This window comes from Parasteatoda tepidariorum, chromosome 10, assembly GCF_043381705.1.
Source record: "Parasteatoda tepidariorum isolate YZ-2023 chromosome 10, CAS_Ptep_4.0, whole genome shotgun sequence".
NCBI classification, from domain to species: Eukaryota; Metazoa; Arthropoda; class Arachnida; order Araneae; family Theridiidae; genus Parasteatoda; species Parasteatoda tepidariorum.
In genome coordinates, this window is record NC_092213.1 from 11,709,632 (window position 1) to 11,771,060 (window position 61,429).

At 31.0% G+C, this 61,429-nt stretch overlaps 1 protein-coding gene and 1 long non-coding RNA gene across 2 annotated transcripts; one reads left to right on the top strand and one right to left on the bottom strand.

The window, feature by feature from the left end:
* Positions 1-13,871: 13,871 nt before the first annotated feature.
* Positions 13,872-18,491, top strand: LOC139426804 (uncharacterized). The gene is made up of 2 exons (XM_071186883.1): positions 13,872-14,002; positions 18,311-18,491. The coding sequence occupies exons 1-2, from the start codon at positions 13,872-13,874 to the stop codon at positions 18,489-18,491; spliced, it is 312 nt and encodes a 103-aa protein (XP_071042984.1).
* A 4,318-nt stretch (positions 18,492-22,809) lies between these two features.
* On the bottom strand, positions 22,810-50,358 carry LOC139426776 (uncharacterized). The gene is made up of 2 exons (XR_011637987.1): positions 50,218-50,358; positions 22,810-23,672 (listed from the first exon to the last, which is right to left on the bottom strand). It is a non-coding gene; the product is annotated as an uncharacterized lncRNA (long non-coding RNA).
* Positions 50,359-61,429: the final 11,071 nt, after the last annotated feature.

A 61,429-nucleotide genomic window follows, 5' to 3' on the forward strand; every position in this document is an offset into this window, starting at 1 on the left:
AAAGAAATTGCGTCTCCAAAGACGACAGAACGTCTAGGATTCCAGACCTCGCGAATGCCAGTCAGTCTCGAAAACTATCGCGACTGGCAGGACAGAACGGAACCAGTCTGTAACATTATCACATGAATTTGGTTTCAAAAGTACAACCCTATTATAGTAAATGTTTTTTCAGTATTCTGAGAAATACCGTGAGAAAAAAAAGTAAGCATAAGGCAAATAAAAATACATAGTTTTAAAAAATAATAGCCCGCATAATTTCTACTAAAATTTTCATTTTTGCCATTTTGTCTGAGCTCAAGGGGGGTGTTTAAACCCCTAAACCCCTCCTTTGCGTACGCCACTGGACATAACAGTTTAATCGATTTTAATCTTTAGAGGATAGCTGAGATATTTCATCCCTTCTCTTTAAAAATAAATGATTTTGTGTTGAATTATAATGTGTTGATAATAAAAATTCAAATGAAATGAACAGAAATTGAGAATTTAATTAGGGCATTTTAAACAGAATGATCAAAACAGATCCAGTAGGAATGTTCCCTAAGTTCTCTAAAAATCATTGATTAGATACCTTCAGCTGACGTCATCGTGGGTGAATCGTAGCATTCGCTTATGTAATGATTCAGACGCCATTCAGGTTCGACACACACGCGTGACATCACTTACATGTATCCAGGTAAAATTTATCCGAAAAATCAATTCAGCGTGATAATAAATCAAGCCTAATTTCGGTAACGTTATCCAGCCAAGCACAACCACGTGATAAGGTCCGACCACGTGACCATGTGATTTTAATCACACGGTTGGGTCTGATATCGTATTCTTCTTCTTGAGTTGCAAGTACCCAATTGTATTTTATTATTCTTTAAGATTTTAAGTTTTTTAAATGTAGTTTGTTTTTCTGATAGAACTATTTAGAATATTGATAAAAGAAAAATTATTAAATAAATAATAATGAAGTGACGTGAAATTATGAACTGGATAGTTTGGAATGTCGACTTTTACTTTTCATTAGTTAAAATAATTTGTAGCTGGCTCCAAAGGCTTATCCAATATATTCAACACCCAATATTATCACCATTTTATTACCTAATCTTATCAACTTCTACGTATGACTTAAGTGTTGTCAATTTAGTAATTAATAATACTCGCAATTTTATATATGAAAATAAAATTTAAACCATTGAGTTAAAAAAAAATTTTGAATTTTATTTTAATTATTAATTTTTAATGTTTCAAATATATCACACAAAAATTAAGCTGTCATATTAGAGGTTGCAAGGAAAAATGGTATGTTGAAAGTAAAGTATTTGTTAAATAAATTTTCCAAGCACTTCTATTACAGAACAATTTATAATTCCAAACATTAGTCATGGAAGATATCATTTGTATCATTAAGTTCAAGCGAAATCATTAGCATTAACTATATGGACTATTGATTTTAACTTTTAGCTTTCAAAGTAATGATGTGTTTTCACAAATCTATGGTATATTTAATACTTCTTTTAAAATGTTAGAAATTTTCCAAGTTTTAAATAAGAATTTTGAAAAATTATTTTACTTTGTTTTATTTTATTGAAAAGAATGTACTTGAACAATTGATGAAGAATTCTGTTTTTGAGAAAAATAGTATTAAAATTTGTCACTTAAAGCAAATGTTTTCTCTTTATTATTTTTTGAACTTTATATTTTTCAAATTAATTTCTTTCAGGGGATACGAAAATAATTTTACAGCACTTTGCTTCGAGTTTTGTGAAATTTAAAAGCCAATTTTTTTTTATCTCGTTCTTATAAAAATAAATATGAGTAAATGCTAAAAAGTTTGTTTATACAATGCCAGCCGTATAATGTGGTCGTATCGGTGACTGAAGATTTTGATTGTAATTGGGTCCTCGCATTTCAGGAAGAAGAAGAAGAAGATCATTGACACCCAGACATGTGACCTACGACCTCAGCTCCCGCTTATCGTGTAAAACAAGATGGCATGTTAAAGTTGAGCTAAGTCTCTCCTCATAAACTAAAATGCTAATTAATGTAAAGTTAATTAAATGCTACACCATATTGCACATCGAATTTGTTAAACTATGATTATTTCTCTTCTACGTCCTTTTACTTAACTTACTTGTTTGTATTTATTATTTGTTGATGTATTTTATGGTAACCGTGATATATTTTTGTTTTGTGTACCTGCCAACTTTCATGCATAATTAGTTTATGTTCTACATGACTTCGCGCCTGTCTTTATGTTAAGTCAGAAATATTCAGTGAAAGAATTGAAATTTTTCTGAAAAAGTCTTTGTCAAAGAAAATAGAATGTGTCACTAGAATAGACACTTGACGGGCTTGGCTTACTCGAAATAGAATGGAAAGAACAGTTGATAATGTGAACAAATGATAATGTTCCCGTTTCAACTACCAATCAGGATCGCGATACACACACTAAGTCACTTGCATTATAGTTTCGTTCTTAAAAGCTGTACTCATTGCTTTTTTAAAAGAGCAACGTGTGTGTGACCGCTTGCTAAGTTATCTTCTTAACAAAAGAAATGTTCTTCTGCATTTTCCTGATCTATTAATTCTTAAAGCTGTTTATTGAAGTTCCCTGTTATCGATGACGTCAAAAGGTATTATAATTGTGTTCAGAATTTTTTTCATTCATACAAAAAAGATGTCGAGCTATGGCCAAATACGCAAAAAGTAATATAGTAAATAGAATATAGTATAGTATAGAATATAGTAAAACTAAATCATTAACAATTATTTTTTGCATGGAATTATCTTTGGGTTAACGAATTTTATAATTGTGTCCAGAAATTATTTGATTCATACAAAAAGATGTCGAGCTATGGCCAAATACGCAAAAAGTAAAACTAAATTATTAACAATTATTTTTTGCATGGAATTATCTTTGAGTTAACGAATTTTATAATTGTGTCCAGAAATTTTTTGATTCATACAAAAAAGACGTCGAGCTATGGCCAAATACGCAAAAAGTAAAATTAAAGTAAAATTATTAAAGTAAAACTAAATTATTAACAATTATTTTTTGCATGGAATTATCTTTGGGTCAACGAATTTTATAATTGTGTGCAGAAATAATTTTGTGATTCACTCAAAAAAGTTGTCTCGAGGTATGGCGAAATTAACAAATAGTAAAATAGATATTAAGGCAAACTTCCGGCTGCTCTGTGCGGAACCCTATTATCCAAATTACGAGAAAAGAGGCTCAAGGTATAGAAAGTTCGCCCCGCAATGAACCAAGTTTGAATCCCAACTATAGCTGGTCGATACGAATACCGCACCCGGCTCTCACCGACCACAGTAAGCAAAATATCCTCAGTGATAGTCGAATTATGGGTTAGAGTCCCCTTGCCGACAGACTAACAGTGGAAGGTTTTCGTGAATTTCCTCTCCATGCAACGCAAATGCGAGTTAACTCCACCAAAAAGTCTTCCACGAATTCAAATTTCTCCAAATACTTTATCCAGGAGTTCCCTTGTCTTCTGGATTGTGTTCAAAATTACAAAGGTACGGAGTTGAATATTAGTAGTCGTAAACTCAAAACTGGGTCGGCTGTTCAACGACGGTTATAAAATGAAATTACGGGGAAGAATGATGTATCCCCCGTATTTTTAGGGTCAAGAATCTGTTGGGAAAAAATATATGTTTATTCAGAGAAAGTACGCTTTTGTGTCTGATTTCGGAATTTAATATGTCGTCTGCAGTAGTTAAATTAGCACATTTAAGGTTGAGCTCTCGAATCGTTAAGATTGAGCCTTAGCACGTGTAAAAAATCCGATTTTGAGATCAAAAGTTATTCCGGATGCTTTTTATTTTCCTCACTCTGTATATTTAACGAACCAATGATGAATATAGTAGCAATTGTTACGTTCTAATTTTAATTTCAAAAAAGAGTGTCGCATATTTAGAACCTTTCTAATTTTTTTTAAAAATCGGATCATAGATTGTAATTAATGTATACGCAAAACTGAACCTTTCATTCTTTTCAACCTCTTTGACTATTTAACCTTCTGATCACGTCAAAAGTGTAACTTCGTGATAGGTGAGGTGACGATGTGGTTTCAACATCAATATTTATCTAGTGGAAGTGGGAGAAAGAAAAAGCAAACGATCGTTAGGCATTTTTGCCCCGTTTTGGCAAGTGCAAATTTTAGCACCTTTTTAAAAGTATAATTAAGGTCGAATTGAAGAGCGTCACGTGGGAATTTTCGTAAGAACGCTTTTTAAAGAGCCCGTCTTCTTGAAATATGAGGTGTCTAGGTCACCACCAAAACGCAGTTCAGGGGTCATAAAATAATAAGAGCCCGATAATCCGCCATTTTTACAGACAATGAAATATGTTAGTACAGATAGAATTCCAAAGCAAGGAAAGAAATAATGAGTTTCAGATTTAATATATATTTTTTCTTTTTTTAGACTATACGTTCGAAGGGTGTTTCTCCCTTAATGTAAAAGTATTGGGACAATCTACCTTTTCCTTAATATGTTTTCTAAATGGTTTAAAATTAGCTCCCTAAAGTTTGCACAACGTACGAATTAGCACTGTGCTATGATTTGTAGCCCAGGGAGCGTCTTGAGGTGAATATAAATAGCGTATTTTTTGGACAAATGATTCGAAAGGGTGATAAAGAGCGTTATTAAAGGGTTGTTAAAGATTTCATTTCGATCCGCTTTTGTCAATAAAGTTTTTTTTTTAAAAAAAAAAGTTTGAGTAATGTGGAAAGGAAAAAAAAGCTTTAAAATGACGCTATAACATAGAAGAAACGTTTCCTGGCGAATTCTCTTTTACCTTCATTAGTATTTTAAAAGTTAGATTGTTGGTTTACGTCGCACTAGAGCATACAATGGGCTATTGGAGACGGTCTGGGAAACATCCCTGAGGATGATCCGAAGACATGCCATCACAGTTTTGATCCCCTGCTTCGGTAAACTCAGCCCGAAGTCCAGTCTATTACAATAGGACAGAAACCGCACACACTCTGTTCCTTTACAGACTGGTCAAAGTGGTCACCCACCCGCACACTGACCGCAGCCAGTGATGCTTGACTTCGGTGTTCTACTGGGAACCGTGTCTTAACGATCAGTCCACTGAGGGAGTTAAAAGTTAGAAATGTGATTTCAAGTAAACCTAAGTGCAAACCATGAAATTTCAAATGCTGAAATCTTTTTTCTTCTGGATATCAAAATCAAACTTATGGTAGTATTACTTAGGATTATGCATTGGGGAAGTTATCATACCATAATGTGTTTGCATTTTGATGTTTAAAACACTCTTTTCAGCAATTTAAACTTAATGGTTTACTCTTGGTTAATCTTAACTTACTTTTTCTTTATATCTTAAATTAGTAAAGGAGCTTAAAGAGAACTTTTGACGAAAAGTTTCTCCCTTGCTATGGCGACCTCTTAATTAAAAACACATTTTATAATTGTGTATAATATTTTATTATTCGTGTAATTAGCTTTATCGACAGGCTGACAAACATAAGATATATTAAAATGGACCAATATTATGTGCATCATCAATAAAAATTTGAAATTGAAGGAATTTAAATTATAATTGCCTAGCGGAAGAGTAAATCGGATAGGATAGCCTAACCCACTCTCTTAAAACTCATATTTGAGGATAAGTGATTCATGCCAAGACACTCAATGTTGAAAAACACAGCAAAAATACACACTACACTGCATAAAAGTAAATATTTATGACGAGGAAAAGTCGGAACGCTATCTACTGCTTCATTCTTCACCTCCTTCATTTACCACACTTTTTTTAAAAAATAGAACTGTTCCAAACATTCCTAAATTGTTACTTACTACTTGCCAATACCAGCAAGACTGCTTGAAGTCAAGCGAATTTTTAAGGCAGAGGTAGCGTTTCTTGTTCTCTCAGTGGCGCCATCTAGTGCCAAAAGTTCGACTTCAGTCACTCATGCGTCACAGACCGTTTTACAGGGAGGATCCAATCATACTCCATTTATTTATCCACAGATCGCAATTAGACCTAAAACAGAGAACGATCAATCTCCAATTCAGTACCCTCAGAGGTATTCATTTGTGACGAGAACTAGAAGACTTTGTGACCCCGGCAGATTTAACGTGCACCAGTCACCATTTAATACACGGAAATTCTTGAGCCGGCGGGATTTAAGCTACGTTCTCACGAACATGTGCCCAACGTCCTAAATTTTTACCAATGCAGATCATTGGGAATCCACTGTAGTTAAGAAATGCAAGCTTACTATTGTTAAATATTTTTTTATAATTTTAATGGAGCCGCGGTGGCACAGGAGATAGATCACTTGCCTCCGAATGAGGTGATCCAGGCTCGAATCCCTGCGGTGGCTGGTTGATACGAATTCTGTTCCCAGCTCACACCAACCACAATGCTGACGTTAAATATCCTTGGTGGTAGACAGATCATGGGTTAAAATCCCCTTGTCAATGACTAAACCGTGGGAGGTTTTCGTAGTTTTCCTCTACATGTTACGCAAATGTGAGTTAGTTCCATCAAAAAGTCTTGGGTAGTTTATCCCAATGCTTGATTTAAGGGTTCCCTTGTCATCTGGGTGAACATCTGGGTGAGCTACGGCGTTGAACATTGATAGTCGTAGCTATCAAACTATTAATCAACTCAGAATTCGGTCGGCTCTTCTTCAACGTCGGCTATAAAATAACAAAAATAAAATATAATTTTAATGATAGAAAGTGTTATTATAAAAAAAAAATCTCTGAATCTAAAAATTATCGTTTTGCTGTTCTTTCGCCTATTTATTAGGTAATAGCTTTAAGTACAATAATATAACCTTGTTCAGCTATACGCATGTACTCTCTTTCATTTGTGAGATACGGAAAACAGATAGGATGAAAATTGGAAAACTTTGTAGGGGGGCGACTTAGCCTTTGCCCTTCGAAATACCGTCACCTTTCATCAAACATCTCCCTCCCTTCGAACGCAGAAGGAAGAGAAAAAAAACGATCTATCTTGTGGCTGATTACGGACGTCACATCTTCCCGCGGATTTGTGTCTTCTGAGTTTTATGATTAAATTCCACAGGTAATGGAATCATAACGTTACAAAAACCGAATTTTAGAAACGTTTGCTCAGATTTATTTTCCTGTCTTTGAATTTACGGCCATCGCGTTTTGAAAACGGTAAATCACATTGAACAGAGTAATACTTGTCAGAAAGATATTTATTTATTGACTATATAATATATTGTCTGGATAGAACATTTTTAAGTTTTGAAGAAAAAAAAGTAACCGCATTTCTGTAACTTGGGGTGGTTCGAGAACATGCATGGCCACGTGCGCCACAGCGTGGCACGGATGAGTTTTGCAAGTGGCACGTTTGAAAAAAATATTAGTGTTGCCTTCGGGAACATAACACTTTGCTAAAGAAATTTCAAAAGATTAAAAACCGAAAAAAATCTCTATAGCAAAATAACTTTTGATCCTAATGATCGTATCTTCACGTTCTAAGACTCAATCTTAATGTTTCGAGGGGGTGACCTCAAACATGCTAATTAATAAGTGCTGACGATATTTTAAGTTACGAAGTCAGTTGCAAAAATGCGCTCTCTCTTTGAATAAACATACCTTTTTTTCGACGAATTCGAATTTCTGATCCCCAAAATATAGGGGGTAGCTGCATTTTAGGAAATATGGTTTCTATTGGTTGGTCAGAAGGTCCCAAAATTTGGACCCCTTAATGGTAATTTTACTTTTTGCGTATTTCGCAGAACCCGAAAACTTTTTAAGCGAATCAAAATATTTTGGATACAATTATAAAATTCTTTCATCCGAAGATAATTCCACGGAAAAAATAAATTTTAGTTAATAGTTATTATTTTTTATTATTTTATTTAAAAATAGTCAGAAAAATATTTGAACTGTAAACTATAGAATTTTTTTCATCATTTTAAAGTAAGTAGTTTTACAGGGAAAAATATAAAATTTGAGCGAAGTCGGTTGATATGATTCCATGACGTTTTCTAAATATCTGTTCCTTAAATTATTAGCAATTACCATTAAAATTTTCTGTTTTTAATCCATCGTCGAATATTATAACTGACGATCATATCGTGCATATCAGAGTAATGATCAAATCGAACAATAAAATGTCTTTTGAATATCTTATATATTGATATTGAAACAAAGTTTGCAAACTAAAGTGTGAATTTCGGAACAGGTATGATTCTGTAACAAATCGACAATTCCTGTTACAGAAACTATTAGTTGTCTCAAGTAAAACTATCTGTTAAATGATGGATAGGTACCACATCTATCATTAAACTCTATAACATCATTTGTATGATATTGTACTGAATTATCGTTCCCTCAAAACTTCATCCATCAGTCTGATGTTTCAAAATGGCGCATTCTCCCTCACTTACCCATAGATAAGGATCAGCAGGTGATGTATTATGAGCTTCATCAAATTATAAGCCATTGCCTTCCTTCCATATTTGTAATTAGAAGCTGTAATTCCAATGTGAAAAGTTAATCATATTTCTTTTGTTCTTCGTCCGACTTATCGTTACGTTGAAAGAAAGTTGAAGAACATTTCTTCAAAATTGAAGAGGAAAAAAATTCAACATTAAGAACAAAAAGCATTAATTTTTTTCATCCGATTCTTACAAACATTGACTGTTGAAATGTTCGATACCGAATCCAAATTTTTTTTAGTGGTCGACTTATATTTCATTAAAATTTTCAACGAATCATTAAATAATATTAATGTTTGCTAAATAAATATTGATCCAAGTGATGTAGCTCTATTTTTATGTAACGATTGGAATAAAAGGTGTTCTATTCTATTTGTAATTAGAAGCAGTAATTCGAATGTGAAAAGTTTATTACATTTCTTTTGCTATTCATCCGACTTATCGTTATGTTGAGAGAAAGTTGAAGAACATTTCTGAGAGGAAAAAATTGTGCATAAAAGAACACAAAGCATCCATTTTTCCCCCATATGATTCTTACAAGCATAACTGTTATATCTGTTGAAATATTCGACACACCGAATCCGAATTTTTTTAGTGGTCGACTTATATTTCTTTGAAATTTTTACCGAATTCTTGAATAATATCAATGATAATGCTAAAAATATATTGATTAAAATGATATAGCTCTATTTCTTATGTAACGATGGGAATTAAATGTGTTCTATTTACGTTGTAACTAAAAGCAGTAATTAAAATGTGGAACGTCAATTATATTTCTTTTGCTATTCATCCGACTTATCGTTATGTTGAGAGAAAGTTGAAGAACATTTCTGAGAGGAAAAAATTTTGCATAAAAGAACACAAAGCATCCATTTTTTCCCCATATGATTCTTACAAGCATAACTGCTATATCTGTTGAAATATTCGACACCGAATCCGAATTTTTTTAGTGGTCGACTTATATTTCCTTGAAATTTTTACCGAATTCTTGAATAATATTAATGATAATGCTAAAAAACTATTGATTAAAATGATATAGCCCTGTTTTTCTTATGTAACGATGGGAATTAAATGTGTTCTATTTAATTTGTGATTAGAAGCAGTAATTATAATGTGGAAAGTCAATTATATTTCTTTTGCTATTCATCCGACTTATTGTTATGTTGAGAGAAAGTTGAAGAACATTTCTGAGAGGAAAAAATTTTACATTAAAGAACACAAAGCATCCATATTTTTTCAACTGATTCTTACAAGCACAACTGTTATAACTGTTGAAATGATCATCTCCGAATCCGATTTATTTTAGTGGTTGACTTATATTGCGTCTTGGTTGACTTATATCCAATTTTCACATTCTATTGTGAAAAGCTCTTTTCCAATTTCTAAATTTTCATAAGATCAAAAAAATTCTTTTTAACCGAAATGGCTTACCTTTAAAGTAACAGGAGTCAGAGTCACACAGATTTTCTGAATCCGACTCCTGCAAAATATTTTTGACAGTCCTACTCAAAAGGAAATACTGCTTAATGTTGTTCACTGAAGAAATATATATCTTTCAGATTTGGTGTTTTTTTTAAAATTGAAATGGAAATCTAGCACAAAAACTGCCATTTGCATACCTGCAAGTGAAGTCATTGTAGGTAACTTGTGACATTTGTCGATTCAGAAGACACTCATGTTCGACACACGCTGAACGTCGCTTACAGGAATCCAATTAAATCTGATTTAAATCACATGGTTAGGCATAATCATATTTTTTTTTTCGAGTTGCAAGTACCCAATTCTGAATTTGCAACCAGTTTTTTCTTCTTTTTTTTCATTTTTTTGTGGAACAGTTTTTTTCTTACCAAGACAGCGAATTTAAATTAATTATTTCGCGTTATTAAATTATTTGTGACGAATTATTTCTAACATTCTGATGGTAAATCCCTAAAAATATATTCTTGATATGCTTCTTTAGTTGCATTCAAAAATGTTTTTAATTAAAATTGACTAAATTAAAAATGGAGTATGAAGTGTATTATAGTTAGTTCACCAGGCGTTGTCACCTGGCTCCACTTCCTTGGAGGAAGAGTTCATTTCAGCGTGGAAGTGAGAGTAGAAACGTCTCCGCGCTTGAAATTGAGACAACCCTTAATGCGCACCAAACGCAAGCAGTGAATTCTTTTTCAGTCACTTACTTTGCTTTATTTTGCATCTGCTATTATACCTTTCGTACTCTAGCTAATTAAATATATCACAGCAAAATGTCTCAAAATGGACAAACTATTCACTCAAAGGAGAAAAATATCATCAAATTTATGAAATATTTAATGTTAAAAAATGCACACAAAGATTGCGAAATAAAAGTTTTTGTCATATGATCGCCAAGAAGCAACCTTGTTCACATCATTTGCCCAAAAATAGCGAAATAGTATCGTCGGAGATGATAGTGGAGCCAAGTGCCAACTCCTGGTTGACGAACTGTACCATTTGTTTCCCTATTATTATTGTTCGAATGCTATTCTTTTTTTGTCCCTTCAAATTTTAATTTCACTTGAAGTAATAGTTTGTGAATAGTTTATTAATAATAAAAGGATTTTTAACAGCTAATTTATCACAGAATGTTGCACTCTCTTTTTTTTTCAGCTACGAAGGCGAAGAAGAATGTCACAGGAAGAAGTAAAAAGTAAAGTCAATTAATGATTAATTAAAAAATAAAAAAAAAGTTTTTATTTTTCTGGATCAATTGAATTAAATGGATGCCTGCAAGTGACGTCATCGTAGGTAAATCTAAGGCTCCACTATAGTGAGAGCTGAACTGTCCGCCATTATGGAGCAAACAAGTTCGCTAGTTAAGTATAGTGCTAACATTGACGTGAGAATTTGAAGCTCATTTAGATACTTAAAATTACTGATATGAGTAATTGTGCAGCTATAAATTGGACAAGCAGTTTAAGAAAAGGTTTTCGAATGTTAAGATTTTAATCAGATCTCGAAAGAAAAAGGAAATGGGTAATAAATTGCAGAAGATATAACTGACAGCCTGGAAGTGGAGCTCGCGGTTTATTTATTAAAAACTAAAAACTTTAAAAATAAAAATTAATAAATAAAGGGGAAAAAAACAGTTGAATTTACTTGCATTTAGTAACTTTGCTTTGGCGACTTTATAGCCTGCGCCACCGAAATTGAAAAGTACTGCGATCGCTTATGTGTGTTAAATGCTCTTTCATTTATAATTTATTGAATTTATTCACTTATATATGCAGTTGTTGACCTTAAGTTATTAGAATTTGTTTTTGAATGCTTCATTTTGAATGCTTGTTTTTGTCTGTATCTTTAAAAATAAATAAGCGAATAACTTTTCTGGGTTACTTGAATTGTTCAGTTCTAACTATATATCAAATATAAGAATTTTCATCGAAAATTGCATTTATTAAGTAAATATTTATTTGAAATATGACCTTTAAACAACATTTAATTAATAATTTAATTTACAATTTTGAGTGTTTGTGTGAGATAAAACCAAGTAAATAAGTATTCTCCAAACTTATCTCAGAATCATCAAGTTTTGTATTCACTATTCAGCAAGCTTTGTTTTCGTTTTGCTTTGTTAAAAATAAATATTTATCTGTTTCTAATTGTATTTCATTTCGATTAACTAAATATCAGATAGTTAGATTTTTAATCCTGACTCATTTAATTTTCTTTAGTTACTTATCGTTTAAAGTTCAAACGGTTTGTTTATATTTATAATAAGAAATCTATTTAATATGCGATCTTCCATACGTTTTTGGATTTATAAATATTATCTTTTTTCTTTAAAATACTTGTGATATAATAATAATTAGTTTCTGTTGTAGAAAAAGTAATGGGATTATGTTTACAAAATTTAAACTCTGAATTTTTCAATGTGATTTAATTTAAGTAGGAAAATATAAAACAGTATTTCAAATATTTTTTCCAGGTTCATTTTGTAGAATCTCAATTTAAAGTAAATAGGAAAGATGGTAGCAAAAAATTAAGGCCCGATACTATTCTAAAGCCTTTAAAAATTCCTTCAAAAAGACTGAAATGGATAAGTTGTCCAAAATCAAGATAAGTTATAGATGAGCTTAAATCTGCAACTATAAATTTACTGATTCTTCTCCATTTGCTTGGTTTTTTTTATTTCATTTTATAATTATTAAAGAACCGAAAATGTGTATAAACTGTTTCTATCTAGTAATATATAATATTTTTCTTTTAAATATCAACAATAATAAAATTTTTAAGGAATTTGTTCAATTATTAAAAAAAAGTTTCTGAAAAACAAAGTAAATAGATGTACACAGAGACATGCTTTTCTTATGAATTATCTTAGTTGAGGTTAGCGTCGTTTGTAGAAATAAGTTACCAAATCTTGTTGCTCTTTCGCATTGGTTAAAGTTTTTGCTCCTAAATGGCGGACGAGTCGATCTCTCTAATTCAGGGACTCCAGGTAAAGCAAGGCATTTGTCGATTCAGAAGCCAATGAGGATCGACGCAATGCGTGAAGTCACTTACAAGTAATACTAATTACTAGTACTAATAATATATTAATACTAGTACTAATTTAAATCACATGGTTAGGTATAATCACTTCACTTCTTCTCGAGTTTCAAGAATCCAATTTCCTTTACATTTTAGATTTCAACGTTAAATATGACTTTGATTTAGAAGCCGTAACATTTGCTGGCTTCGTATGTTGTTAAATTAACATTAATAACGTCTTAATAGAAAACAAAAACAATATTTATTAATAATATAAGTACACTCGTTACTTACTACATGCACGTACATTTCGTATCGACGTTCTACAAAAACAATAATGTTTACATCACAAAATCGAAACTGAAACTAAAACATAACCGCTGTTGCCATTCTTCATTTTTACAATATATATGCGCTTACGGTGGCCAAGGCGCTTACATGCGAACTAAATAATCGCTGTTGCCATTCGTAATTTACAATTGCGCTGACACATTTTTTATAAATTGAAGTCCAAAATTTATCCGATAAACCCTTATTAAATTTGAAAATAAAAATAATTATTTATTCCGAGGCACACACAGAAATAAATTAGCAAAATTTTAATTCTAAAACTAATAGGTATTAGGGTTAACTATAAAGAGGAACATTCAAGTTTTTTGTTCAGTTAAGCACCTTGTCACTAATAAGAGTCCACCATATTGAAGGACCACTTAAGAATCTAATTAAATCGATTTCACACGGAGAATGTAATTTTTTAAAAAAAATATTGTTGCAGAATAGTAACAACATTTAAATTTCTTTTGTAAAATTGTTTTATCATATATCAGAAGTCTAAGAGTTCCGTCTGCTGTTTGGGAAAATTCTATTATAGAGTTAATTTTAACTAAATTAAGTTTAAGAAAAAGGATATAATAAAAAATGAATGTGACAAAAACCGAAAAGGCTAAATTGACAGAAGATGAAGAGACGGAGACTGTAAAAGATACAAAAGATGAAGGAACCGATCCAGATAAGGCAAGCGATGAAAAGAAAACCCAAACTCACATCAAGCAAGAAAAAAAATAAGAACATGGTATTATTACCGGTTTGTGTTAAAATACTAACTCCTGACTAACGTAACTTTTTAAAGCGATGTCAATTAAACTTATTGTCTTTGGAACTTGATGGCGCTGCAAAATTATTTGATGCTTTACTTGGAATAAATTTATTATAAAAATATGACTAGACATAGTGTCTTTACACTGCTATCATAAATTTCAATTTCAGTTGTGTTTACTTCAGTTGTGTTAATTTTTTTACGTAGTTCTAATTTTAAATAGGACCAAGTCAACTGAAATATATTATTTACCAATAATTTGTGTTTGTTTCTAATGGCACTTTCCAATACCAGCAAACCTGCTTCGTAAAACCAAGCGAATGTAAGACAGAGGGTGCATTTCTTGTTTTTCAGTGGCATCATCAGCCACACACTTACGTCACAGCCTGTTTACAGGACGGACCCATTCATACATCCATTCATCCACAGATCGTAATTTTGACCAAAAGCAGAGAACCATCAGTCTCCAATTTAGTACCCCAAGAGTTATTGATTTGTTATAGGACCTTAGAGCACTTTGAACCGGACAGATTTAACATGCACCAGTCACTATTTAATACACTGGGATTCTTCGGCCGGCTGGATTCGAACTCCTGTTTTCACGAGCACGAGTTCAACGTCCGGCCAACAGGGCTATCCCGGCAGCTCACAACTGTTTTAATATACTCTAGTGATAAAGTTTGGGTTCCATCGAAATAATGTTGATCAGTCAGGAACTCCTGGATCAAGTATTGAGAGAAATTTACTTTCGCGGAGGACTTTTTGGTGAAACCAACTCACATTTGCGTCACAAGGAGAGGAAAATCGCGAAAACCACCCATGGTTAACCTGACGACAAGGGGACTCTAACCCATGATCCGTTTACAACTGAGGATATTTTACGTCAGTACTGTGGTAGATGCGAGTCGTGTGCGGAATTCGAATCAACCAGTTATCGCTGCCATTCGAACCGGCATCACCTCATTGGAAGTCGAACTCTCTATCGCTCGAGCCACCGCGACTTGAATAATGTAAATATAACCCGATGTTCCTACCTATTTTCAAAAATAGTACTAGTATTCTGTACAAGTTTCATAGCTTAGAATGGTACTTAACCATTTCGCCATCGCAGGCAATAAAGTCACCAATGTAATTCAAGTAAATTAAACTTTTTATTAAACTTTTTATTTTTTATTTGAATAAAAATAAATAAATAAATAAAATAGCTGAATGTACTTGCACCAGTCCTAGTACATAGCACAATCGGGATTAGGTGAAATACATCGATTGATATAATCTGACTTTTTTTGTACAGGGTGTTCCAAAATTATCTTTACATCACCTGGCTTGAAATTGATTACAGACTGGAAGTGCTTAGGGCCACCAATGGTGCGCATGTTGATGTGTACTAAACAAAACTTTATTAGTTGCAGTAATACATGCAAAAGACAGAATATAAATATCTTGTTTATTTTCAAAGTTATGAATTTTTGAAGTTGTAAAGAGAATTTTGGAACACGTTGTATATTCTTGTGTATATTAGAGCTCAAAACAATGAAATTTTGATTCAGTGGAATTTCACGTAAAAGGTAATTTTAAAAGTTCAAAAAATTTATCTAAAATATGCAAATTAGATTGTGCTATCGATAGTTATAAAATCAGTCACAAAAATGTATTTTTACTGAAAAACCATGTAGCCAAGTGCGCCAACACGCAGGAGAAATGTCAAATATACCGAGTAGATACCGACTACCGATGATAGTCGGTATATCGAATACGTCAGTATCGCGATCATCGATAATACCAATCGATATCCGACGATGTAGGATAATACCGGATACTGGCATACACTCCAAAATAATAAATTTTTAATCAAAATTAATATTTTTTTTCATTAAGTAGTTGGAGCTAAAGCGCTAGTTTATCATTCAAATTAAAATTTGAGCAATTTTATTCGTAAGAAAAAAATTAAGAACTTGGTTTTCCCGGATAAAACCGGATACTGACATACTTCCAAAAAATGACTAATTTTTCCTGACAGTTACGAAAAATAACTAATAATTTTAAACTCTCAAAAAAAATGTTTTTTTTTCATTAAAAATTTTTTATTTTTGTAGCTGAAGGATTAATTTGTCATTCAAATTAAAATGTAGGCAAATTTATTCATGGTGCTTCTTAAAAAAAAAATTTAAGCACTTAATTTTGTCTAACTTGCCTTTACATAAAGTAAGTTAAATTTTTTGTAATGAGGCTGATTTATAATTACAGATTTATTGTTGTTGAAACACAGACTTCCTAATCATTTAATTTTATCAAGACAGCAATATCGACTTTTCTAAAGTCGAAGATAGATTTATTTTGGTTTCCAGCAATCTGAGGTGGCGATAGCGGTACACATCTAAAAGTGAACGACATAATCTCTAACGTTGTCCAATGTATACATAACATCTGGGGCCCTGTTTGTTTGAAAATTTCTTGGTGTTTTCTGGTGAATCTAGCAAATGGGCTTGCTGAAAACAGAAATGGATATAATCTTTAATGGATGACGGATGTATTAGCTGTAGAGATCCATATGAAGCTTACGTATCCACTTAACAAGTGCCGCGTTTTGTACATTTTGTGGTAATATCAAATTTTTTTTAAATAAAAGAAGTAGGAAAAAAATAATCATTTTGACAGCTTGTAGATTTGTGCTTTAAAATATAAAATGGCAAATCAATGCTAGATATTTTCATAGACTTCAGTTTTCATTAAGAAGAGAATTTTTAAAAAAAATATCAGTTTGCTAATAGAATGTTCTTTATAGGAATTCATAGTCGAAAAAGACATTTTTTGTAATTCTCAATCGAATAGAACGATTTTTTTTTCAATTCTCAGTTGAATAGAAAGTTTTTTTTAACTATTCACATTTGTGTAAAGCATTTTTTTATTTTTTGGAATTCGCAACAAACTAGAACGTCTTTTTCCCCTTATAATTCGTAGTAGAATAGAACGTATTTTTTTTTAACTTTTTGTAATTTACACAGTCGAATAGAATTTTTTTTTCGTTATTTACTGTAGAATAAAAATTTTTTTTCGTTATTTACGGTGGAGAAGAATTTTTTTTCTTCGAATTCTCAGCCAATGAGAATTGCTCTTTGTAACTTTCAGTCGATTAACAAACATGCATACTTCGTGCAATATGACACCTGCAAATGACAGGCATCATAATTGGTTTTTGAAACGTGGCATTTGTTTACGTTAGCAACTGTTCTCTCCATTCTATTTTGAGTAAGCGAAGTCGTCATAAAGAGGCACAAATTATATTCTTTCTCAAAGATTCTTTCACGAAGATTTAAATTCTTTCACTATACATTTCTTATTTGACACAAGGACAGACGCGAAACCATGAGGAACATAAACAAACAAATTATGCATCGAAATTACCAGGTACATATAACAAAAATATATCTCGGTTACAAAAAAATACATAAACAAATAATAAATCTGTGGCACTGTATTTAATTACTTCACGTTAATTAACATTCCAACTTATGTGGTGAAACTTAACTCAACTTTAACAAGCCATTTTGCTTATAAATGATCAGCTGGAGCTGTTGTCATAGGTCACATGTGTGGGTATTTGTGATTTTCTTATTTTGTGTACCTGGCAACTTCGATGCACAATTTATCTGTTTATGTTAAGTAAGAAATAATTAACGAATTTAAATTTTTATGAAAGAGTCTTTGTGTAAGAATATGGAATGTGCCAGTTAAGAAAATTGATAATTGACGATTTTGGCTTACACGAAATAGAATGAAAATAAGAGTTGCAAACGTAAACTAATGCTACGTTTCAACAACCCAGCAGGATCTAAGGCTCCTATACTATTCAGGGGCTCTAGAGCCCCTGTATTAGAATCTTAGTATAGGAGCCTTAGTTTAAACGTCTAATTTGTTTATGTTGACAACTGTTCTTTTCATTCCATTTTGAGTAAGACAAGCCTAATTCAGGGGCTCTAGCAGGATCGATATATCCCCACTACGTCACTTGCATTTATCCCATTGTATCTTGTTCAGTTAATAGCCTTGTCACTCTTTAGGAAGTTGCTACACCGCTGGGCTGTTTAATGAAAATTGCCAAATAGGTTTTACCAAGCTTAACTCGATTGCAACAGTTAAGCTACTAATCTAGTTCAGCTTTGACTTTACGAAGTCAAATTCTATTTGTATTGAAAACCAAAAACATTTAAATTTCTCCTGTGGAATTGATTACTTATTATAAACTTCGTACCAAATTCAGGCAAAGAAATTGTCAACGAAGGAAAAAGGGACACAAAAAGATGAAGAAAGCGCAAGAGAAAACACAAGATGAAGGCACATCAACTAAAGAAGACGTAAAAAAAAAAGATGAAGGAACATCTTCCGATAAGCCAAGTAAAGAAGAGAAGACGCAAACCATCGAAAAGAAAGATAAGAAATAAAAGCATGCATTAAAATTCAAACTGCTGAAAATCGATATCAATCAAATGCGTAAAACCTGTTGTGACTTTTTAAGCTTCCGATCAACCGAAACGATGCCAATTAAATTGACTGTCATTAGTTTTTTCTTTGCAACAATATTGTCAAGTTATGTGAAATTGAACTGCATTTAAATTTATTATAAAAGAGGAGCGTCTTTCTTCCCCTATGGCGAATTTTTTGTTTTTGTTACTTTTATAATAACTGTAATTATTAGTTATGATTATAATTTATTTGATTGTTTAAAGTTCAAATGTTAAACAAGTGAGAAGTCAGCTGAGATGTCAGTTGAGTGTTGAATCTGATGACCCTTGGTTTGGCGACAAACCTCGTTGAATTTTTTTGAAACTCTGTTTTTGACTACCATATTCTTTGTTTTTATTAATGTCATGTTCGTTTTACAGTAACTTTTGTTCACAGTTATGCAATTAGTCCTTGGTTTATTTTCATATATATATTGGTTAGATCGCCAAATCGCTTAAAATACTTGAATGCAAATAACCCTGCTATTTTGAAATGCACCAGGTTAATTGGAAAAAGCTTTGAGTATTTTCTAATTAAGTCTGTTATTTTTAAGCTTATTAAAATTAGCCTATATGCCATTAGTCAATTGTGCCAAAATCAATAAATTGGATTGAATTTTTTTAGGATTACATAAATATTATATGGTTAGTTAAAAAAGCCTTCACTGTCATGGGCTTGTTGCAAATTTGCCTAATATTAATCAGGCTAAATAAGCAATGAATGACATATTTTTTTAAATAGCATAAAGATATGGGGGATCATTAAAAAATGATAGAACTTCGCTCTGTCAGACTGTAAACCACTTACTTATATTAGGTAAGTATTTATGTTAGTATCGTTTGGTATCTATTATCACAATACCAATATTATCTACTATTACAATCAGCTAGGTATTACTTGGGTTAATAATATGGAGTTTTTTTACCACCTCCCAAAAGTGGAATATTATTAAAACACCTAAAAAGGGTCAGGCTAGAAAGAAAAAAATTGTTGACTTTGCAAATTAGCCCGGCTATTGCAAATTGACGATGGTTGGTGCAGAGAGCTGGATTATTCCAAATATGAAACTCTAAATGACGAAATTAGTTCGAAATCACGAAATGAGTTTTGTTAAAATATAGGCCAGAGCCGTGATGGCTCAAGGGATTGAGCGTTCATCTTCCAATGAGGTGAACCGGGTTCAAATCCCAACGACGGCTGGTCGATACGAATTTCACATCCGGATTACACAGACCATAGTGCTGACGTGAAGTATCCTCAGTGGTAGACAGATCATGGGTTAGAGTTCCCTTGCCATAAGGCTGACCGTGGGAGGTTTTCGTGGTTTTCCACTCCATGTAACGGAAATGCGGGTTAGTTCTCTCAAAAAGTCCTCCACGAAGGCAAATTTCTCCCAATACTTGATCTAGGAGTTTCTTTGTATTCTGGATTGGGTTCAAAATTACAAGGCTACGGAATTGAACATCAGTAGTCGTAAACCCACAAGAATTGTGATCGGCTGTTTAACGACGATTATGAAATATCGGTAAAGTAATGAAAATTAGTGTGTATCGAAAATTCGGTCTCCTCAATTCTTGCAATATCCCGAAGAAAAACAAATCGAGTATATCAGCAACATTTTTATTCAAGTATAATTGTAAGGACAATGTTGTGAAAAATCGGCATGGTCTAAACAAGGGTCATCTTTGGTGGGGAAATCAGTCATTTTTGGCAAGCAACAAATCTTTTTCAACTTTAAATACTGGTAAGCAAATTCCGAAGCTCCTGTATAATGTTGGATTTTACAAGAATTTTTTGAAGCTAGCGATAATCATTTACTGAATTAGAATTCTAACTCTGGAGAATTATTACTATTCTTTAAGTTTCATGAACGCAAGCTTAGCAAACAGTATCTGTGCACATATCCTTACCAAAGACGTGATTCTTTAAACTGAATTCGGATTATCGTTCATTTGGCGAAATAAATTTAAAAAAAACATTGTAAAGATATATATTCATAACTATAAGTGTAAATGGAAATTATTCCATGGTAAAAATTTATTACTAGGGATGTTTTCAAGTAAGAGCCGTTTCAAAATAAAAACCAAGCAAAACAAAATTTTCATGAAACCAATTTTTTTTTTGATTCTAGAAACATATTTACTTAAACACTTATCATACCTTACAACTAGACTTATAATAACCTCTTTATAGTAACTTGCCGCCTCTGCTCCTGTAACCAAGAGGTCACGACCGTTTTCACCTCTTCGTCATCGTTGTACTGGTTGCCCCCAAAATGATGTTTGAAAGATGAAAGTCACTTAGCGCAAGGTCTGGGCTGTATTGAGGGTGGTCCAAAACTCCCCAGCCAAAAGAGTCCAATAAAGCTCGGGACTGAACAGTGGAGTGAATTATTGTCATGGAGTAGCAAAATTTTCTGTCAGCATGCCAGTAAGAAAGTTTCGTAAACTTCAAAAATCTTCCGGTGAATGTATGCAGTAAACAGGTTTTTTTTGCAGACTAAAAACACATCACTGACAGTACCTCATACGCGGCGAGCGATTTGTTAAACTTGAACATATTAAAGACACAGAATTGACAGTACAGGTTACCTACAACTGTAACAGAGCACAGTTGTTCCTAAGGAATGTCTGAACGCGATGTAAGCACTAGTTGCGACGCATGCGTCCCCTATTAGTGTACACAACAAAACGGCCCTTACTTAACTTGTATTTCCATTATTAACTTGTACTAACGGCCTTGTTTTTCCATCAAATTATTCTTAAAGAATATTTAAAAATAAATGATAAATAAATTTTTTACTTTTTTATCATAAGGACTAAGATTTTACCAAGTAACTAAAAACTAAATGCTACTTTTGAATTAGTTTAGAAGGATTCGTTTATTCTTTAAAACTAGGTTAGAAAGAATTGCTTGCAATAGCATATAGCAGGGTTGATGACGATAAAGCGTGAAAAGTGGCAGGCAATAAGAACCAAAAATATGAGTTGAAAAAACGTGAAAATTTATTGAAGCATGTGAAACTTACTTTGATTATTGTATTCTAGTACTGAGCAAAATAATTGAAATTTTTAAAGTTTTACTTTTTTAATATTCTTGTCACCCATTTTATTTTGTATACAAAGGATATTATAAGGGAACTAAACTACTGAACTTATTTACTCAATATAAATCAATATTTTTTGTTTAAAGATATACAGTGAAACCTCCAGGAAAGGCCACCTCTATGTAGCGACCATCTCCATTTATGACCAGTTTTGGGAGGCACGTAATTTTTTCCACAGATTTAGTGTCGAAAACCTTTTGGAGAGATTATTAAAACCTCTCCCAACGGCAGGCAAAAATCTGCACCGAAAACCGAAAAGTCAAATAAGGAAACACAAAAAAATATCGAAACACAAAATTTAACAAAACAAACGAGTAGATTAAAATGTATTCAAAATATTTGTGAGAGACTCTTATTTAGAGAGCTCTTTTTGACGATACAAACTCATGTTGTAGTCAGAGTGCACTAAAGACGATGCTATCTGTTACGTCAAGCGATCAGGTATCATAATTTTGATCTAGTTGCGCTTGTATAATTTTGATCTAGTTGCGCTTTCTACGTCATTTTGTTAACATCGTTTTGTTTGTCATCTCTAAGTTAACTTTCAAAAAATTCTATGGCTGGCAACAGCATTTTTATTTTTTAAGTTGTTTATTTTTCCAGCCTTCCCACAATGGAAACCCTTTACCTGACGGCTTTCTGTTACAGCAAAACAATACTAGTTCTCACACTTCAAGACAAACCACAAAACGACTGGATGATAATGGAACATACATTTTAAAGTGGCCTGCTTCATTCCCTGATCTCAGTCCCATAAAAAATTTAAGGAAAAAACTAAAAATAAACTTGAAAAAGCGGGAAAGAAGACATTTAAAGATCTCAAAGATGCGTCAATGTTTTTGCTCTGTACTGTAGTGGTTGAATTTTCTCATGACACATAATTGAATTTGGTTTCTATAATTTCTATGCAATTCTAATGCTAAAAGTGGAAAGAAAACTTCAGGAAGTCATTATAAGCTATTGTGCCTAAATGTTTCATTAATTAGTATAGTAATGTGTATTTAACTTATATCAATAAGTATGTAAGTGTGTATTGATAAGTATGCATTCGAATTACTTCAATTACTGTATTTGCAAGTTAATTTTAACATAAATCTTATATAAAATGCAAATTAAGAGTTTGAATATGTTTTTACAATAACTGGCGTACAATCCTCAATCTACAATTTTATCTAATAATCATAAATAACGAACCGCTCTTATTTGAAAGGAAAAAATCATTTACTATTTCACAAGAAGTTGAGATTTAGATGTCCTTGGGACAAAATAATTTTCAGTACAAAATGCCTTAGGATGGAAAATAGTTTCGAATGACACAACCACTGTCCGCGGGGAGTAATATTCACATTCCAGTAGAAAACAATGACACTTAGAGAGTGAAAAATTATTTCTTTCCACCGTTTCATTTTTCAGAACCAACTCTTTTCCTTCCAAATTGTTCTTTGAACTTCAATGCTGTCGCTAATCTTAAAGCCAATCTCAAACTGTTACTGAGTCTCATTACGTTGATGATGCGATGGAAACAAAGTCAGATTGTGACAATTCTATAGAAGATTAAAACCCTAAAATACAACGGTTATACTTCAGGAATAGCATACAAATCAGAATTTCCAACATTCCAAAAGTGAATAATTGCTCCATTTTCAGATACTGGGAATTCGAAATGCTGTAATAAATATCGTTTGCTGCCCGCCATTGCTTTAAGACAAAGGAGTCCGCATTACAATTGGGTTTTTTTGTGAATTAGACGATGGCAACACTCAATGGGTATCTAATATCTTATCGTTTGCGAAGATGAATGGCGTACTGAAGATTTACAGTAGCTGAAATAGCCTTGGATGAAATACTCGGCAGAAGAAAATCCATTCCTTTTGCAACGTTACTGTTTTCCTCCCCGTCAATATTTCTTTTATGATGTTGAAAAATATATCTGTTTGTTCTTACGGTTTAGGAGATAAGGGAAGAGAAATGCCAATCTAGTTGAATGGTCGAAGATTTGTTGAAATGGCTTGATCTAGAAAAAAAAGTATTTGAAGTTTTTATTAAACCAATCAACGAGAACTAAAATCACACAATTTTTTTCAATAAATCTTCAAAATAGTGAGTAGTAATGTAAAGAATTATTTTTCTGCAATATTCACCTCATTTAATTTAAATTTACTTATTTTTTATGCGAATTGCTTATGAATAACTAGATAAGTTGTTGAGGCTTAATGTTAAAGTATCGTATTTTATAATTCGAAAATGAAAATATTAATATAAAAAATAATCGGAAAACGATTAAAAAAAAGTCTGCCTTAAAAAAATTTTCTTTATCTCACTTTAATATATACTTTTTAGATAAGATATCGAATATTTTTTCGATTTCTTTACACAGATAGTTTGTAAGTTATGCTAAATTCGAAAGCAATTTTTAATATTTTTTATAGAATGGTGGGTGGCAGAATTCTCGTGTACCTTAACAATAGGAATCAACAGCTTGAAGAACGTTTCGTAACAATTGGCTAAGATAAATAATTATCAGTCAGTGAGTTTATTTTAACCCTTTTACACTTGAATTATTTTAAACTTAAATGATAGTCTTTTCTAATCATCCTCTTAAAAAAAAATCAAAAATGATATCATTTTGCAAATTTTTTGCTCAGTATTCCCTACAGTGATATTTTTTTTCTATATCAGTTGATTAAAGTTAAATTTGTGTCTCATTAAAAGAAACTGATTTATTGAACAAAAATATTTAGAAAAAATTTGTCGTCAATTCCATGGCAAGGTTTTTTAAAAAAAGAAAGTACTGTTCTATAAATTCTCATCTGTTCCTTAAAAAAAAAATGTGATGTTTCTTTTTCGTGATTCACATGATTGATATTTTGCTTAACTAGCATTATAGAATGTCTAAGCAAAGTATATAATAATTTTCATATTTCATGCTTTGCCTAAATTATTTTAAAAAATTAATGTTTGTCCTTGTATACGAGGTCTAGGTAAAGTAAATAATAATTCTCATATTTCCTACTTCGCATAAAGAGCCTTTATCAATTCATATGTTATCTGCAAATATGATGAAACACCGGCATTGTATAGAATGCCTAAGGCATTGTATATAATGCCGGATGTTTTTAGGCAAGGTATGAGATATGAGAAGTATTACATATTACTTTTCCTAGGTATTGTATATAATACCTAGGCATTCCATAGAATGACAAATGCTATTTAGGCAAAGTATGAGAAAACCGTCCTGTTTACACGTGATAATTTAAAAAAATAATGTGATTTTTTTAAATGTTACTCTTTATGACGGTTTTTAAAATAAAATAATAATAAAATAACTTAATCGAAATAAAATTAGGAATTTTACAGTTGAAATTTTAAATTTTATGCAAGATTCAATTCAGCAGTTAAAAGATATATTATAAAATAAGCTTCACAATTAAAAATGGACAGAAATATCTAATCAAATTTTGAGAGTTGTTTAGTTTTTAAAGAAATAATGCTATCATTTTTTTTTAAATGCTAACAAAAATTTGTTTTTACCTATATTATTAGCTTCAACTGATGATGAAATTTTGAAATGTTTTTTTGATCGAATCAGATCGGATAAAAACGAATCGGAGATGCATTTTATACTTTGCCGGTTTCAAATTAGGCATTCTATAAAATGCCTAGGAAATGTGTGAAAGATAAATCGTTTTATACATTGTCGGCAAGTTTTAGGCGTTATATAAAATGTCTAGGCATTCTATAGAATGCCGGATTTCAAACTTCGCCGGTAACACATACAATATCTAGGTAAAGTATGTAATAATTATAATAGTTCATCCTTCAGAGCCTTTGTCTTCGTAGACAATGTCTAGGTAAAGTATGTAATAATTCTCATATTTCATACTTAACGTAAAAAGCCTTTGCCATTGTATACAATATTTAAGCAGAGTAATTAATAATTCTCATGTTTCACACTTAGTCAAAGAACGCCAGGTATTGCATACAATGTCGTCATTTTGTATACTTCCAGTAAAATGTATATTGTATTAATATTCGAAACTTTAGAAATTTTCCAAATCTCCAAAAAAATTAATTAATTAATAAGCCCTTTTAATTTCAAATTAAAATAATCTTCCATTTACTAACAACATATCATTATTTAAATACCAATAAAATATTAATGGGTTTTAATTATAGGACTCAAAGAAGAATGGAACATGAATACGCCATTTTCTTCAGTTCTCAAATAAGAATTTATTTGATTAATCCTTGAAGATAAAAAATAAAAAAAAGAGAGAGGTGTTGAAAAAAAAATGAAAGAACAGTGATATATTTATCAATTACACGAAGTAATTGACCTAAAACATGTCATTGCTCAAAATATATTTGTAGAACAAGTTTAGGAAATCATGGTTCCATCGATTACGGAATCAAGCAGGTTTCTATTTAATGTGATATCGTGACCTTCCTTTCTAATTAAAGAGTTCTAATAATTAAAAAAATGCATGTATTCTATGTATCAGCTGTTTATTTTTTCTTCATTTTTTGAAAATTAATTTGTAAAATATATTTACTAATGTAATTTAATAAATCTGATCATTGAAACATAAAAAATGTTTATTATACCTAAATGTTAATGACACCCCTATTTAGTTGGCAATGTTTTAGCTGGAGCTATGCTTCATAAAACGTGGAAACGTTAAGAAATTTTTCGGAAAAAATGGTTCGGTAATTTATTTAATTGTCAATTTTCCATACTAAAAAAAAAGTCTAATAACCATTAATAAGATCGTACTCAAACTGTTAACTGTGAAAAAAACCATTTATTAACTGCTTTCACCAAATATGGTTAAATAACCAGAATTTTCTCGCACCAACTAGATCCACCTAATGAAGAAACTTAGTTCTTTGCAGCTGGGTACATACTATAGCCGAGAGGGTTAATCTGTCAATCTCGTGATCGTCAGAACGGGGTTCGAGTCTCAGCGTTGACACCACAATATTTCCTAATTCTCTTCAACACATGAAGCGTTTCCAGTGTCCCCCACTCCCTTATTTGTGACCCTGGACTATTAGAAAACGATACTCTCATTCACGCAAAGATGGCATCGCCATAAAGATCTTAAACACAAAAATGTCTAGTATTCCCCCTCTCTTGCGATAAGTTAAACAACTAGATAAACTTATTAAATCACATTCTATGGTTCAGTAGAAAAACATAATTCAACTCTATCCTAACTCCAAATTCCATTACTTTAAGAAAAGCTTATCACCAATATTCCAGTTAAATTTCTTCTTATGGTTTTGATACTATGCTCGTTGTAAACGGTTAAAACGTATAGTTTTGTATTCATTGTTTTTAACCGTACTAGTTGAAAATGGTTTTGAAACTGTAAAGACAAAAAAATTTCACCGTAGAAATTTTAACCGTAAAATATTGTAAACTTTACGGTTAATTGGACGGACAAACTGCTGAGGAATATTTTCATTTTATTTTCATTTTACTGTAATTTTCACCGGTAATTTAAATTATCTATACTTAGAATTTACGAATTTACTTTTATTTTTCTGTTAAAATAAAAGCAATTTATAAATTTAAATAAATTGCAGGATTGGAATAAGCGAAATTTAACGACGAATCTACCATTCTGGAAAATAATTATTGTACGAATAAACTATTTACGTTAGCAGTTTCTAATTAACGTTCTGTCGTAACCAACATCAACTAATCATAACTAATGAAATTTAAATAATTAGTTTATGGCTCTTCTGTCGATTAGAGAATGAAACTGATATGTAGTTTGAACTTTGCAAAGTATTAAATAAATAGTTCTAACTAGGAAAGTTAGTAAAATAGTTTGGAAAAGGAAGTTATACTAGTACAGTTATTCTTTTGTGTATTAACATGAATTTTATTTTTTAACGAAAGCTAATGCCAATGTATTAAACGTATCCACAGAACGCAAAATAAATTTGAAAAAAAAAAAAGAAATACCCTAAATAATTTTTTGTCTAATGATGGAATTTTCACTTAATACGATACAATTTTAACCCGTTACGGTTGTTTTAAATTTATGCATAGTTTTTATTATGGTATGAATTTATTTTTGAATTTTGGTCGTAAAAACAGAATACGCAGAATAAAACAGAGAAACATCCCTAATAGCAAACTACTTTACGGCAAACATTTGTTAGAATTTTCATTCAAAAATTACGGTAAAAAATAGGTGGCAGCAGTCAGTCTATCCAATTAATCGTTAAGTTTAGGGGGAAGGAAATTTTTCACCTATACGGTTTGGAAGCCGTTTAAAACTAGCATGGTTAAAAAACCATGAATTCAAAATTATTCTTTTTTTTTAAACCATTTACAGCTAGCATAGTTTCAAAATCGTAAAAAAAAAATTTAACTGGGCATTGGAACTATATTTTCTTTAGGTAATGGAATTTGGAGTTTACCGTAGTTTACTTTTTTCTGTATTTAAAGGAATACTATTTAACACAAGGCAGGTACTGCAAAAGGTAATAATATACTAGAGTATTAATATTATATAGCATTAATATAATATAGCATTAATATAATATAGCATTAATATAATATAGCATTAATATAATATAGCATTAATATAATATAGCATTAATATTATAAANCCCGGCCCGAGAATCGAACCCATAACCTGTGGCACGACAGGGCGAAGCACTACCGTACAGCCACCGGGGGTCAATAATATAGTAGAGGATTAATATAATATAGCATTAATATTAGTAATATTTAAATATCAATTTCTTATGTCTCTATTTTAGCTTTGCTCAATCCTAGAACGAGAATCTGTTTTAACTTTAAATTGACCTTTGGCCACGACAAGTTGTGATTGTTTAAAAAGCGAATATGAACTGAGGCCGAGCGATGGATAAAAATAGTTCTTTTTTATTTATCAAACTTAACAGTATTTATTTTATCATATGTATTGTTATTTATTTTTCCCATTATTGTTGATTTTATAAACATTATTTGTTGTTTTATTTTCTCAAAACTATTATATCTTATTTTACTAATTCTTCTCATCAAAACTATTATATCTTATTTCATCAAAGTAATTATTATTTATTTTATCAATTCTACTATTAATTTTTATTTTATCAATTCTACCATTTTTTTTTTCATTATTTATTTTATCAGTTCTGCTATGACTTGTTTTATTAATCCTACTGTTACGTATTATATAATCCTGTAATTGTTTATTTTAATAGTTATATTATTATTTGATTATATTATTGTTACTATGGTGGAAATATACTCATCTGACTCTTATATTTGGACAATTGTTTATCCTGCAGTTTATTTTTTTTCTAATTAAAGGAATACTATTCAATTTAAGGCAGATGCTATGTAAGGTATTAATATACATTAGTATATTTTATTATTTGATAATGAGCATTAAAATGTTCATTTTAAAATAGATTTTCTAGCCACATAAACACGACTCAAGTATCGATTTTTTACATCTCAATTTTAACTTCGCTCAATCCTAAAATAAGAGTCTATTGTAACTTGTACTTAAGCCACGACTAACTAGATTGTGAACCGATGAAGAAGCGAATATGAACTGAGGCAATGTGAACCGATTAAGAAATGAATATGAACAATGGAAAAATAGCTCTTTTTTTAATCAGTCCTTACAGTTTTTTATTTCTATCAAAGGTATTATTATTATTTGTTTTTCCCATTATTATTTACTTTCAAAATTCTATTGTTATTTATTTTACCAATCCTGCCATTTATTTTATCAATTATATCATTATTTATTTTTTTAATCTTGGAAAAATAGCTCTTTTTTTAATCAGTCCTAACAGTTTTTTATTTTTATCAAAGGTATTATTATTATTTGTTTTTCCCATTATTATTTACTTTAAAAATTCTATTGTTATTTATTTTAACAATCCTATTGTTATTAATTTATCCGCACTATTATTTTCATTTAACCGATCCTGCTATTTATTTTATCAATTATATCATTATTTATTTTTTTTAATCTTGGAAAAATAGCTCTTTTTTTAATCGGTCCTAACAGTTTTTTATTTTTATCAAAGGTATTATTATTATTTGTTTTTCCCATTATTATTTACTTTCAAAATTCTATTGTTATTTATTTTAACAATCCTATTGTTATTAATTTATCAACACTATTATTTTTATTTAACCGATCCTGCTATTTATTTTATCAATTATATCATTATTTATTTTTTAATCTTCTTCTTATTTAATTTTATCAGTTCTGCTATTACTTATTTTATTAATCCTATCGTAACACATTTTGTATATCCTTTAATTATTTATTTTGCTATTAATATTATTATTCGATTATATTATTATTATGGTTGCAAATATACTAATATAACTCATGTTTGGACAATTGTTTATCCATCAGTTGACTCTTTTTTTGTATTTAAAGGAATAATATTTAATGTAATGCTGGTACTTAACAAGGTAATAATATACATTAGTGCATTTTAATATGTAATAATTAGGATTATAATGTTAAACGTTAAAATAGTTTTTCCGGTCGTGTAATCTATTTTAGTATCGATTTTTTATGTCTCTATTTTAGCTTCCCTCAATCCTAACATGAGAATCAATTTCTAATTGTTGTGAATTAAGTTGTGAATTGAGAAGCGAATATGAACTGAGGCCTAATCGTGGAGAAAAAAAAAAGAGTTCGAGAATCGCTAGAATATATTGGTTGACTTATTTTCCTCTTTGACAAAAGAATAAAAGAAGATTCTGGGTTGTTAAAAACATGATTTGTCTATAATACCGAAATTTATAATTTCAAATTGTAGTTTTTTTCGCCACTTATTTCTACATTTACTACTAAACTTTGACGCAACAAATGATTAATCATTAAAGTGTGGCCCACCCAGAGTGTATTAAAAAAAATAAAATGTGGTCCTTGGACACACGAAAAAAAAAAAAGGTTTGAGCACCGCAGTGCTACACCATCATCAAAAATAATAAACGGTTCATGATAAATATTTTCAAACCCGAGCACGTACTCTAATGTGCCATCATACTAGTCACTTTAAAAATAAAAAAATCGAATTTATTTCCTAGTTTGTTCGTTACAATGTTGAGAACGAGACTTACAGTTGAGAAACTGAGTATCACTAGCAGGATGTTCAGAGGTTTTTACGTACCGTGCCTCTTGATTCACGGCGAACAATGCCATCAAATTTGTCGGAAATATGTCAGGCTGAAAATGACCTCCCGCTGATCACTTCTATGTATCTATTTTTTTGCGATACTAATTGAAATGACGTATTTGAAATCTGTAGAGAAATCAATTTAGATCTTCATTCCATACCGCTGAGTTCTGGAGATCAATGTTTCGTAAATCATCATCCACTAGATATATATATATATATATATTTCTAAACAATTTTTTCCTTTTTTTTAAAAGTGGTATTTAGTTCGGATGAAAAAACGTGTCATTATTATTACTCAAGGCTGAGAATCAGACTTCTTTTTTTTTTTTTTTAAATCTCCTTTTTGGAATGCCTTGCAAAGTTTTTCCTTAAAGGATATTGGCACCAAATTAATAATTATTAAAAATGACTTGAACTTGGACAAATTATTTCAAATTATTTTAAAAGTGTTTAAAACGGAGTTTCATCATTGGGACCGGGTTAGCCTAGTTGGCAGGGCGCTGGACTCACGTTCATGAGAAAGGGAGTTCGAATCCAGTCAGTCGAAGACTCCCTGTGTAGTAAATGCTGACTGGTGCACGTTAAACCTGTCGGTTCACAAAGTCCTCCATATTCCAATACCAAATTATACCTCTGGGGGTACTGAATTGGAGATGATTGTTCTCTGGTTCAAATCAAAATTACGCATTTGTGGATGAATGGATGTATGAATGGCTTCCGCCCTATGAACGAGTGGTACAAATGGGTGCAGCAAAAGTCGAACTCTTGGCCATAGATGGCGCCACTGGAAAACAAGAACAATCGTAATACTTGCCTTAATAGTCTACATCAACAGCAACAACAGAGTTTTACCAGGGTTTGAAACACGTTCAGTGTTATTAACAGTATTATAATTTTTTATTAAACATATTAAATAGGGCTCCTTTTTGGGTTTTATGATAAAGTTTTTCCTTAAAGAATAATAGCACTAAATTAATAATTATTGACAATGTCTGAACTTGAACGAATTTCAAATTATCTTAAAAAAAGTTTAAAACAGAGTTTGAAATACTTGCTTTTATTGTCATTATCAGTATTCAGTATTCCTATTTGGGATTTATGACAAAACTTTTCCTTAAAAGATAATCGCACTAAATTAGTATTTATTTAAAATATTTGAGCTTAATTAACTTAAATTATTTTAGGAGTTACATTATTTTAAGTTTAAGACTACTAATAATGAACTCCGTAGTCTTATAATTTTGAACCCGATCTTGAAGTCTCGGGAACTCCGAGATCAAGTATTGGGAAAAATTTGCCTTCTCGGAAGACTTTTTCAATAGAACTAACCCACACTTGCGTTTCATGGAGAGGAAAACCACGAAAACTCCCACAGTTAGATTAACGGCAAGGGGACTCTAACCCATGATACGTCAACCACTGAGATTTTCCGTCAGCTCTGTGGTCGGTGTGAGCCGGGTGCAGAATTCATATTCATCACTAGGTTTCGAACCTGGGTTACCTCATTGGAAGGCGAACGCTTTATTTCTTGAGCCATCACGGCTCCAATGCGATAATTCATAAATAATGCTCACATTCAATGAATAATTCTATGAATTCCGTTAATTAGGTAAGAAGTTATTCAGGGTATAACGCTTTGTTTATTGTTATAATTATTTTTATTTCGCGGATTGTACCAGTACTGCTCAGTTCCTATTTCCGGAATCTAGAATGTCGAAAAACAACAATTTTATTATTATAATTACTTTTATTTAGCGAATTATGATCAGTTATTTCCGGAATCTGGAAAGTCGAAAAACAACAATATTATTATTATAATTACTTTCTATTGCGGATTATTCCTGTACTATCGTTAGTTCCTATTTCCAAAATCTAGAATGTCGAAAAACAACAATTTTATTATTATAATTACTTTTATTTTGCGAATTATACCTACTATGATCAGTTATTTCCAGAATCTAGAAAGTCGAAAAACAACAACTTTATTATTATAATTACTTTCTTTTGCGGATTATTCCTGTACTATGGTTAGTTCCCATTTCCCAAGTCTAGAATGTCGATAAATAACAATTTTATTATTATAATTACTTTTATTTTGCGAATTATACCTACTGTGATCAGTTATTTCCGGAATCTGGAAAATCGAAAAACAACAACTTTATTATTATAATTATTTTTGTTTTGCAGATTATACCTGTACTATGCTCAGGTATAATCTGCAAAATAGGTATAATCTTAGGTATAATGCTCAGATATAATTTCAGTTCCTATTTCCAGAATCTAGAATGTCGAAAAACAACAATTTTATGATTACAATTTTTTTTGTTTTGCAGATTATACCTGAGCATAATACAGGTATAATCTGTAATCCCTGTACTATGCTCAGTTACTATTTACGGAATCTAGAATGTCGAATAACAACAATTTTATTATTATAATTATTTTTGTTTTGCAGATTATACCTGTACTATGCTCAGGTATAATCTGCAAAATAGGTATAATCTTAGGTATAATGCTCAGATATAATTTCAGTTCCTATTTCCAGAATCTAGAATGTCGAAAAACAACAATTTTATGATTACAATTTTTTTTGTTTTGCAGATTATACCTGAGCATAATACAGGTATAATCTGTAATCCCTGTACTANGCGACTCCAATGTGATAATTTATAAATAGTGTTCACATTCAATGAATAATTCTATGAATTCCGTTAATTAGGTAAAAAGTTATTAAGGGTATAACGCTTTGTTTATTGTTATAGTTACTTTTATTTTGTGGATTGTAACAGTTCTGCTCAGTTCCTACTTCCGGAATCTAGAATGCCGAGAAACAACAATTTTATTATTATAATTACTTTTATTTTGCAAATTATACCTACTATGATCAGTTATTTCCGGAATCTGGAAAGTCGAAAATCAACAACTTTATTATTATAATTACTGTCTATTGCGGATTATTCCTGCACTATCGCTAGTTCCTATTTCTAAAATCTAGAATGTCGAAAAACAACAATTTTATTATTATAGTTATTTTTGTTTTGCAGATTATACCTGCACTATGCTCAGTTTCTATTTCCGGAATCTAGAATGTTGAAAAACAACAATTTTATTATTATAATTACTTTTGTTGTGCGGATTATGCCTGTACTATGTTCAGTTCCTATTCCCGGAATCTAAAATGTCGAAAAGCAACAATTTTATTATTATAATTACTTTCTATTGCTGATTAACTCTATGGTTAGTTCCTATTCCCAAAATCTGGAATGTCGAAAAACAACAATTTTATTATTATAATTACTTTTGTTTTGCAGATTATGCCAGTACTGCTCAGTTCCTATTTCCTGAATCTTGAGTGCGCAAAAAAACAAGATAAACATCTATCATTACCCCATCGTGATTTTAATGTCGCTACAAATTGCGCAATACCTGTTGTAGTTGGGGGGTGGTGGAGAAACTGTAAGTCACCTAAGTTGATGTTTTTAACATTTTGTCATCGGGAAAAAAACAAAGTCATTTTCTACAAAGCTTAAGCCTCACCACAGGGATTCCAAATCGCAGTACACTTTTTAATGACATGTCATAACAACGCAACAGGTAAGGTCACAGCTCCTTTTATATGCCTAAATAAGGCACATGGTTTTTAGGTGAATTATTTAAGATTCCTTCCTACCCACCCTCTCTCCTGTTATTTTTTTTAATGAATTTATTTCAATTTCTTTTTGTTCTCGATGAAAGCTCGCCACGGCGCCAATTGTCTGCACGCTGTCCGTGTTATATGGCACTTGATATCATCTTTGTTGGCGTAACTGTTAAGAAGCTGTCAAACAGGAAGAAATCGTTACAAAATGCTCATCGAGAAATTTTATTCTTAATACTTATCATTTTATGCTTTCCGGTGCAAAGGCGGAAAGTGTTTTTGAGGAAGAATACGCGGTTTTCTGCGACTTGTGGATTTGCATATTTATATGTTCACCTGTGACCCGAGATTTAAATAATGGCAGAAAATTTGATTTTTTACTTAGAAATATGTAGCTTAGAAGAAAGTAAACTCGTGAATGCGATTTACTTGGAAATAAGTAGCTTTGAAGACAGTAAATTTATAAATGCCATTTTTTACGTGGAAATATGTAGCTTAGAAAAAAGTAAGCTCATAAATGCGATTTTTAACTTAGAAATATGTAGCTTAGAAAAAAAGCAAACTCATAAATGCTATTTTTTTCTTAGAACTATGTAACTTGGAAGAAAGGAAACTCATAAATGCGATTCTTTACCTACAAATATGTAGCTCAGAATAAAGCAAACTCATAAATAAATAAAATAAAAAAATTTAAAAAATTTAATTAATTTAACTTACTTATTTTTTAAATATGTTTAAGCATTTTTTATATAAAAAATGATAAATTTTAATTTTTATCATTTTTTGAAAATCGTACGATGTATTTGCAGTGTATTTTTCATCTTTTAATCATGAAACAAATTCCACTTCATTCAAATAATATATTTATACAGCATAAAACTATTCAAAAGTTCACTCGAAGCCAGTTTCCTATTTTTCTTACATAAGTTTTCTTTGTCATCGACAAAACTTCGACCAACAACGGTAAATACAATTGTATTTTTACTTAAACAATAGTTTTATAAAGGCTTACCCAACAAGAAAAATAATTTCAAAATATATTTTGTTTGATAAAATTGTACCAACTATTGTGCAATGTATTGAACCCTGGGTTCGAAATGATATGATACTCAAATAAGCAGATAATAATTAGGAAGAACATTTCCTGGCGAAAATTTTTAAAAAAATAATTAACAAATAGTCAACGTAATGAAATGTATTAACAATACCTCGTTTGTTTAAAATTAAAACTTAGCTCCACATTTAAGGCTGTTTCTCGATTGTCACATGAAATTACGATTTCATGTAAATATGTTATTTTTATATCTGCTCTGAGTTTACAATTCTCGACCATCAGGTCAACTTAAACATATTTTTAGCAATCGCATTCTACACTAATTATGAAAATGGCACTAAACGACAAAATGAAGATGAAAATTGAAATTCAAAAAATAAGCCACGGTTTTGCGAAAATAAAAAGCATATGTGATCTAATTTTTTAATCTGTAAAAACGTGACGTTTAAACGATCATAAAAACTTGCGAAAATTAAATATTATTCATTGATTTTGATAATTTGCATCTAGGTGGTAAACTCTCGCCAAATTGGCTATTTTCAAAAAAGTTTCAATACTTTTTTTACATTTAAATTATTTGAGTGTTCCAATGAGCAAATATTTCTAATATTGTAAATGTAGCCTTGCGTGAAGTGTAAAGAACTTAAACTGATACTTTTTTTTATTATTTATTTTTTATTTTGACCAGCACCAACTACGGCCGCAATTAAAATTTGCATAAAAATTTGAAATTATTCATCAATTTGGTTGACTGTCATCTAGGTCAGTGGTTTCCAATTGGTTAATTCCGTGAGCATGCTATTTTCATAATCGCTGTGAGTTTGCAATTTTTGAGCGTCAGGTCAACTTAAGCATATTTTTAGCAAGCATGTTCTACGCTAATTACGAAAATGGCACTGAACGTTCAAATGAAAATGAAAATTGAAATTCAAATAATAAGCCACAGTTTTGTGAAAATGAAAAGCATATGAGATCTATTTTTTTAATCTGTAAAACGCGTGACTTTTAAACGATCATAAAAACTTGCGAAAATTGAATATAATTCATTGGTTTTGATAATTTACATCTAGGTGGTAAAATCTCGCCAAATTGGCGATTTTCAAAAAAGTTCAGTAATTTTTTATATTTAAATTATTTGTGTGTTCCAATGCTCAAATATTTCTAATATTGTAAATGTATCCTTGCGTGAAGTGCAAAGAACTTAAACTGATACTTTTTTTAATTTTTTATTTTGACCAGCACCAACTACTGCTGTGATTAAAATTTGCATAGAAATTTGAGAAAATTTAAAATTATTGATCAATTTGGTTGACTATCATCTAGGTCAGCGGTTTCCAATTGGTTAATTCCGTGAGCATGCTATTTTCATAATTGCTGTGAGTTTGCAATTCTTGAGCGTCAGGTCAACTTAAGGATGCTTTTCTTTAAGGCTCGGTCGTCATTTGAAAAGATGCTTTTTCACGAATAATGTGCTATTTTTATAACTGCTGTGAGTTTGTTACAGTTAGTTGTTATGATTGTTAGGTCAAGTGTAGCCTCTCTAAAGTCAGCGCTGTCTATGCTTATTCCGAAAATGGAACGAAACGTCAAGGCCGTTTTATCCATTAGGCACTGTAGGCAACTGCCTAGGGGCCCCGCCACGCTCAGGGGCCCTGTGCTACAGAGAAAAAAAATTAACAATGTTTCTTAAACAGTAAGAATTTAATTCGCAATTTCAATGACGATTGTCTTGCTCTGTACATTACATCGACGCTATTTTAGTACATTTCTGAACGCATTCCAAATTAGATATTAATATTATGGTAGTTAGTTCATATATAACGCAGTAATATAATCGCAAGCAATTTTATCGCGGTAATTTTAACGCCGACTAATCAGATGACTATACAGCAAGAGCAGCTTTTTTAACACAACACGCTTGAAAAACGCGCAAAATTCTACGTTGTGAATGCACACTTACTGTTCTGGTACCTACCATAGGTATGTATATTCTATGGCCAAGCTACCAAAGAGTATGTAAAAATAAGGTTGGCAGTACTGGTTCGTTCGTCGCATGACTGGGGAATTCCCCGATCCGCTAAATACATACGTTGTATTGTGTCATAGACAACATTTTTGAAACATTTTTAATGTAATCGTTGAATTTTCACTTCGTGCAATTGAATTTTCACTTCGGCTGAACGTTTCCTTAAATTTCTTCTCATACAGAACCACAAAGGGGAAGAACTAGCCACCGAGAATTGAAATTAATTAAAAACTGTCTTCGTTCAACTATGTCTCAAAACCGTTTAAATTCATTGGCCATAATGGCAATTGAAAATGATGTATTGGAAAAGGTTAACTTTCAGGATGTCTTGAACGATTTTGTAACAAAAAAAGTTAGAAGAGTTAATATTTAAGCTTATTGTAGGATTTTTTTAAATGCATATATTAATTACTTATATTCTTTTCGTTTGATTCAATATTTTTATTGAATAATGTGATAATATACTATATATAATATACTGTGATATATAATAATTAGGAAGAAGACGGTAGGGGAGGGGGCCCGAGACGAGCATTGCCTAGGGGCCGCGACATGCATAAGCCGGCCCTGCGAAACGTCTGTATAGAGAAAAGCCACTGTGGGTATAGTAGTTTACGACCATGTCAACATTCATTTATGAAAAGGTATTCCGATATAGAATCGAGTTAACATGTCTTATATGCTAGTGAATTGGTATTGTATTTTTGTAGTGGTAGACAAACTACAGTAACGCTTTTCATTTTCACAAAATTGTGGCTTTTCTCCATAGTGACGTTTTGGGCCAATTTTCAAAATAAGTGTAGGCAGCGCTGAATTTAGATAGCCTAAACTTGAATTAATAGTCATGAGTTACAGCAGCTAACTCACAGCAGTTATAAAAATAACTTAATATTCGCAGAAACGCATCATTTCATTGTGCGACGGACGCTCAGAAAAACAGCCTTAAATCACAGACAGCATAGATATTTTGAATTAATATTTTCCATTTTGAGTTTATAACTCTCAAACAATGACATTCTTATTATTTTTAGCAAAAGTGCTTCAGAAAAAGCTGTTTTTTTTTAAATCTCAGTCGTGTGTCGTCACATAAAATAATGCTTTTTTTCGAATAATATGCTATTTTCATAATTGCTGTGAGTTTTCAAAAGTTATTCGCGACTGCTAGGTCAAGTTTAACAAAATATCAAGTTCAAGTATAATCGAGTTAGGTCAAGCTTAGCACTTAAACAGAATCTTTTTTATTTTTTTGAACCCAAAAATATACTTTTTCTTGTTGAATAAAAAAAGTTTTATAAATTTAATATAATACGAAATAAAAACAAGAAATAAGCAGAGAAGAATTAAATTGAACGAGTCACTTTTACATCTCTAGGTTCATGTCCGAATTGGTAATAGAGAAATGAGTTTATATACTGTGATAAATAATAGAAATAAATACATAATAACAATAAATAATTTAAACACAAATAAATAAATAAAAAACACTTTTAATCAATTGATCAGACATAAGCGTAATGATAAGAAACTTTCAATAATCTGGCATTGATCCAAGAACGAACCATAAGGTAAATCTTTAATATTGTATTAAAGAGCAGTTAAACATTTAAACTTTAAAAAAAAATCGTCTCGTTCCTACGCTTGATCATAAAAACTCATAAATGACGGCAATTCCAATTTCCAAGATTAAATTATATGTTTGACTAGTTACATAAAGGCAACTATCTCTTCTTCTAAACTTTATGTCTCGAACAATAAAAAGAAACCGAAGCATTCTTTACGAATACTCACACCAAAGACGTAACCACCCTACGTGGCCTTGGTTGTTTAAAAAAAAAATAAAAAAAATAACGAATTTCGCAAACAAATAACTATAACTCCTAACAGGAAACATGAAGCTATCCAAGAAAAGTATTTCATAAAAATAACAGGTATTTAAAGGATCTTCCCAGATCCGGCAGTGAAAATTAATTGAATAAATAAATAATAATTTTTTTTAAAAAAAGACATTATCTTTCGTCAGTTTATTTTAAATTAACCGTCAAAATAATTCTCATTGACAAACATATCTTTTGCATATGATTAAATAGTTGAAATCTGACTACAAATTTAGACATATATCCGGGTTTCATGCATTTAGTTTGACAGATCACCGCGGTAGGTTAGTGTATGTTTAGAGAAGTAATTACCAAATTACTGATATTTTTGCCGCTCCCACATTTCAGAAGAAGAATCGGTTTTTAGAGCTTTTATAAGGTTGTGTTCGTCGAAGATAGTGTCGTCGCATGAAATAACACTTTTTCGCCTAAAAAAAAAATGCTATTTTTATTACTGCTGTAGGCGGGCGCGATTTCGTCGACTAGCAAGTAGCAAATTGATTGTTAAAAAAGAAACCGAATGCAAGTTACAGATAAAAAGCAATAGCAAAAATAACTAGTAATTTTTAATGGTCTGGATTTTCATTGTGTATCATTGTCGTCTTTTTTTCTAGTGATTTTCAAATTAACACTTCGTCAAATTCAAATTCTCACTTCTCCAAATTCAAATTATGACTTCTCCAAATTCAAATTATGACTACTCCAAATTCAAATTATCACTTTCTCCAAATTCAAATTATGACTATTCCAAATTCAAATTATGACTTCTCCAAATTCAAATTCTCACTTCTCCAAATTCAAATTATGACTTCTCCAAATTCAAATTATGACTTCTCCAAATTCAAATTATCACTTCTCCAAATTCAAATTATCACTTTCTCCAAATTCAAATTATGACTTCTCCAAATTCATATTATCACTTCTCCAAATTCAAATTATCACTTTCTCCAAATTCAAATTATCACTTTCTCCAAATTCAAATTCTCACTTCTCCAAATTCAAATTATCACTTCTCCAAATTCAAATTATCAATCAATTCAAATTATTTTCCGATCTTTTTTTCCATAGTTACAAATCGTTTTTACTGCTACAGCCGCATGATTTTTCCATTTCGGTACTTTTTATACGATAATATTGCGGAACCCAAAATTAGAATTTGAGTACTCATTTTTGCTACGCAAGATTAACGGTTATTCCGTGGATAATCCTAGTTGTTTTGTGGTCGTTTCTCTCGGCAGTTATTTTAGCTATTTTTCGTTTTTAAGACATTTTTACAGGGTCATCCAAATTCCAATGTAATGTTATTGTACGCGTGAATTTCAAGTTTGAGGAATAATTTTTTGATGCTGTACAATCGAGTGCTTGCAACTATTCAGTGTTTAGCATTCAATGGTCATTTTATTGCTATAAGTCACACAGCAACATATAGTCACATATTGCTAAATTCTCTGCATCACATAATGTATTGCGATATGATAGCTTTAAAAAATGCTTGTATGAATCCTGATTTTGCTTGTAGTATTATACAAGTAGTATTATACAAGTATTATACTTGTAGTAGTATACAAGAAAATTCTGCTACTGATTTTGGAAAATGAAATCATGCCCCGGTAATGAGTTTACATTAACCAGTTAACGTCGTATTAACTCGTCAGGATACAATCTCCATTTCAGTACGTATGAAGTATATACTCGTCGTGTAAAAAAGGTACCCTTAACTATCAACCGTCAACATTTCAAAAAAATACTATAAGAATATTATTTAGTGGTATGTTTCATTTATATTAACAATAGAACTGCTAAGTATTTAATATTGCGGGGAGGTTTGGAGGCGAATTCTCGCGGACTTAAGCAGCGAGCGTTGATTTGAGGTCTTCTCACTTTCACTTCGTGTTATTTTTACATGTATCTCATGTAGAGCATTCTCGTTCCAATGAGGTGAACCGGGTTCGAATCCCAGCTATGGCCGGTCGATACAAGTTTCGCATCCGGCTTGCACCGATCACAGTGCTGACGTGAAATATCCTCAGTGGTAGACGGATCATGGGTAAGAGTCCCCTTGCCGTTGGGTTAACCATGTGAGGTTCTCGTGGTCTTCCTCTCCATGTAAAGCAAATGCGGGTTAGTTCCATCAAAAAGTCCTCCAAGGAAGAAAATTTCATCCAATACTTGATCCATGAGTTCCCTTGCCTTCTGTATATGGTTCAAAATTACAAGGCTACCGAATTGAACATTGGTACTCGTAACCCCGAAAATTGGGTCGGCTGTTTAATGACGGTAATAAAATAAAATAAAATAAAATAAAATAAATCCCATAAGGTTATTTGCAATTAGTTTTTATTTTGTTGACCTTACTGCAAACTGTCTGGAACAAAATAGACTAACTCACACGTATGCGTTCAATCTGATTGGCTTCTGAATACACAAATGCCACAATTTACCAAAGGATCCTATACTAGTTCAGGGGCTCTAGTTTTACCTAGGATGACGTTACTTGCAGTAATCCAGTTGTTTTCCAGACTGAGGATTTTCTTATTACTTTCAACAGCGAGTATTTTTAATAGTTTGGCATAATATTAATTTAAATCATTTTCATGTTCTTTTGAGATAAACTTATACGCAATCACTGTCTTGCTGTGATTTTTATAAATATATGAATCTTTAAGAATGAAAAGAATTTTGTGACGTTTTAAACATCGTATTTTGTTCATAATCGAAAACCAATCCAGCCCATTGGACGGTAAGAAGTCTACAAAGTCTACAAAGAAAGAAGAAGAAAAATATTTCATCAAAGGGTAACCAATGATCGCAATAATATCGATCATAATTTTCTCTGTTCTGTTCTTAATTCTTATTATGTTAGTTTTAAATTTTTTTTTAAATATTTTTTTTATAAATAGTTTGTAGATTCATAAATTTGCTTTCTATGACATTTATACAATCTCTATACTTACTTTTAGATTCATTTGTTTTTTCTTCCGAGTCATAAATCACAAAATTTAGTTTTTAATGTAAAAATTTAAAAAGAAAAAAAAATTTATTTTCTTTGTTTAATAATTCTTTCAACCCTTGCTCTTTTTTTTAACGTTTACTCTAAAGAAAGGTAGAAAGAAACCGGGAAATTGAGTTTTAAAAATTCTTAGAAAATAGACCAGGCAGCAGCAATTCGTTCCAATCGTCTGATTCTTGGAATACGCTTACTTCGTGACTGGTAAGACTATATTTCCGTATTATTTATGATTTTAACCAATCCTATATGCTTTGTTTTTATTTGGAATAAATACGTAACTATTCTATGAGGTGGTTTTCTTTCAAATTGACCTACGCTCTTCGTGACCTAGATTACTTCACACTATTTAATTTAAATGGTTTTCTGTCACTTTCTTATGTAAGATATATTTATATAAAGAAATAGTAATTACCTCATACCTGTTGTTTTATTATTTAGGCAAGATTCTGTATAGATTTCGTTCTCATTGGGCAATAATTCACATTGCATTCGTGGTAATATGTTGAATTGTAGGTGTTAATGTTTACTTCGAAGAAAACGTAAAATCTTATAAACTGAAAAAATTTATTTAAAACTTGATCTAATGATTTGTTCTACTGCAATATAACTTAAGGTCATGACCTTTTAAATCCTGGCGAACAAAGGCAATTTAAGATTTTGCAAAATGCATCGAAAAAAATTTAATTAATAACGAAAGAGAAGAATTAAGAAAAGCAAATACACCCACATTAAATATTTCTCTAACATCGCCAATCATAAACATAAAATGGAAACGGATTTATTGAAGTTGCAGTATATAAAGTTTTCATGCATTTATGCAATAATTATATTGATGTAAAGTTCATACAATTTCTCTTTCTAGGAAAAACCGTAAGAGCAGCTACAACTGATTTGGGTGCTCAATTTTACGTTACATTTTGTTTTGATTTCTATGAAAAACCGTAAGAGCAGCTGCAGTTGTTTGGGGTGTTCAATTTTACGTTACATTTTGTTTTGCTTTCTATAAGAAAAAAAGAAACCTAAGAGCAGATACAGCTGTTTTGGGTGCTCAATTTTACGCTACATTTTGTTTTGCTGCGCTGCTAGAATAATTAAATATTAAACTTTTAGCAAAGAATACCATGCGGTTGCTCCGCAGCAGACAGAAACGCAATAATAAAGCTGAAATTTGATGAGATGGCGGGGATATGTTTATTTTTGATTTACGTTATTTAAAAACCCTTTAATGGTGCTTTTTCCATTGAGTGTTTTTAAAAAAATGCTTAATTTTCGCTTTTCGAAAATGAGCTTTTTCTTTTCTTTATCACGCCGATTTTTGCCACGTATTATGCAAAAGCCTGCTTTTCACATTGTTCTATTCAACGTTTTTATAATTCATTGAACCACAATCTATTTCGGCGTACCGTCGGTCCATAGCATATGAAAGCGCCAATCATTTTACAAGTTTGATGAAATACTTGCGAGTCCGTATGTGGCTATATGCTGAGCTGGATTCGGTGAGATTATTGCACTCTCATGTGCAACTCTGCTGCATTTTGCAAAATATTCTCAATTTCAGACTTCATTTTCCGTTCTCTGATATCAAACCGAAAAATCTCTTGATCATTTTATAATGGCTAATATAATCAAGAAAAAGAGTCCTTTGCCAGAAACTAGTTATTTTATCATGATCATGTAAAGTCTTTGAAAATTATTTTACATTTTATTAATGCATGTAGTGCTTAAAAATATTTTTTGAGTGCTTAAAAGTACATAAAAGGTGCTTATTTTTTGTTGAAAGATTTGGCTACACGACCTGTTTCATTATAATTTTGTTCGAAAGCTATTGCAATTTTAAGAGCTGTTTTTCAACATTTGTTCTCAGGTGTTTTGCTTAAAATAGTGAATCGTTATCCATTGTAGTAGGAAAGGGAATTTATCTCCCTCTCGAAATCTTCATTTTATAAGCTCGCGCTTGAGTTCATACCAAAAGTGGAAGAAAGGAGAAAGAGAGGACAGAAATAGAGAAGTTAGATGTTGCAGGATACGGAATTGAACATTAGAAATTGGGTCGACTGTTCAACTACGGCAATTAAAAAAAATACCATTAGGAAAAAAGGGAATAGAACTCCTCAGAAATAAAAATCTGTTTTATTGGATATAACTGCCTATTTCGTAATTTTTTTTTAAAAAAATCTAAAAAACAGCTGATTTTATTTTTTTCTGTATGCTTGTATTTGTACAAATACAAGCAGCTATGGTAAAGTAAATGATCATAAAACTTAGTCATTATCCTTGTAAGCTGTGTAAATAGGAAATCAACACGGAACTGACAGCTTTCAAGAAATTATTCATTTTCGGTAAAATTATTCCATTCTTAATTCCTTTTTTTATATATATACACGTATATACTGAGGTCGGTATCCAGTTAATCTATATGATGTCAGTGACACCCTTTGACGCTGTATAATAAGCTTCAGCCATAGTTCCGGCTGGTTGGAAAGGGGAAGGTCGGGTCGAGGGTCCAGCACGATGCCAAGGTTGTTCAAGGATCCTCAATGATTTGGTTAGTTCTTCCGCCAAATTCAATGGGTTGGGCGCCAAAAGAATGGTTGTGAATACTCAAATAGGCAAGACCTCTTGTTCTTTGTCTAACGAAAACATACAGCACGTCCTGAAACTTTAATGTTGGCTTCGTATGGCGATGGTACGGGTGTTAGTTCTTTAAAAAAATGGCAAAGAATTTTAAACGCTTGTCAAAAATAAATAGCTGAATACAACCTTTGGAGACTTTTACATGTGATACTCACAAACATGTTTTGGACCTTCATACAAATAATAATTACTTCCAAGGGTTTTTTTGGTGCTTAATATTAATTTCGGTAATGTACCATGGAATTGCTTAAATTTAAAAGGAACTATGTGTTCCTTACCGTTCATAAAGTTATTTGTTTCTACTAATATTTAAGAACTTTAAATCTTTATAATTATAATTTAAAAGTTTACCCTGATCTTGCTTAAATTTAGTCAGAACTATGCGCTCTTCGCTGTGCATAAAGTTATTTGTTTCTAATATTTTTTAAGGAACTTATATTTCAAAGAATATTTTATGATATTGGTTAAATTTGATCAGAACTAAGTGCATTCAGCAATATTAGTAATAAGTTTGATTAAGTTGGTGAGTTTATTTTTATGTTCTTTTTATAATTAACTTATTCTTAATTACTGTATTGCTGGGTGATTTACTGTATTGCCTCGTCTTAAGTAATGTATATAGGTTGAAACTGAAAACAAATCCATCCCAGTGGATAACAAGAAGACGAACATCAATTGATTGTAATTTTTGAAACCTATGACTTGAATTGTTGTGACGTTTATGAAAAATCAATCCTGGAAGAAAAAAATTTTTTAACCAATGGGTAACCAGTGATAATAGTGAGATCACAATTTTTTTTCTTTTTTTTATTTATTTTTTTTCCTTCTTTTTTTTGTGGTTTAAAATTTTAGCACTTGGTATTTTCGCCCAAATAATTTTTAGTACATTTCAGAGCTAAGAAATTATTGCTCATTCATCTGGAAAACCTATGGAAAAAAAAAAAGTTCAGCTTCCAAATCGGTTGAAATGCAAGGAGTGAAAAGTGATTTATAATTGATTACAATAGGGAACAAATTTCGTGTTGAATTTATACAAATACTTAACCTTTCCTGATTCGGCTGCGAGGATTTGATATCTGAAATTAGTTTTGCTCTCTAAAGCCGAAGATTATTATTTTTTTTTTTTTTACGACAGGCACTGAGCATTCGTTCTTAACCTTGGAAAATGCCGGAAGTGTTGCTCATTTAACGTTACCCAGTGGGCACACGTGAGCCTAAGTCAAGGAATATAGCCCCAGTCCCTCTATATTCTTTGCCTAAGTCGCGGAGGCGAGCAACATTACCCAAGTCACAGATAACCGTTTATAGGATGGGCCACATTCACACAATGGAGAAGAACACACGCAGAAAGAAACATCCATGATCGATCGGGATTCAACCCACAACCATTGGTCTCGACACGCTGACCGCTCGCCACCTGTCCGGCGGGCCAAAGATTACAAAAAGGAAAAGTTCAGCTCATCGAATGTGTCACTAACGTGGAAAACTGCCTGTTTTTTTTTTTGTTGTCGTGTCTATGACATAGCCGAATCAAATGTTTCCATGCGTCTTGATTACTGATTCTGCGATTTACTTGATGTTATCGTCCTAAAGGTCTATCAATGACGGCAAGACTCCTATCTCTCTCAGATTAGCACTCATTGCTGGACACTCAAAGACGTGGCATGGTGTCAGCTGCGTATCTGGGCAGTTTCCACAATTCCTATATTTTCCCGCCCTCTCTGTCGATCTTCATGCCTCTGTGGTGATTGGTTCTCAGCCTGACTATAGTGGATCTATCGGCATTTATATTACAAATCATGTGTTTCGCTGGAATTGGTTTTTCTCTTAGTTTAGATTTGGCAATTGCATTTGCGTCTCGGATGGAGAAATTACAGTGATTAAGGTTGAGATTTCTGGCATCTTTGGCTAACTGCCCGGTGCGGTATGCTATACTCTCCCCACCAAAAAAAAAAAATAACGAGTAACACACTCATTTCTTATAAATTCTTTGCGCTTCTGCGTAAGGAGCAATGTGACATTCGGGAAGTACGTCACCTGCGAACTGGCTGAAAGACAACTCAACTCTACATGTATGGTTGCGAACGCTGTCTCCCGCCTACTTCCATTTTATTCATTCTTTCTATCTCAAAATATGTTTGGTACTGTTTATACTGTGCAGTACTGTTTATAAATAGTTCACAAATGCAGAATAAACCAACAATAAACAAAAAGGGAAAAATTAAATCTCCCCTCCCCCATCCCCAGAAGTGGTTAAAAGGAGAAGAGGGTGAAATTCCGTTTCAAAAACCTCTGCTGCTGAGCCCCTAAATGTTGCCTTTTCCTTAATTCACAAGGACTGCACCAAGCCTTGGGAGATCGGTTTACATTATGTCTATCGAAGATACATTAGATACATTCCCCTAGATACATTCCTCTAGTTACATTCTCTGCTAAAGCTACTGATTTTTTTTAAATGGCATTTATACTCTATTTATTGTCGAAATGTACAATTTTAAAACTTTATATATGACGGGGTCTCGCGTAAATATTGCGTCGAAAATTCCAGGCACATCATCGGCATTAAAATTGCATAGAAACCCATGCCTGGAAATGTTGTCGTACGGGGCTAGGGGAGCTTTCTTATTATGTCCTGCTCAAAAGTACTCGAAAAAACTGTTTATAATAAGGAAGCATCCCTAGTGGCGTATGACGATATTTCCGGACAAGGATTCCTATGTAATTTCAATCCTGATGAGACTTCTTAAATCCCCTAGACGTTTGTTGCAACATGACCTCCCTGTGAACGTTTTTCTTGTACATTTCGACAAAAAATAGACTGAAAATGTCATTTAAAAAAAATGTAGCTGAGAAACCTATATATTTTTTACATCAGCGATTTGAAATTTTCTAAGATTTGTAAATAAATCTCAAGCAATGGAAAACAAAAGTTGTTTCCTAGTGTTATTATTTAGCAAAAATATCTTATTAGGTGTGTTCAAAATATTATTATTTTTAACTCGAAAATTTTTTCAAATCAATCAATAAAAACAATATTTTAAAGAAAAAAAAAACATTAGAAAATGAGTAATTAGGCTGTCATATGCTAAGTAATGCTAATATGTTACCTTTAGCTGTGATTACCTTGAAAAAATGTCATTCTTTCAGAATAAAAAAGAAATTCACATTCAAATTAATAAAATACAGAAATATACACATTCACTTAAAATGTAAAACGCAGCAACAACTCAAAAACTAACTCCAGCTAATTAACACCGTTGCTAATTCCTCTACATTCTAGTTCCCCGAAACGCCACTTGGGAACCGCTGCTTTACTTATAAATCTAAGTATGTTTTTTTTTCCATAAAAAAATATTAATACAGTCTACAAACATAAAATTTTGTACACCGAATCAATTAGAAAGTTTATTGATAAAATAGTGTGTCATACTTTTTATATTTAATGTATAGAAAACGTTGCATATTTCCATGGACATCTGTTACTAAGTTTTTGTTGACTAAAGAATTTATTTCTGTTCGTTCCACATGTGTCTTCCTCAACTGTCAAATTTGCCGCCATGAAAGTTCCAAACATCAAAGAAAAAGTTGGTTTCTCCCTATAGCATACGAAAGATAAAATGGTCTAAAACTGATTCTTACTGTTCTTTGCTCGTTCTTATTGGCCAGAAAAATCACGCGCTATGTTTCCTTAATTAGCAAAGGGGACATAGAGTTCTTTAGTTGTCATCATAAAATAAATAAAAATTATAAAATCGTACAGTGCACGAAAAAAGAAAATTCTGAGTTACATTTGATCTAATGATCGGATTTTCACGATTTAAGATTTCATCTTAATGGTTCGAGGTACTTACCTTAAATATGCTAATTAATTAGTGCCGAAGATATTTTAATTTGCGAAATCAGCAGCAAAAACGTATTTTCTCTTAATGAACATACACTTTCTTTCAAATTATTTATTTAAATTAAAAAATTGGAAGCGCCCTCACAATCTAGAAAATATGGTCCCAAAAGTTATGTCAAGTAAGTGGTCAAAATGTTTGGCCCCTTAATGTTAATTCTATTATCAATATTTAAAAATACGCAAATTTAAATTTGGAATTCTCAAAAATTATTCAACCGATTTTGTTGAAATTTCGTTATGCGCCATTTAAAATTACTTTCCTAAAAATAATAATTTTATTTTTTATGAAAGTGAAACCTCATTCAATATTTTTATGCAATAAATCACGAAATCAGGTTAACCAAGATATTCCTTTTGATGATTTATTGTAAAAATATCATCCAAAAATGAGTTATAATCTACTTTAATTCTTTGAGTATTTGCCGCGAAAAATGATTTCTGTCCCACTGTGCAGGTCGGAGAGGTGAAATGGGACAGAGCAAAGCAAGCTCAGGTCGTGAAGCGCGTGCCATTTAGGGGATCAGCAAGTGGCAACGGTCAGGGAGTGGTATCCCCAAAATGAATAATAAATAATAAGCATAAAAAATCTTCAGACTGTTAATGTTTCTCTCTCTGTATATATATATATATATACATCCGCAAAAGAGAGTGCTTTCTAATATTGCATCAATGTAGCCAAAGCAAAATATATCAATACAATTGTGTGAGAAATTAGAATTAGAAAATAGTATAAGAAAGCACTCTTTTTTGCGGATATAATCGTGTGAGCTGATTAAAGATTCTATCTTTTATTTTCCGCATTTAAAGAAAAAAAAAAAAAAATCCGGTTTTTTTGTTATTTTTATTTTTATTATTATTTTTCTTTTCTCCCCTTTTTTTCACTGTTCTGTAATTTTTTTGTTGTTTTCTCTACATTTCGAACTTATTTTATGAGTTCTATTTACTTGCAGCTTATGCGCAATAAATAAAACTTATTGTTTTTCTTAATTTTCTTCATGTTTTTATTTATTATGCTATTTATATATTAACGCGTCGTGAAGACCACTATCCTACAGTAATATAATCTATAATCATCACTCTTAGTATTTAACTGTTCGTTAACTTTTCCGATTAGGGCAAAAAATCTGTTTTATTAACCCCAAGAAGACTAATTAAATAGTAATATAAATATCAAGAAAATGTTTTTAAGTTACAACTTAGTAATCTAAAAAGAAAAAGTGAGTCATATGTTGAGTTTTCTTACAATGAATCATACTAACAAATGCGATTTGCACAACTGCATCGACAGGCACAAATGTTTTTTTGACTTCAAAAGAAATTGAACATGAATAACAAACACCCATCGCAGAAAGTGATACACTGTTTGAACGTTAATAGTCCGCACATGTTAATGGAAACAACTGGTATGAACTGGATGAATAAATCTTGTTGCAGATGAACAAACAGTTTTAAAATGTTCTTCTTTAACGCACATTTTGATAGGAATGATTATATCAAATAAAATAGAGCAATTTCTTTTTTTCATTTTAAAAAAATTATCTCTCTACATTAAAACATTGCCACCGCCTCTGTTTTGGGTGTTCGACGTTAGTTTACATCCTGTTTTGATGCGCAAAATCTATTTAACTTAGATGTTTCCGTGAATGATAGACACCTAGAGAATGTCGACTTTCACCCGTGAATGTCAACAATCACATAGTTGCTTTGGTGAATGTCAGAAATATTTGTGATTTTTGATTTGATATCAATTTATTCGTTGATATTATTATATTTATTCGATATTTCAAATATCTGCTGATTAACTAATATTAGTTGATATTTCAAATCACTTTTGTTTCTCCTCATTCACGTCCGCCAAGTCTTGAAAATGGGTACCTGTTTTTGAACGCTTGAAACAAGTCTATTGTTATTGCCTATTTATATATTTTTGAAGCGAATTAAGTTTTTAATCAACTAATACCTTACTGCTTCAGCTTTTTGGGATTATTTATTTAATAGCAATTATACGTTTAGTTAGTTATTGTTTAATGTTTGTACATATAAAACCGATTATTCGATGATTTCAAATTTTCCAACACAGTTAGAATTTAAATTTAAATCTATGGTAAAATTACCGCAGCAGTCTGTCCATCCTATTAATCGTAAAGTTTACAGCAAATAACACCTCTTCGGAGGCTCTGGCAACCCCCGCCCCACCTCAACAATGGTACCTCAAACCTAATCCTGAATATCATAGAACAACTTGGACAACTTCAGCGTCTCCGGAAAAAGTGCTTCTTGCGGTGGATTCACACCCATGTGAACCTAGAGTTCAGTGAAATAGCTGATTCCTTGGCTAAAAATGCCAGACACCAATCAAAATACAATCCCAACCACGTTAGCAGATGCAAATGCTTTTGCAAAGTCAAGACTATTCACCCCTTTAAAAATCAAAGCCCACGATCAAATAACTAATCTTGACACCGATAGGAAGACAGCCACTACTCTCATCAGACCAAGAACAAAACATCATAAAAACATGAAAATTTCTACAGATGGGACTAGAAAATATCAAAACTGTGGCAACTGTCTTAACGTGGAACTGACACCATATCATGTTTTTAACTGTCCTGCAGTCGCTGCAGGCCTTCACCTCTGAAACTACCCCCACAGAAGAGGATTTGTATTCATTTAATACCATAGAAATAACAAAAACTATTCAAGCACACCATGAAATATGATTCAATCGAGGATACGACACCAACCAACAGCAAATAACATATTTTACTGTTCCGGTTTTGAAACCGTTAACAACTACTATGGTCATTAAACCCTGAATACAAAAACGTACGGTTTTTTAACCATGGTTTCAAAACCGTAAATTTAACTGGACATAAGTACTAGTTTTTTGTTGTTGTTAGGTTATGGACATTGACAAGTGCAAGAAGCCGGAAACTCTTCATGTGTTAAGGGAATATTGTGGACTGTCAACGCTGGGACTTGAAACCCAGTTCTGCCGATCGTGAGACTGACAGATTAGTCTTTTCGGCTATAATACTTATACAGTTGCAAGGAACTGAGCGGCTTCATAAGGTGGGCTTAGTTGGAGCGAAAAAATTCTGGTTGTTTAACCATATTAGTTGAAAGCAGTTGATAAACGGTTTTTCTCAAAGTTAACAGTTTGATTACCATCTTATTTACGGTTACTTGACTGTTTTGTTTGAATATGGTGAAATAACAATTAAATAAATTTTTTATTTAACAATTTTTTCCTAGAAATTTCAAATAGTCCAGGCCACAAGAGTGTCAGATAATCATGAATATAATATATTACATTAAACTGAAATAAAAAATAAAAGCACAGCATGTGAAATATTTTCATAACTTTTTTTTTAGAAAATACGCTGGGATATAAAGAAAAAAAAATCATTTTTTTTTTTTTACTAACATCTTCCATATTTTTGGCCAAAGGTCTTTTAAAAGTTCAAATATTCCATGTTTTTATTGGGCGCTTTCGAAAAACGGTCTCGAACCTCATTAACGTAGAATTCATAGTACAACAACCCCCGTAGTGTCGATAACAAGCTTTGTCAACATTTTCCGATGATACATACCGAACCATTTTTCGAACTCGTCATTTTGGTAGTTCTAAATTCTGCAAAATTCGTTCGTATTTTTACGCCCCACCTGCCAAACTCAAGCACTGGAACTGCGGGATGCCGGGACTTTATGAGAAGTTAAAAAATAGCACTATGGATGTTGAAGACACCATTTGTTTCTTTGTTGACGTAGATATATTGTTTTTAAATTCACCTTACGTCACTGGGGGGAGGGAAACTTGCAATTTGGGGGAGGAGGGAGAAGTTCTAAAATGACATGAGTGACATGAAACCTACACGTGTGATTAGTAAAAATATTTGTTCTATATGGGGGAGGACATCACCGGATATAGTTTTACCTGTAATTGGAATAATTTTCGATACGAGAATGGAATGTGCATTTTTTTTTATCTTTTACACATAAAAAGAATTGTTTTTTTTTTGTTGTTGTTTAATAAGATTTAAAATTTTTTCTGTAACCTATAGCTATATTTTTTTTTCCAAAAAGTAATTAAAGAGATAAAAAAAAAAGAATTAATTAATACCTGTAATTGGAATAATTTTAGTTTTGGGAATGGAATGCGCATTTTTTCCCCTTTCAGAAAGTTCACTTTTACGCATGCAAATATTTATTCATTTTTTATTTTTATTAAATAACATTTAAAAAATTTTAAATAACCTTTACCTAAATCTTTTTCCAAAAAATAATTAAAAAGATTAAAAAAAGAATGAATTAATACCTGTAATTGGAATAGTTTTGGTTTTGAGAATGGAATGTGCATTTTTTTCCCTTGCAGAATGTTCACTTTTACACATACACAGATTTTTTTTAAAATAGCATTTGACTTTTTTTAAATAACCTTTACCTATATTTTTTCCCAAAAAATAATTAAAGAGATAAAAAAAAGTGTTTTTATTTTTACCTAATAATTATTTTTTAAAAATTAACTTCCTTTTGGCTTTTGTAACTATTAGACTAGGAAATTAACTTAAAGAACTTTTATTTACTTAAGTTCAATCGTCTCCTGTTTTTTTTCCGGGTATAGAAGATTATGTAAAAAAAAATGTAATATCAAATTAAAGGCTTTAAAAATATTTTATTGATAAAATTGAACGAATAGCTACTGATTAACTTAATTTTAAGGAGTCCAGTATTTAAATTTTCCTTTTTCGAGGGTACTTGACCGATTTCATTCGAATTTTATATTTTGCCTTTTAAAGCCTTTTGTATTTGTATGCTGCATTTGAAATGTAAAACTTTAAAACTGCGTAATAATTTGTATGTTTTACATTTCAAATGATTTGACAATTAAATGAAATAATAAATAACTCTCAAAAACTTTTTTTTACTTAGGGTTTTTGGATAATTTAATAGTTAATTGAGTGCAAAAATTTTTTCAATTCGCTTAAAAAGTTCTTGAAACGTACCGAAATACTCAAAAAAATAAAATAAGAGATCACTTTCGATTACTCTCCAGTCTAAACTATTGGCACCGTATTTTCCAGATATTGACTACCTAGCCCATATTTTGAGGGTTTTAGCCCAAATCCGTGGATAAAATTCTTTTGTTTAGTCAGCGAAAGTATGTTTTCTCTGATTAAACGAAACTTATATCTGTTAATTCTGATTTTGTAACTTATATTATCGATCGTTTTCTTTAATTAATTAGCATATTTAAGGTTAGGCACTAGAACCAGAAGTCTTAATTCGTAAACTCCCTATCATTAGATCAAAAGTTATTCATATTATTATTATACATTATCATATGATTAGATAAAATATAATTATGTAAGATACCAATCTATAAAATATAATGATCGAGTTGTAAGAAAAATAATAATAGTAGTTATGATAATCTTGAGGAAATTAAGTAGAAGAAAAAATGCTGCTTCTACTGAATAAGTTAATAAATACTTAATGAATGGAAAATTCAACAGTAGTTCTAAAATGAAGAAAAACAAAACAAGACAGACAGATGAATCGATTATTATTTAAGAAAACAATGTGATTTGTCGAGAGATTCAGACATCAAGGTGCGAGATTGTTCTGTTCGAAGAAGACTAGGGGCGCCTCCATCGCCCACGCGCCCCGGTCCTTTTTCTGACCGCCAGGCGCCAATGCGGGCGTCGCGAGGCCTCGACTTGACCCCCCGACCCGTTGCATCACTCTTTCTACACTCAACCTCCCCCCTCTCTTAAATTCTCGTACGACACACTATTTTTATAAACATTTAGATTGTTTTCATTCAGAAAATTAAGGTAATAACATTAATCAGAGGGCAATTCTATTATTTTAAGTCACGAATTTCATCTTTTGTTTTGTTTATTTTTCTCTATTTTTTTATTTCAAAGCTGGAATTTTAGTTCTAATCAAGGGTTAAAAAAGTTTTTTTTGTTTTACTGAGATAGAAATTTTTTATTCTTTTTTGATGTAATAGTTTATTAATTTTAATTTCCTTTATTGTTTTGCTTGCTGAGATTAAAAAGAGATAAGAGTTTAGGGTGAAAGGGCACGTCTCAAAATCTAGGGGTTGGCTAAACCTTTTTTTTTTTTTACCCTTTGACACAGATGAGACACCGGTGCCCTTTTTATAAATATTTTTTCTAAAGCTCTAATTACAAGCAAAAATAGAGTTTGGTATTTTTTTAAAAAAAACAGGAAAAAAAGTAGGTTGAAATTTTCATATTCAAACATTTATCAAGAATTGATTTTTCAAATTAAAAATATCTCAATGATGAATAACCATTTCTCTCAGATCTAAATAACTGCACATATTATTTTCAAACTTGTACAAATTTGAATTGAAAGTGAGAAGATATGGAAGTTTTTAAGATTTTTCCTTTAACACAAAAAAGACACCGGTGTGTCATTCGGTATTTCATAACCGTAAATTATTATAATGATTTAATTAAATTATAATATTTTTCTTTTATCTGGACATAAATTAATACAAAATAATTTAAAAAAATTGTGATTGATTTATTAAGATCATCGGTTACTCATTGGTCACATACTTTTTTTCCCCACGTGTTTCAAGACGTCACAAAATACTTTTTCTTCTTCAGTATTCAAATTTATATTAAAATCATCGTCAAGACGGTAATTATAAGTTAATAATAAAAAGAATATGAAAATACTTTTATTATTATGTAAATACCTTAAAAATGCCTGCTGATGAAAAAAAAAAAGAAGAAGAAAAAGAATGCTAACAAAATTATCAAACAGCAGCGGTCACCATAGCAACGCATGCAATGACGACGCATGCACTATGTTAACTATTACTCTTGAACACACTTGAAAAGTGTGATGACGTCCCAATATGGTGCTCACGCCATCAAACCCAAAAACAACACCCATTTTGCCAGTAGGTAATAAAAATTCTGCATCGAAAGGTTTGAATAATCATTTTTCTGGTACAAAAACATTGATTGTGAATATATAATTTTTAAAGATTTGTCACATGAATGTTCAAAATTTTTCAAATATTTTAGCCGGAAAATATAGTACAAACAATCTGAAATATCTTTTAACGAAAAGGTGAATAAAAAAATATCATTTTATTCAAATTAAAATTTTAAAAAAAAGGAAAAATTTGTAAAAACTCATAAGTTCTTATATTTCTTAACTTAGAATAGCAGATGAGTCAGTTTGCTGCTTATTTCACGAAGGTTATGAAACTTGAAAATGCGGCTTATCATCATATTGCTTAAGGCCCTTCAATTATTCTAAAAAATATCATTCTTTCAATTTATCGAAATTTGATTAAATACTGCCAACGTTAAAGTTTTTTTTCTTCAAAAATTTCAACTGTTTGAAAATTTACTCGATTAAAAACTTCATTCGCTTTAAAAGTATACAAATTAGAAATCAAAGTCGAAATGTTTCAAGCGTTCAAAAATGGCAGCCCAATTTCAAGAACGAGGAGAAACAGAAAAATATTTGAAATGTAAAACGTGAAGTCACCAACGACAAATGGAAGAATAAAGGAGAGAAACTAAAACCATTCATTATCAAGAATATGAGAATTCATCTATCGCTGCACATTGTAAGAATCTTGGGCATAAATTCAATTTTGGCAGTGTCAAAATTATTTCCACATCTTGATACCCTGGAATCTTGTTTTATTCATATAAACGTTGATTTCCTTGTTGACGGTATTAGGTACTCCCTACCTCTCCATAGCATGTGAAAATACATTTTACCTTGATGTGCCCCTCTCGGCTACTGAGATTTTTCTTGTTCTATTTTCCATCTTTTTCTCTATCTCCACTACTAGTTTTTCTTGTTTTGGTTTCTTACCTTTTTTTTCCCACTGTTGGCAACTTTACGTTTTATATTTTAAGTCACTATTCTTTCTTCTCATTAACGTCTGGCGAGTCTAGAAAATGAGCACCTATTTTTGAGCACTTGAAACATATCATATCAATTCATATATTTAGAAAGCGAATGAAGTTTTTAATCAAGTAAAATTTTACCGCTCCAGTATCTTGGGATTTTTTTATTTAATATCCGCAATTTTGTTTCCTAGGTTTCCATGGTGACGCGTTTTCCCTGCACGATATATTTATCAAGTTCGCCATCAGATAGAAGTCAAGACATGGGAACTTCATGGGCCAATGATGAACACAGGAGCAAAGAAATTATATTATTTCTATATTTAGTAAAATTTTTTATATTAAGTGAAGTCGCATTGTTTAAGCGTTTAGCGCGGGGAAAAAACTGACTATTCTGAATATTCTACTCAAAATTTTAAAAAATGAAGAAAATGTAAAGTCGGTTTTATGCTTTGTAACATCTTTCATTTGAATTAATCCAAAAATTAGATTACTACACTCATATTTTCGAAAAGTTAAAGAAGTTAAAAGTTTCGAAAACAAAGCATTCCGCCAGAATATTCTACTCTTTAATCCATGTCTTTAATCAATGAAATGAATAAAAACGTCAGCTTTATGCAATGTGACACCTTTCATTTGAATTTAATATTAAAATTAGATTATTGTAATTAAAGTTAAAAGCAACAATCAAGAGGGAGGGTTTCATGATTTACTTGGATTTGTTTTTGTGATTAATTGATTTTTACTCGAGAGAAAAGGGAATTCAAAATTGCCAAAAATATGTTTCCGGCCCCTCAGGAAGAAGGTGGAGGAGGAACTATTTTTTCAGTTGTTGGCACTTAAAGGACCCTTTAATTAGTCCTTCAAAGATACTCCTTAAAAATTTTCCTTCAAAATTTAAACATTTAAATACAAGTGGAAAGTTTGACAAGAATCCCTTAGATAACATTTCCCTTCAGAATATTTCATAATTTTATTTATTTATTTATTTTGAACTCTGGGAATGCCTACATTAAAATGAGAAGTAATAACAATTCATTTGTTAATTAATCGTTTCGTTAATGGAGGAGGAGGACAGGAAAAAATAATTCAAGCACTGAAAACCGATTTTCCAAAACTGTAAAAACCAAGTTTTTTTTCACAGCTCTTATGGTAATTCAATTATTCGCTATTCTCATAAGAACAGCTAAATCATTTATGATTACTTACTTTGAAGTTTAGAATACACGGGGGTGAAATTTAAAATGAAGAAAGAAACAGAATATTACATTAAAAAAATAAAAATCGTGACGTTGACTGCCGTATCACAAATTATAAGTTTATAATAAGGTTCTGTGCCCCCTACTCGTTTTGATCACCAACCTCCGCGATTGTCTTTAATTATTACATCTACAGCAATTACTTATACCTAAATGAAAAAAAAAAATAATGAAAAGATCTCGAAATGTTATATTGTAGGGACGGCAAACGCTATGACTTTTTACAAATAAGAATATAAACAAAATCGGATTTTTTTCTTTTAAATCAATTTTTTTCAATTTTTTTTATTTTATTAATCAATTAATCAGCTTATTTTCTACTTTTTTCAAACAAAAGCACTGATAAAGTGTAGTAATAATACTTAATATTAGAAAAAAAATCGGATTTTTTTAATTAAATTTTTTTAATTAATTAATTAATTTATTTTTTACATCAAATTAAAGCACTGATAAAGAGCAATAATCGTACTTAATATTACAGATGAAAAATTTTATCCTTCTAGCAAAAATCGTTAAAATTATTACAATTACTAAAAATTTACTATTGAATATGTAAAGTCATAATAATTATAATTCAAACTCAACACTTTCGTGTATTGTAATTAAACTCATTGTTTAAAGACACTAACTGCATATTTAACACGTTTTAAAAGTCTTTTATTTAAATAAACTTAATAAAACTCATTAAACAGCAAATTATTTGACAAACAACAAATGGAAAATTCTAATTTTGAAGTTTCACCCAACTTTTATCCACATTTAGTTTTATATTCATTCATTTATTTATTTATTAATCTATTTTGAGCATTAAATAATAATTAAAATGCATCCTCCTTCTTCTCCATTTGTCATTTTTCTAGATAAAACCTTCATTATCAATAAAAGCAGATTTTCTTTCGTAAAAAATTAATAAATAAATAAAAAGTCAACAGTCTTCAAAATAGGCTTAGAAATTATATTATATGTGAGATATTTTCGACTTTAATGAATGCTTAAAAAAATCCGTTGATTAAAATCATGATTAAATCAGGTTATTCATATCATGATTAACGCAGATTTAATTTCGTTCCCGATTCTATGCGGATAAGATTTAAACCTAAAGCATTCATTCAACAATTTCATTAACAATTTTTTTTTCTTCTTCCTCTTTTTCTTTTTTTTATGAAAAAAAAAGAAAAAGAAAGAAATTCCTATTTAATTTTTCGTTACAATAAAATGTTTCCAACAGAAGCTAGCTTATAAAAGTAAATACAACTTATTTACTGTTAGATAATCGTAAAAGGGTTAATAACTTTAGATATTGATTTTAATCGATGAATCGCAAAATATTGCATGGTAATATATTAGCAAAGTATTACTTTATTAAAAAGAGAAATATCACTTCAAGATTTTAATTTAGAATAACAATCAAATTTGGAATAATAGTAAAAATAGCAAAGAAAAAAAATACCTCGGATTTAAACTATAGATACGTCTAAGCTGACGTCACGTCATTTACCTATTCGCAGGAATTCCATCAATGATCAATCAGTTGTAGATGCAACCAATAGGAATACGTTTCTATAGGGATAAGAATACGAGTCGTCCAATAGGAATAGTACAAATAAAAATTGATCGAATGATATTGGAGCACTGATCTAGTTTAGTTTAGGGTTAATCTCGACTTGAGCATCTCTATGGATAGAGATGATTTGTAGAACAATATCTTCATGAAAGGAAATTTCATGCTGTTGACAGCCAAGGAAATCTGGATCATCATGCGAGAAAACTTCAACATGCTGTGCGATGTTTTGGCGAATAAGAATGCGCAAACAAAAATTGGCAAGAAGTTAATTGCCATTGAGAATTTTTTTTAAATTAATTTATAACCATTTAGTCTTTATTATTTCGATTTCAACCATCTATTATTTTGGGGATTCACTGATTCGATGATTCACTGACATGCTACTTCACTTCCAAGTTAAAGATTCACTTATGCTGATTCTTTGATGCACTTTATCTCGTTGTTTTCTCGTTGTATGATTGCGTATCATCAGATATAATGTCAAAAAAATAATAATGATCATCCTAAAAAACGTTTGCTCTAATTATCAGATTTTCATGACCTAAATGCCATCCTTAATGCTTCAAAGGATTAATCTCGAATATAATACTCAGTCAGTGCTTTAATTAAATTATTAAATAGGAAGCGAAAACGTTCTTTCTTATTAAATGTAAATTTTTTTTATGACAGATTTGGTTTTTAACCCATCAAAATATTGTGAGTCGCCGTCATCTGAAAAATATGGTTCTAAAAGTTTAGTCATTAGGGAGGTTTGAGATATTCTATGTTAGTTTCAGTTTTTGCGTATTTCTCCATATCTCGAGAAGTTTTTAAGCGAAATAAACGAAAATGTTTGTACAGTATTATAAATTCGTTGATCCAAAAATAATTTTTAACAATTGATCAGTATTTTTTACTATTTTTATTTGATAACGGTCCCTGTCGAAACAATTTAAATGGTGAGGTATACAAATGTTTTTATTATTTCAAAGCATTTTGCAAGGGAAAGCAAGGGAAAATATACTGTTTGAACTGTAGGAAAAATATACTGTTCTTAAAAAAAATATACTGTTTGTTTATTTAGTTAAATAATTTTGGACTTAAAATTTAAAAGAAAAGCAGTTTTATATTTCTGTTTGTGTGGTTAAATCTTGGAAACATAAAGACCGACATTTGAATGTAAAAATCCAATCATTCGAATGAAAGTTATTTATGCTGATATCTTATCATGCTGGGTCTCAAGTTACAGTGGTTTAAAATTTAGCCAACTTGTTTTTGTGTGTTCACTTTTATTTCATGAGCTATTTGGGCGAATTGGAAGCTTATGCACACAAAGATAAAATTTGTTTACGCATGTAATTCCATGTAAAACATGAATGTTAAATACTATTTTCTCTTAAGGAATTTAATATTATGCTAGCATTTTTGAAAAAGAAAGTAAATGATGCAATTGTCTCCAAGAAATAAAAATTCAAGCATTTTTATAATATTTATTTTAGGGAATTATTCGAAAACGAATTCGCACAAATTATTGATTTAAAATTATCATTGCTTAATATTATTTAAAAATTCTATACTTTATTATTACATACTTTCCGTTTTTTTTTTAAAATTATTATTATGAAAGAATTATTAGGTACTAGATTTATTTATTTATCTTTTTTTTGCATCTGAATATTCCCCAAGAGTAAAATTATCATTATTTACTCACGCAAATAGTTATAAAGATATAAAAAAAAA

Bases quoted from the DNA above. Each gene is read 5' to 3' on its own strand.
- LOC139426804 (XM_071186883.1), top strand. From the start codon at position 13,872: ATGAATGTGACAAAAACCGAAAAGGCTAAATTGACAGAAGATGAAGAG. The intron at 14,003-18,310 runs GCAAGAAAAAAA...TACCAAATTCAG, and splicing joins AAAACCCAAACTCACATCAA to GCAAAGAAATTGTCAACGAA.